The sequence below is a fragment of the Lissotriton vulgaris genome, chromosome 11, assembly GCF_964263255.1.
Source record: "Lissotriton vulgaris chromosome 11, aLisVul1.2, whole genome shotgun sequence".
In the NCBI taxonomy this organism is placed as follows: Eukaryota; Metazoa; Chordata; class Amphibia; order Caudata; family Salamandridae; genus Lissotriton; species Lissotriton vulgaris.
The window spans coordinates 867,187,796-867,259,884 of NC_141699.1; the positions used below are offsets into that span (position 1 = coordinate 867,187,796).

Consider the following 72,089-nt stretch of genomic DNA (forward strand, 5'->3'; position numbering starts at 1 on the left):
CTTCTCATCTTTCCTGGAGAGGGAGGCCTGCAGAGTCGATTATATAAGAAACCCATGGCTCGGAACTCACTGCTATCGTACCGGAGTTTTCACCCGCAGTCACTACGTGACAACTTACCAGTGGGTCAATTTCTGAGAGTTCGGAGAAATTGTTCCTCAAACATCTTGTACGAACAACATGCGAAAGAATTAACGCTGAACCTGAAGGAACATCACTACCCGAATCATTTGATACGTCGGGCGCATAAAAGAGCATTCAACAACAATCGAGAGGCATTGATTGAACACCAACAAAGCAAGACACCGTCTGACAGGATTACGATGGTGCATACGTTCAGTACCCTATCCAATGTGGTCAAAAAGACGGTACTGAAGCACTGGAAGATCCTTAACACAGCATCCGGTGCAATACCCAGGCCTTTGTTCACCTTCAAAAGAGGGCCCAGTATCAGAGACAGCCGGGTTCACACCAGACCTAAGACACAGAGGAGAGATACCACTACCACCCTTGACACCATCTGGAATACTACCCCGGTCCGGGGGCACTACCCGTGTGGTGGCTGCTCTGTGTGCCCACAGACTCAGAAGACCCTTTCCATTGACATCGGTACATCCAGACCATGGAAGTTGATCAACCACACGAACTGCAACTCGGAGAAATTGATCTATATGATCACTTGCCCCTGTGGTCTGGCATATATTGGACACACTACCAGGAAAGTCAAGTTGCGTATCAGTGAACACAAGAGCACGATACGTTGTAACAAACAGTCCACCTGCCTTACGAACCACTTTCTAACCAAGAAGCACAAAGCAGATGAATTGAGGTGGGTGGTCCTAGAACAACCCTTCATCCCAGCACACATCACAGATGTCTCACGTTTTCTGTTCATCAAGGAACAACGCTGGATTTTTAAATTGAAAACGGATGTGTCAGGGTTGAACGATAACATCCCTTGGGTATCCATATGACCAGCTTGTATTCGCCATAGAGCATTGACCATTATGCACTGTCAACTCATAACACTCTATGCCTCTCCTAAAAGGTTTGCTGTACCCAACACCATCCAGGTTCTCCATAGTAACTGTACAATGCACAGTCTACGTTAGACATGGAGCATTGACCATTATGCACTGTCAACTCATAATACTCTATGCCTCTCCTAAAAGGTTTGCTGTACCCAACACCATCCAGGTTCTCCAAAGTAACTGTACAATGCACAGTCTACGTTGGACATTCTCAATATCACCCCTATCTTTAGAATGGACCATGACAGGTATAACGTACATATGATATGGTCCTATCCTCCTTGAGCCCTATGCATTGTCTGCTCTGTTTATATGGATCATGACCCTATACTTCATGGTGGCTAGTATACTTTCTCTGATGTTCACCTACAATATTTGTAACCTTTGTAGTACCCCTCATTGACATGTTCTTTGTACACAACTAAAGATTCGGACTCGTCCGTCTCTAAACCTCAATAATGACATTTCAATATTTTTGACAACATGGCAACTCAGGCGTCTAACGATTCCTGCAGCGCCCGGTATTTATACCCTTTCATATGAACGAGGGTGTGCTCCGTTTCTTTAATATTCCTGTCGCAGCCCACGCTAGATTGCAGTAGTCTGAGCATGCGCAATGAAACGAACACACATCGAAAACCGTAGGCGCGCCCAGAGTCCCTCTGCGCATGCCCCGGTTTTCGACCACATTGCTACAATATGTGGCTCACCGGTGCGCATGCGCTGTGACTTTGACTCGCGCATCACAAGACTGGCATCAGCCGAACAGCTGCTCTTCATTAACCAATCAGAGAGGGTATATAACGCGTGTCTCACCTCTCCTCGTTGCCTCCCCTTCGGCTTTGGTTTTAGCCGAGAGGTACTGACGGAGAGGTGAGTTGTCATGACGCGCTCTGCTTAAACTAGCCTAAACTCTGTTTCTGGGGTATATATTGAGGGATAATTTAGCTGGTTTTCTCGACTTAGCGGTAACTATAAAACTGGCTTGAAGGGTTAACATCAGATTTCTACTTTGCTGGACCAGTGAAGCTTCAGGCGTCAATTGTTGTTTTGCTTCACCAGATAAACCAGAGGCTGTTTTTACTCTCAAGAATAGGCTGCAACAGATGGTCAGCTTTACCACCCCTTCATTTACATCTTCAAGTGCCACAGCACATTTTAAATTGGCAGCTGTGTGCATGCTTTGGGTATTTGCAAGGTTAATCAACATTATAGGTAAATAGTGGTATGAACACATTATTTGCCCTGTTAGTCAGCATTTTCACCAGTTTCAACTAGACTTTATACCTTCCCCCCTTTTTCCTTCTCCATGGGACTGTGATCACAGTGGGCAACTTATAACCAGTTGTTTATATGCGCAAACTTTTGAGACATAGTACTGACTGAAGATACTTATTAGATCTTTATAGTCACTCCGGTTTACATGTTTACACATATTTGTTTGTGCATAGAGCGGGGCCTCATTCTCCGAGCTGTTGCCGGGTGAGGTGAGGCTTGACTCCCACACATTGCTGGGTAAGTCTTTTTCAGTGTTTTCAATTTTATATTCAGAAATTTCTGTGGTTTATTCGATGTGCAACCTGTAATTAATTAAGTGGCCGTTCTAATCTGGATTGGCCTTGCTAAGTCTTGTTTTGGTCCTCACGTTATAATAGTATAACCCTTTCTGGGGTTAACTGCTCCTGAAAGTCTGTTATGTTTAAAGTACATCAAATAGTTTTTGTCCTTCTGTTTTTTGTTTACAGGACTGCATCCTCTATCATCAAACGGTTCAAGAGGATACGGTAGGATGATCCTAGTGACCACACTATTAGTTTGACAGTCTTAAACTTTTGGTCTGTCATCTTCACTTTTTTACACTACTATCAGAGTGTATCTTTGCAGTAGCAACATTCCATACAAGTGGCCCTGAAGAATGCCGGTGTAGTTTCACCTATTGGCAGAAACATGTTGGCCTATTTAATCACACAGCAAAGTAGACAGTGATTTTGTCACACTGTCTTGCATCTCTTTTTAATCTGACGTCCAGGTGAATACTAATAAAAAGTTTTTCTTTTGCCTTGACCGTCATTTTAACATCACTCACACACTTTTTTTCTTTGCACTGCACTGTACCAGCACCGCCCAGTGGCGTGGACACTTCTATCATATGAACCATAATTGTGTATTGTCTAGCCAATTCATCTAGGCTTAGACACACCAACCTGGTTCTAGACGTCCTACATGACGAGGCTCCGCCAAGTGGGTGGGCTGATAGGATATCTATTGTACACCTAGTGTCTAGTGACCACTTTGGTCTGGTTCAGTGCAATCCAAATGTGTAGCTTTCAGTGAGGACCTTGCAGACTTGGCACCTTGCTTCACAGACCCTCCAACTCTTCTTGTTCTTTATAGTTCCTTAGGGGTATTCGAGTTTGGACGGTCTATAAATATATTCCCCTTGACCCTCCTTTAATAGTTGTTTTTCTGTACTGAGCAGCCTCCGCTGCGGGTCTACTTTATTCTTTGACAACACGCCATTGATGTTGTCCCTTTTTTGCTCACCTGGTTGATTGTGTTGCCTCACTCTGATCACTTACCATGGCTGACTTTGGGGGGTTGGCATTTGATGATGAAGATCTTAACACACTCCTGACTGACAACCCTAGTATCTTAGACGGCTTGTCCTCGACATCCACCACCACCACTACAACTGAGGATGATTGGGTGACTTTATTGAATATGAAAAAAAAACACTCCCGCACCTCAATACACGGCGTAATTATGAACGAATATCTTCATGGCAAGGTTGCATCATCAGGCCTAATAGTGACTAATACACCACGTCTCTTTTTAACAGACAAGGGTTTCTTAAAAGATTGGGCACTCATTGCGTGGCGCTGCACGCGCGACTGGCTTATCTTGATTATAAAAACCGCCAAGAAGACAGCCGATGCCCTACTGGTTGAGATCCAAGTTCTAGAGGGCCAAATTAACGCAGCGATTCGATCGGTACCCTATAAAAAGAACTTGGACGAGACCAACAAAACCAATAAAGAATACTACGACAACATCCTTATGACTAAAGTTGAAAAATTTAAGAAAGATCTTGCACGTTTCTCTATGGAAACTACCTACCCCTATATCAGTGACTCCTATGTAGCCCCCGTTTACAACACCAGAGGAAAGAGATATGGGTCCAACTACTCCTCCTCAGGCTCAGAATCAGAGTCTAGTGATCCAGGCAATTCGAATAGAGGGACACCCAACAGAGGGCGGGGTAGAGGTCCCCAGAGAAGACCTAACAGAGGGCGAGGAGCTCAATACTACCCAAATCCAGGGCCTTGGTGGCCTCCAGCACCCTGGGGTTACCATCAACCACCGATGGGACCCCCTATGGGCCATCAAATGCCAAACTATCCACCCAATCCAAACTTCTACTACGACCAGTCTTTTTTATGGCAGGGCCATGGCAGAAGTCGCGGGAAGAGAAGAGGCCAACAGTCAGTGAATTGGGCACCAGACACCACGAACAACAGAGGGGAGCAATCCTAGAAGAAACCAATAATCTCGTGGTGAATCTCAGCACCCGGACACTCACACCTACGGAGACTTCAGTCCTTAACAAAGGACTTGGATTTGTTCCAACCAACGAAGGAGACCCCTTCAATTTAAGGTGTGAATTGGAATCCTTTTACAGGAAGGTCCGCCTACATTTCTTCTTCAAATCGACTAATGACAACAACGATTCGGAGGACCCGTTGGATCGGAATACAGGCCTTAGACCTAAATCCACATATACGCCTCTCAACCATCAAGTTCCAGCGAGGGTTATTGCTTTTGAGCAAGCAGTCACTCATGACATCATGAATATGGACCAGGTAAATAAAAGGACCTTCTCCAATATGACCAGAATAGAAAGGTTGGCACTCGTGGCCTTGTCTAAAGATACCAACATCACAATAAAACCCGCCGACAAAGGCGGAGCCATTGTCATACAAGATACTGATATTTATCACAGGGAGTGCCAACGACAATTGAATGACTCTAAGGCTTACCGTCGACTTACGGACGATCCTACTATGAGAATCTCCAACGACATCAAAAGCCTGATTGAGGAAGCATCCTGCGAAGGATGGATCACATCTCAAGAAGCCAGTTTCCATAGCACGGCACACCCTGTGGTCCCTTACTTTTATGGCCTCCCTAAGATTCATAAGGAGAAGAGACCTCCTCCGGGTCGCCCGATTATTTCGGGGATTGGTTCTCTACTTGAGCCATTATCCACCTTTGTGGATTTCTTTCTGAAACCATTAGTGAAAGATACACCTACGTACTTGCAAGACACTGGTGATGTCCTCCGACTCCTTGCAGAGACCGAGTTCAACGTCGAGACCGACCTATTGGTGAGTTTCGACGTTGAGTCTCTCTACACGTGCATCCCGCAGCAAGAGACTCTGGACTGCATAAGGAATTTGCTTGAGTCTAAACCACCGGATACCATCACTCCAATACCTTTCATCGTGGAGTGCGCCAGATTGGCTATGATGGAGAACTATTTTCAATACCAGGATGACCTCTACCTCCAAGTCTCCGGAACATCAATGGGGAGTGTCTTTGCCCCAAGCCTTGCGAATTTGTATATGCATCAATTTGAGCAAGATCATGTTCTAAACCACAGCAACCCTTTCTTTCGTCAGGTGTTGCTGTGGCGCAGATATATTGATGACATCATTGTCATATGGAGAGGCACAAGTCTTGAGGTCACCGAGTTCCACACGTGGCTGAATTCTAGAAATCAATACCTCCGGTTCACAATTGAGCACAGCAAAGAGCAGCTACCATTCTTAGTTCTTCTCATCTTTCCTGGAGAGGGAGGCCTGCAGAGTCGATTATATAAGAAACCCATGGCTCGGAACTCACTGCTATCGTACCGGAGTTTTCACCCGCAGTCACTACGTGACAACTTACCAGTGGGTCAATTTCTGAGAGTTCGGAGAAATTGTTCCTCAAACATCTTGTACGAACAACATGCGAAAGAATTAACGCTGAACCTGAAGGAACGTCACTACCCGAATCATTTGATACGTCGGGCGCATAAAAGAGCATTCAACAACAATCGAGAGGCATTGATTGAACACCAACAAAGCAAGACACCGTCTGACAGGATTACGATGGTGCATACGTTCAGTACCCTATCCAATGTGGTCAAAAAGACGGTACTGAAGCACTGGAAGATCCTTAACACAGCATCCGGTGCAATACCCAGGCCTTTGTTCACCTTCAAAAGAGGGCCCAGTATCAGAGACAGCCTGGTTCACACCAGACCTAAGACACAGAGGAGAGATACCACTACCACCCTTGACACCATCTGGAATACTACCCCGGTCCGGGGGCACTACCCGTGTGGTGGCTGCTCTGTGTGCCCACAGACTCAGAAGACCCTTTCCATTGACATCGGTACATCCAGACCATGGAAGTTGATCAACCACACGAACTGCAACTCGGAGAAATTGATCTATATGAACACTTGCCCCTGTGGTCTGGCATATATTGGACACACTACCAGGAAAGTCAAGTTGCGTATCAGTGAACACAAGAGCACGATACGTTGTAACAAACAGTCCACCTGCCTTACGAACCACTTTCTAACCAAGAAGCACAAAGCAGATGAATTGAGGTGGGTGGTCCTAGAACAACCCTTCATCCCAGCACACATCACAGATGTCTCACGTTTTCTGTTCATCAAGGAACAACGCTGGATTTTTAAATTGAAAACGGATGTGTCAGGGTTGAACGATAACATCCCTTGGGTATCCATATGACCAGCTTGTATTCGCCATAGAGCATTGACCATTATGCACTGTCAACTCATAACACTCTATGCCTCTCCTAAAAGGTTTGCTGTACCCAACACCATCCAGGTTCTCCATAGTAACTGTACAATGCACAGTCTACGTTAGACATGGAGCATTGACCATTATGCACTGTCAACTCATAATACTCTATGCCTCTCCTAAAAGGTTTGCTGTACCCAACACCATCCAGGTTCTCCATAGTAACTGTACAATGCACAGTCTACGTTAGACATGGAGCATTGACCATTATGCACTGTCAACTCATAATACTCTATGCCTCTCCTAAAAGGTTTGCTGTACCCAACACCATCCAGGTTCTCCAAAGTAACTGTACAATGCACAGTCTACGTTAGACATTCTCAATATCACCCCTATCTTTAGAATGGACCATGACAGGTATAACGTACATATGATATGGTCCTATCCTCCTTGAGCCCTATGCATTGTCTGCTCTGTTTATATGGATCATGACCCTATACTTCATGGTGGCTAGTATACTTTCTCTGATGTTCACCTACAATATTTGTAACCTTTGTAGTACCCCTCATTGACATGTTCTTTGTACACAACTAGAGATTCGGACTCGTCCGTCTCTAAACCTCAATAATGACATTTCAATATTTTTGACAACATGGCAACTCAGGCGTCTAACGAGTCTTGCAGCGCCCGGTATTTATACCCTTTCATATGAACGAGGGTTTGCTCCGTTTCTTTAATATTCCTGTCGCAGCCCACGCTAGATTGCAGTAGTCTGAGCATGCGCAATGAAACGAACACACATCGAAAACCGTAGGCGCGCCCAGAGTCCCTCTGCGCATGCCCCGGTTTTCGACCACATTGCTACAATATGTGGCTCACCGGTGCGCATGCGCTGTGACTTTGACTCGCGCATCACAAGACTGGCATCAGCCGAACAGCTGCTCTTCATTAACCAATCAGAGAGGGTATATAACGGGTGTCTCACCTCTCCTCGTTGCCCCCCCTTCGGCTTTGGTTTTAGCCGAGAGGTACCGACGGAGAGGTGAGTTGTCATGACGCGCTCTGCTTAAACTAGCCTAAACTCTGTTTCTGGGGTATATATTGAGGGATAATTTAGCTGGTTTTCTCGACTTAGCGGTAACTATAAAACTGGCTTGAAGGGTTAACATCAGATTTCTACTTTGCTGGACCAGTGAAGCTTCTGGCGTCAATTTTTGTTTTGCTGCACCAGATAAACTAGAGGCTGTTTTTACTCTCAAGAATAGGCTGCAACAGATGGTCAGCTTTACCACCCCTTCATTTCCATCTTCAAGAGCCACAGCACATTTTAAATTGGCAGCTGTGTGCATGCTTTGGGTATTTGCAAGGTTAATCAACATTATAGGTAAATAGTGGTATGAACACATTATTTGCCCTGTTAGTCAGCATTTTCACCAGTTTCAACTAGACTTTATACCTTCCCCCCTTTTTCCTTCTCCATGGGACTGTGATCACAGTGGGCAACTTATAACCAGTTGTTTATATGCGCAAACTTTTGAGACATAGTACTGACTAAAGATACTTATTAGATCTTTATAGTCGCTCCGGTTTACATGTTTACACATATTTGTTTGTGCATAGAGCGGGGCCTCATTCTCCGAGCCGTTGCGGGTGAGGTGAGGCTTGACTCCCACACATTGCTGGGTAAGTCTTTTTCAGTGTTTTCAATTTTATATTCAGAAATTTCTGTGGTTTATTCGATGTGCAACCTGTAATTAATTAAGTGGCCGTTCTAATCTGGATTGGCCTTGCTAAGTCTTGTTTTGGTCCTCACGTTATAATAGTATAACCCTTTCTGGGGTTAACTGCTCCTGAAAGTCTGTTATGTTTAAAGTACATCAAATAGTTTTTGTCCTTCTGTTTTTTGTTTACAGGACTGCATCCTCTATCATCAAACGGTTCAAGAGGATACGGTAGGATGGTCCTAGTGACCACACTATGAGTTTGACAGTCTTAAACTTTTGGTCTGTCATCTTCACTTTTTTACACTACTATCAGAGTGTATCTTTGCAGTAGCAACATTCCATACAAGTGGCCCTGAAGAATGCCGGTGTAGTTTCACCTATTGGCAGAAACATGTTGGCCTATTTAATCACACAGCAAAGTAGACAGTGATTTTGTCACACTGTCTTGCATCTCTTTTTAATCTGACGTCCAGGTGAATACTAATAAAAAGTTTTTCTTTTGCCTTGACCGTCATTTTAACATCACTCACACACTTTTTTTCTTTGCACTGCACTGTACCAGCACCGCCCAGTGGCGTGGACACTTCTATCATATGAACCATAATTGTGTATTGTCTAGCCAATTCATCTAGGCTTAGACACACCAACCTGGTTCTAGACGTCCTACATGACGAGGCTCCGCCAAGTGGGTGGGCTGATAGGATATCTATTGTACACCTAGTGTCTAGTGACCACTTTGGTCTGGTTCAGTGCAATCCAAATGTGTAGCTTTCAGTGAGGACCTTGCAGACTTGGCACCTTGCTTCACAGACCCTCCAACTCTTCTTGTTCTTTATAGTTCCTTAGGGATATTCGAGTTTGGACGGTCTATAAATATATTCCCCTTGACCCTCCTTTAATAGTTGTTTTTCTATTGAACAAGGCAACCATTTAAATTCCGTTTGCCACGTTGCTAGTCTACTTGTAACCCCGACCTATGTGGCACGTTTTTTCGCAACCACTATCTAGATGCTGTGAGATTGCATGAAACAGATCTAACTCTGTTTAAAAATAAGGCTATAGAGGGCTCGTCATTTTACTTGTGTTTCCTAACCAAACTACATTGTGAGGGAACCTGTATTCATACTTACGATCAAGTTTAACAAAGGAATATTTTTCGGCAATTTTAAATTATTTCATCTAAATGTAATTTCCTGGTTTATCTTTCCTATAGTTACCTTCATTGGGTTTATGTGGCCATCCATGCCCGTAATACCCATTATGTGAATACAGAATCTGCATCCTATTAAGGTAACATTATGTTTTATTGTGCCACCTAGTTAAATAGGAAATTCGATAGTAAATAGGTAAATCTAATCACAACTTTAAAAGTTACTTGTATCATTTATTTGACAGGTTCTTTTCGAGGCGACATTATCATTTCACAGACTAAGTATCTACCACCTGTTATTTGTGTATATTTAGCTATAGTCCAGTTCCAAAACTGTCGAAACTACTGTTCCTGATAGTCTAATACCGGATATTTATCAAGGTAAATCGGGTTCTTAGTAATCGAGTTTTATACCCAAAGCTTGTATGTATTATTATGAAATAGACCATTTTGCTCGTATAATATTATCTCCCCTGCAGGTTTACCAGGTTGTGGAAGGTGCAGTGAAAGTAATTCCAATCCAATTCACTGTGAGCACATTATCAGACCACCGTTTATTTTGGGCTAAAACAGTAGTTCCTTGATAGGTAACCTCATATAGCTAATTTCCGCCACTGCATTACATTGAGTTTGTTCTATTCTCACAGTAATTATATTTCCGTTTTTTAACCCCCATAGGACCCTGTTCCGTTCATGAATTACCTGTAATTTTATTTGCTCCCTGGCATTCAAAGCATTTCCCCACAAATTTTTAGGTAAGGGCATATCAGCCACCTTTTAGACTTTTGTCTATTTATTGAACTAGTAGTCACAGGTCTCATCACAATAAAATCTTGGGATTTTATATCTATTCAATCATCTCTCGGTTTGCTGAGTCTCTGTGACTTTATACGTAGCACTTTTCTATTGTTTTCATATCTTCACTAAACTATCACATTCTCCAGTTTGGTGATTGGATTTCTTTCCTTTTCTTGTGCACTGACCAGTTTCTTTATTTATAGGCAGCCTTACCACACTTGATGTAGCATATGTGTATCTCTGCAGTGTACTGGATAAAATATATACTGTTATGTAATATGTATATTATTCTATTTTAGAATCTTCAAGTGGTTCTCCCGAAGAAGGCGTTGTCACGCCGAAACGCGCGTAGAGACTATTATTTAACCCACTTGGTTGTTTTTTATGACTGTATTTGTGTTTTTCCATATATGATTATCGACGGAGAATATGAATGTATATGTTCAAACTTTTTATGATTAACTGTGATATTTTTGTGATTTTTAAATCTCCTTTTTTATATTATGTACTTTTTTAAATAAATGAATAATACTTATCTCTAAGCTGTTTTTGTTAATTTCTCCTGTACACTGCATTAGTCTTATTGTGTTGTGCCTACATTTTTTTGTGCCATTGTACCTAATATTTTTTAAGGACCCCATAGTTGCCTAGGATTGTTATTTGCATAAGCACTGGACACTGCAGGCACCCCACGACCTTGTGGTGCCCCCCCCCGCCACTTGGACTATCTGATTGGGGGTTGTGGTGTGTTTTTTAACGCTGTCTCAGACCCCTTTCTGGATATTTCCGAGGCCCTTTGGCTGGGCCGAATTGCACTCTCATCCCAACTTACATTGTAGACCTACTCAATTGTCCTATGCGATGCTTGGACATTATGGAACCCCTCACAATGCTTGTACACTTATGTGTCAACAGAGCATAAACTGGGTTCCAGACCCAGAGACCCTCACTGGTGAAGCTGCTGTGTTCTACAAATCCTGATTGATTGAATCGGTCAGATTCGGCTCCCATCCAATGACTTCCTGCCCTGAGCCATCTCGGACCACACACCCTTCATCTCTGTAATGGAAACTCTTCGGGGCTACTTACGAGCTATGTGGCGCTCAACGCCTGGCATCTAGTAGACCACGACTGTATTGATTTTATAGAGGGGGAACTCCATTTCTTATTTAAGCTAAACTGTAATACTGAGCCCTCTGCTGGAACCCCTATGGGTGTCCAGCAAACCCACGCCAAGGGGGTCTGACCAAGAGACATGTAAGTGGAAAGGAGATACGCCAACTGCTACAGGTAAGGGATTTTGAAGCCCAGATCCTCTCTGGAGTGGTGGACTTGTGGCTGGGCCTCTGCAACATTGAGCGACAGTCGCAGGACCACCAGTCCACAGAGAGAATCTGTTCTGGCCACCCTGAAGCAGATCTTCATAGAGGATGCTAGGCAGTGCGGGACAGCGTTGACCCAACTGGTCTCCGAACATAGAGACCAATCTAGCAAGCTCTTATATTGTCTGGCAGCTTATGCGGCCTTGACTAGAACTGTACCGGCCATTCGCAATTCTCATGGAATGCTTTATGAAAGTATGCCTGAGGTTGCTCAGGTCCTCGCGGTGTATCAAGACTTCTAAGTTGCAACCCCTCTACCCCCACAGGAGCTGCATTTCCACTGCTAAAGGACATTCCCCCTACACTTGATTCCCTACTGTCTCTGGCCCCAGAACTTGACCAACCGCTCACAACTGTGGACAAAAACATAGCTATTTCAGATCTCAATTCGGGCGAGACCCCTGGCACAGACTGGTTCTCCATGAAATTCCTTTAAAGCAACCTGCCCGTTTGTTCCCTCACCTACTGGCCCTCTAAACTGAGGTGGCAGAGCATGGATCTTTCACCCCCAAACCTGGGCACTGCCATTATTGTTGTGATTTTCAAGGCCAACCAACCGGCAGAATATTGCACCTCGTATATGCCCATCTCTCTCAAAAAAATAAACATCAAAGTGTTTGCGAAAGTCTGAGTGATTACATTAAGTCAGACACTGAGTTCCCTAGTCCACCCAGAACAAATGTTGGCTCATGCCTGGCAGGATCACCTGCTGTTGTGCACGGAGGGTACAGCTCTCCATGTCCCAGCTGTGCCGTTTGAGCAGCTCCCTGGTCTTAGTCCAAATTGACTTTGAAAAGGCCCTTTACACTGTGGTGTGGACCTTGGAAGCTGTGCTGAAGCATGCATGTTTTGGAACTTACTTCCTCCGACTCATCCGCCTACCATACAATGCCCCTTGTATCCTAAGTTCAGGTAAACTGAGCACTATTCCCCGCCCTTTTCAGTAGCCTGGGGCTCCAACCAGGGCTGTCATCTGTCTCCATTACTTGCCCTAGTTATCGAACTCTTTGCACGTATTATCAGATGCAACACCCACATTTGGGTTGGCTTTAAGAAGAGGATCCTTAAAAGCGCATAGCTCTGTAAGCGGATAACATCCTACTATTTCTGGCTGACCTGCAGTCTTTCAGCACCAGACGCCTCAACCCATATTGTGAAGCTGTGGTATGCAGAAAAACATGAACAAGTCGCTGTTTGAACCAGTTGAAGACACAAGAGGACATTCTTGGCACCCTGCGATCTCGATATGTTGTCTCCTTCAAATATTTAGATCTCTAGATATTCTCCACTGCCAAGCCCTGACCTGGACTCTTAGTTTTCAGCCCCTTATGATCACCCTGACTAGGTCCTGTGGAAATGGGGCCTCCTGTCTCTAATCGCTATAGGGCGGGTAGCCTTATTTAAGAGGATGTGCATCCCACGCTTTTTGTATGTCATTGTGATCTTCCTCCAAGAGACAGAACGGGGCTGCCTGAGGACAGCCCTGTTGTGCCTCTTGGAGGAAGTTAGATGACTGAGACTGGAGAGAAACGTTATTGGGATGGCCACATTGTTGGGCAAATAAGAGATAGTCCGTAACTGGAAGTTGCCGGAATCACGCCTTATTGTAAGGGTGGAGGGGGTGGACTGGTGTGGCAGCCTTGAGAATCCGATCGATGAGGTCCAGTTAGGCCACCGAAAGTATAAGATCTGGAGCTGGTGGCAGATGCATCATGAGCTGAATGTGTAACTATATGGATTATAATGTATCTACTATGTCTCTATCTCTAATGCATTTTTATGTATTCTTTTAGAATTATGTTTGTGAAATGCCAAAATCTTAACTTGTATGTAACAAAATAATGCTTTTAAGTCCCCCATTTTCCTGGATAAGTAACATGTGTCCTAGTGCCCGCAGTGTTAAAATTGAATTAGCAACCACCCATGGGCTGGTCCCCACACCGTTTGATCTTACCCGCTCCACAGGAGACCTAGTGGCAGCCCCAAAAACATTTGGTAGTCTGGCTTACAAATATGCAGCGGCTGGTGCTGGCAAAGAATAGCCGCCTATTTGCAACCAACTATTAACTTGGATCTTCATGCTGTTCTTGAAATTGACAATAAGTTCCTTTGTGTTCTGATGCAGATTTTGGGTGAGCCCGTTTTTACAAAGTTGATTTAGCAGTTGCACTTTGGGAGTCTCGAACCACGCCGGTGTTCAAGGCCTCCTCTTACAAATCAGAGGTGTCTTTCACACACTCGAGACTGTCTCAATTCTGGTCACATCATTGCCCAGGGTGACAAACCGATCTTCTCTAGCAACAGTGTACAAAGGTGATGACCCTTCAATCCCATGAGCCTTTCGTGGTATACAGATGTTGTGTTACTCAACTAAGTAAGCAACCCGCTTGGGGTCACAGCTATAGCCCTATTATGTCCACATTGTTGCCAAAGCGCTATCATCCGTAAGTTCCTGTTGCTTACTCTTGCTGTGCAGTCATTGTCTCACACGTTAAGCAGCCCTATAGTCTCTGAAGCATTGTTATATCGCAAAGGCCCTTAAGTTTCAGTCCCCCCCCTTTTCTAATACAGTGGTCATGTCTTGCATGCGGACAAGTAGTCTGACCGGTGCAGTGGTCCGGATGCACCCTAATCTTACACTCTGCCTCTCAGATTCTTGCACCATGACTTTTAGACCTTTCCACCTCCTAGCTTTGTCCTGAACCACGGGGTTCACTGGTCACGGGTTAGGTAGAAGGTTGTGAACCAGGTGAGCATTCTCAATCCTCTTGGGTGATGTACCCTCAGCAAGAATGGGAGACTCTGAGACCTTCTGGGTCATAATCCTGGTTGCAACAGGCTGAACTCTTGTTGAATTCTTACATGCTGATCCTCTTCATTAGACCAAGTTTTAGTCTCAAGCCTCCTATTTTATAAACATTATCCATATACACTGTTAGATTTTGTCTCTGATTTTGATGTTCGTGTAACGAGGGGCCTATTTGGAAATGCCCACATCTTATGACACTGTCATCATCTATCACTGAAGAACAGTTTTCAAATTTGGGAGCTCCCAACACAGGGGCCACCTTTATGTTCTCCTCAGTGATATGTGGTTTAAAAGGTTACCCGTGACATTGGACCCACTCGTTATTTTTCCCTTATCAGTCCTATAGTCTTCGTCAGATGTGCTCGGGCCTCCTTTGACCATTGTTTCCTTACGAATGAAAGAGCTTCCTCCTTGAAATGCCGGACAGACCCTTGCTCTCCCTTCCCCCCGTGTGTTCCTTTACAGTTTGAGAAAATCCAATGCATATTTCTATTTTTGAAGATTTATTGATTGACATCTGAACTTAACTTAGTGGTATTTATTGTTGAGTATTAATAGACTTTTTTTACTACAGTCTGTCACATGACCTCTTCCGACTTCATGGCAGAAGAGTGCAGGAGTTGTGAGAAGCTGGGTGCCTTGATTCCCTGTTGGACAGGGGAACGGTTTCCCTGTCCTCCTGTCGCTGTATTTGCATGCCCCCCTCCCCCCAGGGCTGAGCCTGTGGACATTATGAAGCCTAGGTAGTTGGATGGGCTGCTTGTGGGTTCTGGAAGGCCCCCTGAAAGCAGAGAGATATCGGAGTGGGGAGAGTGAGGCTGGACCACAGACCAGCGGCATAGCTCAATGCATGTGCAGTGCAAGATTTTTACCGCTTGGACTTGTGGCCTGCAGGGGAACAGGGATAGCTAGGATGATGAGGGGCATGTGGGGGAGGGGCAAATGTCATGGCATTAATACCCGGGCACTGAGGCATCTGCCCAGGGTAGTAAACCAAGACTGAGACAGACAGAGTGGTGTGGCCACAGAAGAAATCTGGCTAAAGCAATTTACAGGCAATCTACCACAAAATAAGGGTACAGTTCCTCATAGGGGTGAGGAGGTGATAAGGCTGTCATAAGGAACTGGCGGGTGTACCCGAGGGATCCGGGGGTGGGGGGGTCTAAGTGATAAGATGTGAATGCTATCACACACCCTGAAATGTCATGCTTCATCATTGGGCTGCTCCTTGTTGGGCTGATGCTGCAGTGCCAGAGAGGCCCCTCAGTGGGGCTCTTTAGCTTAGAACTTTTGATCTTAGCTGTATTGGTGAATTCAAGTGAGGGCGTGTAAGATTAGGGAGGTGTCTCGATGATCTAAAATAGCCTAAGGATTACAGAGGAGGCTTTTATTAAAGTGATCCCCTTTACAAAGTTAAAAAAAATGGAGCTGTCCCAGGCAATGATGTACGAAGATAGCTTTAGAAAGGGTCACGTGGGGTCTGTGACGAAGGCCAGGCACATGATTCACAATATCTAGGTTGGCCTCTTTCAGATGTCTCTCCCAGCCTTTACTAGATATAGTGGTACCCTCGCAGGATGACCAAACACAAGCTCAAGGGACTAAATCTCACTCCTTTCTGTTACACTTCTCTGTGGGTAAAAATCAGACATGGCACAAGGACATCCCATCTCCTTTGGAGTTCTTCAGGGAGTCCCATGTTCACACCTTTCATGTTCTTGTTGATTCACTCAACTAGACCATTGGTTTGTGTGTGACATAGAGTTGTAAACTTATATGTCGACCCACACTCTGCCCACATCGCTTTTTGATAGCCAGATTAGTTACTACCTGTCTGACACCACCTCATTAGGAAAGCCTACTCTAGTAAAGAAACGTATTAGGGATCTGGCACCAGCAGGAGCAGTAACTGTCCAAAGAGGAATTGCTTCAGGATATCTGGTGGTATTATCCACTACCAACATTATAAATCTGTTTGCTGATGTTTTACCTTCTCAAAGGGAACCCCAAGCACTGGAAGTAGAATTAAGGGCGGGGGGCTTAGGGTTGGTACCCGTTTTGCCATTGGCTTGACAGGTAACACAGGTGTTGCAAAACTCCTTCACTTTCTGGTACATGTTTGGACAGTGGAAGTGGATAACTTTCCTACTCCAAGTCTTTGCCTGGCCAAGATGCCCAGATAAGGGGATGTAATGGGCCAATGAGAGTGAGAACTCTGTATTGCTGAGGCGCTATCCCTCCTCCCAATGTTTTGTGGGAGCCTCTGACATATCATTGCTTAGTTAATACTTATCTCTATTGACCCTTGTGATTGGTTTGACCACCACGCCATCACCTTCCGCCTGCCTAGCACCCACGAGACATAAACAGCCCAACCTGTGATTACCAAACGATGCGTTAGAGACACCAAGAACCTTGATCACGGGAAACTGGCAGCACATTGTGAGACTTCCTCCACTATATCTGACATTCTCGATGACCTGGCTCCACTAAAATTAAAAAGAACCCTGATCAAAGACAGGAATCCCTGGTTCAACGGATCCCTCAACAAGGACAGGAGATCCCTTCGTCAGACTGAACAAAACTGGAAACACCCATCAGCAACCCCTCTAAAACTTCTCCGCCAGACCAGGAATGCCGACAATAAAAAAAAATCCTCAACTCTAAAATAAGAATTCTTCAGAACAGAGCTTGCACGCCAAAAATAGACCTCGCAAGCTGTTTAACTTGGTCAAACACCATTCCAACAAACTAGCGAAAACCTCCAAACAAACACCTAAACCCCTAATATCAAGCCAGGAATTTTCATCCTTCTTCTGCAACAAAATCTCTGCCCTAGGAAATGAACTTAAATCCCTAACTAACCATCAAAATCTGCCGGCTCTACCTCTTATCTCTGCGATGTCTTCCCATACCTCACACAAAAAAACCAAGCGCACTGGTCCAACTTTAAAATCTAACCACCTGTGTGCCTGTTGCCTTAGCCCAGCTGCCGCTGCTGCTGGAGGAAGTTGGAGGCCCTCCTCCACCTGCAAGCTACCACCTGGGCCTCATCCCTGGTGGCCAGTGGTAGGCCCTAGGTTGCTCACTGTTACTGTATTGATTTTTGTTGTCATTGTTTATTTTGTCTTCGTTTCATTCCTCCTTTTCCCCCTCTTGTGCTATTCTGTGCCCTATGACCTCGTTTGCTTTCTGTACCCCTCCCTGTTCCTCACTCTAGTTTCCCGCCCGCTCCCTCATTTGTCTGCTCCCAGCTGCTCTTCTCACCCACCTCCCCCCTCTCACCCACCTCCCCCCTCTCACCCACCTCTCCTTCTTATGGCGGGCGCGCCAAAGGCGTGCCTAAGGCAAGCCCGTCTGCGCCTGGACCGCGCCACGCTCCAGAATCCCTGGCCCCCACGAACGCCACAACACCAGACGCTGCTACGATAGCAGTACCCTCCACGCACTCAACATCAGATGATCACACACCTGCTTCCTAGCCGCCCGAAGCGCACCTACAAACCCTTCTCCTGCCAGAACTGCAGCTTCACCAGCATCCGATCCGCTAATCCACCCACCAGGAAAGAACTCCACTACCTCAGATGCAATCTCCTCAACACCCACAAACACTCTGTTGAACTCTGGGGGCCACTTGACTCAACCTCCCCAGATGTCGCCTTCCTGACGGAGACCTGGCTGAACCCCGCCTCAGCACCCAACACCGCCATAGCCATCCCGGACGGCTACAAGATAACCCGCAGGGACCGCACCAACGGAGCAGGAGGAGGAATCGCCATCGTCCACAGGAACACTCTCTTGATCAACACAGACAACACCCTCAGCACTGCCGAACACCTGCACTTCCAGATCCACACCAATCCCAACACCCTCAGAGGAACCCTAGTCTACAGACCCCTCGGACCTCGACCACAGTTCAGCGACTCCATTGCTGACCTAGTCAGTACACACACTCTCGCCTCCAGACTAAATCCTTCTCGGGTACCTGAACTTCCACCTCGAACAACGACTGCAATTCCACCACCCTGATCGACAACCTCTCCAACCTCGGACTCTAACAACTCGTCACAACACCTACCCGCTCCGCTGGCCACACGCTTGACCCCATCTTCTCCGCAAGTGCCCAAGTCTCCTTCAACCACACCACGAACTCTACTGGACCGACCATCGCTGCATCCACTTCACCTTCCGGAAACCCACTGCACCCAACAGATCCCCCGCCGCTGCTGGAGCAAAGTCACCAAAGACTAGCTAACCACCACCCCCGCCCGGAGCCCACCAACCCATCCCCCCGACACCGCCGCTCGCAACCTTAGACAATGGATTGACTGCCTCAACACCCTCGCCCTGATCAAGAAACCCTCCAACAAACACACCAACAAGAAAGCCAGCTGGTTCCCTCAAGGCCTCCAAGCAAACCTTCCGAAACTAAGAGAAGAAATTGCTCCCTAAACAGACCCCGGACAGCAACACAGCCCACAAGAACGCCACCTGCAGACACCATCACCTCATCAGATCCACCAAAAGAGCCTCCTTCAAAGACCGCCTGGACAACAACGCACACAACAGCAAAGAGCTCTTCAACATCGTGAAGGAACTCTCCAACCCCATCTCCAACAATAACGACATCCCACCTTCGCTCGCTCACCAGCCCCCCCATTAGAGACCCCCCCAAGTGGTCCAGGAATCTGTCGCGGATCAGCACTACTGATCTAGAAGAAAAAATCTCCCTCCTTCCAATCTCCTCGGACGGCCTCTCTACCGCTGAACTCACAGCACATTACGACACAACAGTGCCCTCCATCTTAGATCAACGCACCCCCATGAAATAAAAAAAACAAGCATTTGCAATGCAATAGGTCTCGCATTTGCAAAATTTTGAGCTATTGGCATTGTAAACGACAATGCCTTTTATTTATTTGTTTTGAAAACCTTCAAGCAACTACTAGGAGTACAAAGGGCACATAAATAAAAGTAAATGCCATTTAAAATACCAATAGGTTAAAGTTTCAAAAGTGTGAGACCTATTGCATTGCAAATGCTTGTTTGGTTAGGCTATCCACCCCTGTGGATAGTGAGCATACATTTCTTTACCACAGGGCAGTGGGCCTTTATACCACCTTACCTCAAAGACTGTAATCCTTCTATCTATCCATCTGCCAAGAAGACTGATAATTACATTTTGAGCTTTGCTTAAGAAGTGTTACAGGTCCCGACACTGGCGTAACGAAAATTGAGGGGGGCTCCCTGCAAGGTACGTGGAGGGGCTCCCTCTGGGCTCAATCGGAAGCTCTCTGGTCTGACTGCAGTGCCGAGGGGGCCCTCTGGAGTTTGGCCCCCCCCGCACCGCATGGGCTGTGGGGGCTTGTGTTACGCCCCTGGGTCCCGAGTTTAAGGGGGCTCGATTTTAACGAAAAACTACATTATGACATGCATTGCTGTATTGTGATGATCACAAATGTTTTAGGCTTTTGGCACTTAAAATTACATTACCCATCACTTTCACCATACACAGAGGAGGCATCTTCACACCCACAGCATGACAGTAACACCATCTTCTCTTAACGGAGTATGGTGACGAAATCCATCTGCACAGGCAAACAAAACACTGGCTCGGACTTCCGGATCGGCTTCAACTGGAAGTTACAGCCAAAGCACAGCGCCGAGTTGCTGAAGAAGGACATGGAAACGATGGACTGTTCGAAAATGTGGATGGTATCCACGTGAGAGATGATGCAGCCTCCGGGCTGGTAATCCTTGATGATGGCGCTTTTAACGAAGCCCTCTGGGATAACCCGGTGCTGCTCTAGTTGGCGGATGACAAGCTGGTGTACCCAGGCGGGGATCTCATCAACGTCACCCTTGGGGTATAGCCGCTCCTGGCCAGGCCCGGGCTTCTACAGCTGCGCCACAAAAGTGTAGCACTCTCTGAAAAAATAGTTGTTGTGCAATGGAGCACGGTCCACGGTGTGCTCCTTGTACAGCCCCTTCTCGGCAGCGCGCACCACCTCGATGTGGCTCTTGATGCGGGGGCACTCTTCCCGGCTGAAGAGAAGCATCTGCCGGATCCCGTGCTTTACCCGACGTTCCTCCTCGTCCCGGTATTGGAGAGGCAGCTGAGAGGGCAGTGGCGGCTCCTCATGGTCGCTGTACTCGCCATCTGACAGCTTCCTCTTGGAACGCGGCTCCGGGCCTTAATGGGAAGGCATTATGGACGGCAACTTCTCCCATAGGTCCGTGTATCCACTGACGGCCATACTGCGGGGCTCACATCACTCAAAACCGGCTGCAGCAGGGGGAGCTGCCACCGCGCATGGTTCAGCTCCGCCGATCTGCGCAAGGGCAATATCAAGAACGTAATAAAAAAGCATTTGCAATGCAATAGGTCTCGCATTTACGCAAGTTTAAGCTATTGGCATTGTAAATGACAATGCCGTTTATGTATGTTTTAAAAACGAAAATAAAAATAAAAGGCATTGTTATTTGCAATGTCAATAGCTCAAATTTGGGTAAATGCGAGACCTATTGCATTGCAAATGCTTGTTTCTGTTTGTATCTTTTATGCAACGCTTGTAATCCTAAGTCTTTATGTATCGCAACTGGTTCTTATGTAAAGCGCTCTGACACCTTCGGGTAATGTTCGCGCTATAAAGAATCGCATTAAATTAAATAAAATAAATAAAGATACATCTCAGAGGTCAAACACTAGAGAAACTAATGGATAAACTACAGCTTGCAAATGACAACATAATATAATCCTGCTTTGATGGCATTAGTCCCGTTCTGACCAGAAAACAATTTTTGCAGTGGCGATATGGCACCCTTCCTCTTAGGGCATTTACGGATCGTTGGGCTAAGTCCCAGCCCTCCACACAGTGCCCAAGTTGCTTACATCCTCAGGAAAATGATCTGCACATTATATTTTTCTGTAAAGCTTACCAAAGATCTAGGAAGTACTGGCTTGTCCCACGCCTTAAAAACCTTGGTTACAGGTACTACCTCCCAGCCTACAGAATACTAAAGTCAGAACTATCCCCCCCAATTGTGTTTGCAGTGGCAACATTTTTAACAGCTATGTGGCATATTCGTAACCGCTGCATTAAGTTAGATATAGATAAATGAATTGTTAGATGATTCATAAATATAATGCATTACAACTGATTTTAAACATGTTTACTGTATTGTTTTTAAACCCTGCTATACTTGATACTATTTCGAACTTATTTTAAACTGCTGTATTCTTTTATGATCCAAACAGATCGAAATAAAGATTGAAATGAATGAATAATCCTGCTTTATTATAGAAGAGATGATGTCCTTCCTGCGAGCTTCCTTTAAGTTCCTACTTTCCTGTTTTCATAGAACTATTCGAACGGTCGTTTCTGTGTGCCATCTGTTTAAGATCGTAAGTCCCCTACGATACAGTCTTCCCGCAAGTGAGTTAAGAAAAAACAAAACTTTCCCCAAATATTCGAGAACTGGGCTTGAATATTAAAGTACACTGTCCTCAAAAATGTTGGGATGCAGGTATTTCTATGCCTCTCCTGTTGGAATTCATGGAAATGATGATCGAAATGCAGGCACTTCCGGGAGGCATAGACAGACGGGGATCTTGAGACCGAGGCAGTGTTCTGTCCGTGCACAGGCGGAGAGCCAGCAGGAAGTGATCCGGTACCTTTGGAAGGTAGTCTATCTGCGCATGCGGTAGGCCTATCAGGAGCACAGCAAAGATGCAGCTGTACGAGGGACTGGGAAGTGGAGGCGAGAAAACCGCTGTCATTGTAGAATTGGGGAAAGCCTTCACCAAGTGAGTTATGGGCGTCACAGCCTATGGAGTGAATGTGAAGATAGGAGAGTCTATATTCTTTTGGGAACATACATTCTGGACCAAGCGCCAGGAAGATAAACCCTGCTGTTTTAGAGAAGGGGTGGATGTAATGTTCCGTTTTGTGCTTTTTCGCTGATAGGCGAGTGGGTCGGGGGTGGGGGATGGCTGTATGCGTGCGTGTGTGTGAGCGTGTGTGTGTATGCAGTATGTGCGTGCTTGTGTGTGTGCGCGCATGCGTGTGTGTGTGTGTGTGTGTGCGTGTGTGTGTGTGCGAATGAGAGAGGCGAGAGGCTGCTGAATATTGAACAGCAGATGTGCACGGCGCCCGGGGCTGGGCATGCGCGTCCTCGAGACGCAATCGCCAAGGTGAAGCGCGTAACCACCCCCTGTGCCCCATTCCCGGCAAACCCACAACAATAGGTCTTTCGCTGGTGTAGCGCTTCGCGCTGCTAACACCAGCGAGACCTAAAAAAGGAACATCCCTTCAAGAACATGGTTTAACAAGGACATTAACGATGAAAGAAGGAAACTCCGAGCCTAAGAAACGGCTCTGGAGAAAGAACCCCTCCTCCACCCACTGTGAAAAGCTCAAATCCGCAAGAAGAGAGTACAAAAACCACATCACTAAAGAAAAAACAACTTCTTTTTCAATGCGCTCGACAAGGCAAAAAACAGACCAAGAGAACTATTTGACATCATTAAAAAGTAACCTCCCAAACCGTCGAATTCCCTCGTCCATCCCTCTAAAGCCTTATGCGACAACTTCATCAACTTTTTCAACAACAATCGACAAGATCGAACTTTCCCTTGACTTTAACCTACCTCCTCCAGGCAACAGCCTTATAACTTTCGAATCCTCCTCTAGTAGGCTTCCCGCACGTACCTGGTCCGCCTTTGATCCCGTCTCGGAAACTGAGATTCTCAACTTAATCGCCTCATCGAAGGCCTCATCCCACAATATGGACCCTCTACCCTCCCAATTGGTCAAAGATCTGAAATTCGCTCTCGATCCTATCAGGTGCGAAATCATAAACAGTTCCTTGAAAAACGGTACCAAACCCGAATGCCTCAAGATCGGACAAGTTACCCCTCTCCTAAAAAAAAAAAAACAGGCCTTGACTCAAAAGACTAGAACAACTTCAAACCGGTCTCCAATCTCCCCTTATTGGCCAAAATTCTGGAAAAATGCGTGCTCCACCAACTGAATAAACAGATTGACACCATCAACCTGCTAGATCAACATCAATCAGGTTTCAAAAAAGGCTATAGCACCAAAACTGCAATCCTTAACATTGTCGACAACATCAGTCACTCACTTGGCTCAGACCACTGCTGTCTACTCATCCTCCTCGATCTGTCAGCAGCATTCGACACAGTGGATCATAATCTTCTCATCAAGGTCCTCAAGGAGAGCGTTGGGGCTGAAGACCAGGTTCTACAATGGTTCATATCCTTCTTCCAGAATCGTTCCCAGAGAGTCAAAATCAAGTCATACACCTCTGACCTTCTCCCCGTAAACAGAGGCGTCCCCCAAGGCTCTATTCTCTCTGCAACTGTTCAATATCTACATGTTTTGCAGCGTGAATCTTTCTGGATTCACTATGCTGTGCATATTCCGCAATCTGGTGGTTGGGTCCGGAATCGTAGTCTTTTTTTTCTCTTTATTTATTTTTTTCGTAGCCCAGGTGGGCGTCGACATCCCACCATTTGGTGTACCTTTGGTGACGTCGGAATGCTTCTGGCGGAAGCTCCCACCCTTGGGCGCCATCTTCAGATTCTTTTTTCCGCCGTTGGGTCTGGATCGTTGCGTGAAGCTCCAGAAGTTTTGGAGGAGAAAAGGAGAAAAATAAGCTAATTTCTTCAGTAAAAAACTCGAGAAGACCAGGAGATGATCATCAGAGCAGGGACGACGAAGGAGGAGAGGAACCTCGATCTTCGACGTCCGATGGAGAATGCACACACAGGGGGCCCCCTGAGCGCAGTAATGGGCAACACACCATTTAAATTCTGCTGTAATTGCCACCACAAGTACGCGCAGAGAGACCAGCACCTGGTCTGCAACCTCTGTCTGCCTATCGACCACGGGAGCAAGGACTGCAACGCCTGCTCAGTCTTCACGCCGAAGACGCTGAGGATTCGGGAAAAACAGCTCACCACACGATGCAGGGCAAGGGCAAGGCCCCGTCGCTGTACGACCTGGGCCTCTCCACCGACGACTAGGACAACATCGCCAAAGGTCCAGATGTCTCCACGGTCGCAGAGACCGATAAGAAATCGTCAGACAAGGTAGGAGAGTCTACGACCCTGAAACTCTCGACAGGGCCTCGAAAACCTGAGGCTGACTCTCGAAAATCAGAGTCTAGAACCTCGAAGGGATCACCGGCGTCGAAATCTTCGATGACCGAAGCTGCGGTCCTCGAAAAACAGCCCAGTGGATCCTTCGAGATGGACTCCTTGGCGGCAAAGACCAGCGAAAAACAAAGGTCGTCGAAGCAAGCTCCCAAAAAGGGATCTTCGAAGGAGAAGGAGCCGAGAGCCGCTCCGACGTCGACGGGGTCGTCTAAGAGGGCGACCGAAGCAGGCCGCACAGATGGAGAGAAAGAAAAGAAGGCTCGAGGCCGAGATGGAAAACATCATCCAAAGGAAGAAGGACTTCGAAGACAAAATTAAAAGCTTCAGTTCCCCTTGAAGCCCACGACGGTCCTCGAAGAGATAGAAGAACACGAGGAGTTCGACGCCGAAGAGCCGCCGAAAACTCCGGAGCCCTCGGAGCAGGGAGAAGAGAAGGACCTCTATTACACAGAGGGTGATTATGGGGACCCACGTTCGAGGTACGACTCTGGATCCTCGACGGCTCAGGACCAGGATTGGCAGGACATCGAGGCCAAAAACCCAAAGGAGGCTGTGGAGACATACCCCTCGAGGCCTTCGCCGCGAGATGACAATGGGGCCTACTATGAGGTCGTCAAGAAGGCTGTAGCAGCTTATGGAAGCCTAAGGCAGATTTCCTGCTGGAAACCTTGCTCCCCGCACAGACAAAAAGCCACTTCCTGCCCATGCTGAAGAGTATTATGGCACAGGGCGAAGAGGCATTCAGAGAACCAGCTACCTGCAGGTCAGTCACGCCAAGGACGGAGAAAAAGTACAAGTTCTCCTCTCAGGACCCACCTTACATCCAGGGGTCAGTTTCAACAGACTCAATTATAGCCGCAACGGCCAGAAGAAGGGCCAGCGTCCCAACATCTGGGCCACCACCTGACAAGGAAAGCAGGAGGATGGACCTAACAGGCAGAAAAATTGAGAAACGCAGCCATGCACTGGAGGATGGCAAACTCCAACTCCCTTCTCAACAGGCACCAGTACCAGCATTGGGACGAGATGAACCAATTGCTCAAGCACATCCCAGAGGAACACCAGCAGAGAGCCGCTCACCTCGTGGGAGAGAGGAAAAGCATTGAAAACTCGTGCCTGAAGACAGCCTTGGACGGGGCAGAAACATTCAGCAGGCTGATGGCTATAGGAATCACAGAGAGAAGGCAAGCCTGGCTCAGGATCTCAGGCTTCAAGACGGAGGTTCAAAACAATATCCTGAACACCCCTTTCAATGGAGAAACACTGTTTGGGGCCCCAGTAGATGAGAAACTCACACAACTGAAGAAAGACAACGAGACGGCAAGGTCCATGGGGGCCCTGCAACTCAGTGGGATGAGAAGAGGCACTCCTACATGGAGGCCGAACGGAAGGGGTGGAAGGGGTGGAAACCAGCAAGGACAACCACACCAGGCGTTCCACCAGGGTCAACAAAGTGACAACCAAGACCACCAGGGCCAGCAGAAGCAAAACTGGAACTACCAGAACAGGGGCCAGTCCTTTCACAGGAGAGGAAACTGACGGGACCAGAGAAGGAGAGGCGGTGAACAACCCCCCTCTAAGTGACTTCACACAGGAAAAGGTGCTCACCCACTCAAACCCTCAGAGGGAAGAGCATGGAAAAGCAAAGAGGAGAGGGCTACACAGATAAGACACAAAAGAACATGTAAAAACCAGTAGGAGGCAGGCTGAGATTTTTCCTCCGAGAGTGGAGGAAAATAACCACAGACAAGTGGATACTCAACATAATACAGTTCGGATACTGCATAGAGTTGGAAAAGAGACCACCAAACAGAAAGCCAAAGAAAAGAGAGTACTCGGGAAGGGAGCTGCAATTGCTCCAAGAGGAAGCTCAAGAACTCCTTTTAAAGAGGCCATCGAACCGGTCCCATTCAAAGACCGGAACAGAGGAGTGTACTCAAACTACTTCCTGGTGCCAAAAGTGGACGAAAGCCTAAGACCCATCCTGGATCTACGTTTCTAAACAAATATGTAAAGACTCAAAATGACGTCCCTACAAGAGGTCATCCCACAGATAAAGGTCGGGGACTTCTTGTCCACCATAGACCTCAAAGATGCGTACCTGCACATCCCCATGAACAGGCAGCACAAACACATGCTAAGATTCACAGTAAACCAGGATCACTACCAATTCACAACCCTGGCATTCGGTCTAAAGTCCGCACCAAGGGTATTCACCAAATGCCTTGCAGCAGTGGCCGCACATCTGCGAAGAGAGGGGATACACTTGTACCCCTACCTCAACGACTGGCTCGTAAAGGCAAGCTCTTACAGGACATGCAAAGATCATGCAGAACAGGTCACAAGAACGCTAGCAAGCCTGGGATTCTCCATACACTGGGGAAAATGCTCGAAGGAACCGGAGCAAGTGAAGATCTTCCTGGGAGCTCAAATCAACACCGTCTAATGCAGGGTGTCACCCAGCGAGAAGAGGACACTCAGCCTACTGAGGGAGAAACGTCACTACCAGAAGGGGCGAGCTCTGACAGTGAGGACAGTGAGCAAGATCTTGGGAATGATGGCGTCATGGATACACCTGGTCCCCAATGTACGCCTGCAGCTGAGACCACTCCAAGAGTGGCTGCAACAGCAATGGTCACAAACTACAGGAAGTTGGGAGGATCTAGTGGTTGTAATGCACAAAGAGCAGGAAGAAATAAAGTGGTGGACCAAAGAAAGGATAACAATAGGGAAGCCTCTAATGCCACCGGACCCAACAGTGACCATCACCACAGACGCATACCAGAAGGGATGGGGCGCACACATGGACAAGCTCAGAGTGAGGGGTCTATGGAGCCGAGGGGATGCGGTCAAACACATCAATTACCTGGAGCTGAAAACAGTGTTGCTTGCCCTCAAGGCCTTTCAGAAACAACTATACAACCTGAAGGTGCTGATACAGACAGACAACACCACAACAATGTTTTACATCAACAAGCAGGGGGGAACACAATCATTCCCGCTGTCAAGCTTGGCACAGGAGATCTGGAGATGGGCAATACCACTCAAAATAGTTCTGCTAGCCATACACCTGCCAGGGAAGGACAATGTAGAAGCAGATTGGCTCAGCAGGCAAACTTTAGCATCCGACGAGTGGGAACTCAACATACAGGAAACAGAGAGACTATTTAAGAGGTGGGGCACTCCGACAATAGACCTGTTTACAACACGCCAGAATGCAAAATGCCAGTACTTTGCATCCAGACAACCAGAGGCACTATCCCAAGGGAATGCCCTATGGATAAGCTGGTCAAAAACATTTGCCTACGCTTTTCCCCCGATACCACTGATTCCCAGGGTTCTCAACAAATGCATGACGAGCAACATGACGCTCATCCTGGTGGCACCACAATGGGCCAGGCAGACCTGGTACTCGCAGATAATGGAGATGGCACAGGGTCCACCCCACAAGTTCCCAAAAAGAAAAGACCTACTCTCCATGGAAAAGGGAGAAGTTCTACACCCAGAGCCGGAGGGCCTCAGCCTATCAGCTTGGCTCCTGAGGACTTAGAGTTCGCACATCTGAAACTACCAGAGAGCACCCTACGGGTGCTGCGAGAGGCAAGGAGGCCCAGCACACGAAAGTGCTATGGGGAAAAATGGAAAAGATTCACTCAATGGCGCTGCAAGAGAAAACTCCAGAGAAAGCTGACCAAGGAATCAACGGTGCCAAGATACCTCACGCACCTAATAAGAGCCAAGCTAAGCTCATCCTCACTGACGGTACACCTGGCAGTGATTGTGGCATACACAAGAGGAGAAACGGGGAGAAGCTTCTTTACATCTCAAGTAGTAAAAAGATTCCTGGAAGGGGCAAAGAGAATAGCGCCACCAAAAAGGATGCCGCCGCTGGCTTGGAACCTGAATGTGGTACTGACAGAGCTCATGAAACACCTTTCGAACCCATCCGCAAGGCATCACTGCAAATGCTGACAATGAAAGCGGCCTTTCTGGTAGCAATCACCTCGCTAAGTAGGGTGAGCGAACTACAAGCACTAACACTGCAGGAACCCTACATCCATATACACAGTGACAGGGTTGTGATGAGAACAGACACACACTTCATGCCAAAGGTGGTGTCAAGGTTCCACATGAATCAGAGTATTCAGATTCCTAGCTTCTTCCAGAACCCCACGACAAGCACTGAGAGGGCGCTCCACACTCTAGACGCAAGAAGTGCAGTGGTGCACTACATTGAAAGGACGAAGGAACACAGGAAGACAAAACAGTTCTTCGTATCCTTCGCAAACAGTTACATGGGTAGACCAGTGACTAAGAACACCATAGCTCGATGGATCGCACAAACGATACAATTCTGCCACAAGCAAGCGGGGCAGGAGCTAATAGGAGGGGCACAGGCCCACTCGACATATGCCTGGCGGAAACATTGGCTTCAGTGCACACGTTCACTAAGCACTATTGCGTGGATGTAAGATGAACAAGGAAGTACAAGTAGGACAAAGAGTGCTTCAACATATATTCAACAACCAACGCTCATCTTCCACCCAGCCGCCACAAAAGTAACAAAACCGCTACAAAATCTATGCACAGCATAGTGAATCCAGAAAGATTCATGCTGCAAAACAAATAGTTTCTTACCTGTCGGTGTAGTTTTGCTTCTTGAAGATCTTTCTGGATTCACTAGCGAACCCACCCGCCTCCGCCAGAAAGATGAGGATGGAGAAGAAGGTGGAAACACATAGAAAAGAAAGCAAGTTGAAGCTTACAAGATACGTGAAAAGAATTACGTTGAAAAAAGGATTAACAAACATAGCCATGGATTCACTACAAGCACAGAAAAGAAAAAAGAGACAGAAAAAAGAATCCGAAGATAGCACCCAAGGGTGGGAGCTTCCGCCGGAAGCATGCCGACATCACCGAAGGTACACTAAATGGTGGGACGTCGACGCCCACCTGGGCTACGAAAAAAAAAAAAAGAGAAAAAAGACTAAGATTCCGGACTCAACCACCAGATTGTAGAATATGCACAGCATAGTGAATCCAGAAAGATCTTCAAGCTGCAAAACTACACTGACCGGTAAGAAACTATTTGTTACCCCTCGCTTCCATTCTGAATAAAGCCAACATCCCCTTCCACTTATATGCAGATGACATCCAGATTTACCTAGAATCCTCCTCCATCAATGACATCCTAAGGCTCAATAATACTCTCAAAGAAGTCCAAGAATGGCTATCATCAAACCACCTGAAACTCAATCAAGGTAAAACAGAAATCCTACTGATCTCCAACAAGGAAGAAAACCCGCAAGTTTCCGAGTGGCTAAAAGCTTTTGACACTCTCAACGTGATACCCACTCTGAATAATTCTGTAAAATCACTAGGAATCACCCTAGACCTCAAATTATCCATGGCGAACCACATTAAAAACTCTGCCAAGAGCTCCTTCTTCAATCTGAAACTACTCAACGAAGTCAAACCCTACATTCCACCCGCGGATCTCAAACAAGCCACCCAATCTCTTGAGTTATCCAGACTGGACTACAGGAACGCGGCCCTCTCTGGTACCCCCCTCTCCCACCTAGCTCCTCTAAAAACCACCTTCAAAACAGCGGCCAGAATGGTCTCAGGAGTGAAAATTGTTTACCACATTTCTCCCGCACTCAGAGATCTAAAATGGCTCCCAGCGGAAATGCGGGCCAGGTTCAGAACAGCCTGCCTGACTCACAAAGCCTTGCACACAGGGAAACCAGAATACCTTGCCTCGAAACTCAAGAAAGCCGGTCAAGCAAGAACACTCAGAAGCTCAAACTCCCTCCTGCTCATCCCCCTAAGAACTCGGAAACAGAAAACGGCAAACCGCTCCTTTTCTGGGAATGCTCAAAAAATCTGGAGCGCCATCCTGTTCGACATCAGAACTGTTTCCTCCTTTCTAAAGTTTAAACCCCAACTAAAAGACCTCTACCTCAAACGTGCCTTCCCGAATCCAATTACATAACCCTCTAATCCGAACTTTTGTTGCCTCTAGATCGCACGTTCCTGCAACTGACCTCTCCCTCTCCTTTTCCTGGGGTCGGCCTTGCTACGGATATGACTTTGTCCTCACTGCCTCGGGGCCAGTTGAATCTCTTATTGGTATGCGTATTCTATTTGTGGTCTTGCTGTATGCTCACTCTGTGCACTTTCGATTCATTATATGACTTATACGTGTTGGACTTGTTGTTCGCTTAGCCTTCTGTTAATTGTATTCGCTATATTGACCTACACATCTGGTTGTGAAGCGCTCCAATGCCATCGGGTCTGGCCAGCGTTATAGAAAACTCAAAAAAATAAAAATAAATAAACAAACCTGTGCGACTCCCTTGCCACCTTCCATCGCAAGTTCGCAGACATCCACGACATCTTCAAGGTCTGACCGCCACGACAACCACTGAGACCTCCGTCTGCACGTCCACCATCCGCACCGACCCCCTGCGCTCCTGGACCAACATAAACTACAATGACACCATCAAAATCGTGAACACCATCCCCTCCAGATCTCCGTCAGACCCATGCCCACACCACATCTTCCACAAAGCCAGCACCACCATCGCACCCCATCTCCGGAAGGCCATCAACATCTCCTTCGAAACAGCAACCTTCCCGGAGAGCTGGAAGCACGCCCAGATCAAGGCCTTACTCAAAAATCAAAGGCTGACCCCAAGAACTTCCACCCAATCTCCCTGCTCCCAGCGAAGGTCATCAAGTAAGACTGTCAACAGACAACTGACCCGCTACCTCAAGGAGAACAGCATCCTGGACCCGTCCCAGTCCGGGTTCTGCAGCAACCACTGCACCGAAACTGCCTTCATCGCAGCCACCAATGACATCAGAGCCCTGCTGGATTACGGAGAAACAGCGGCCCTCATCCTCCTGGACCTGTCAGCCGCCTTCGACACAGTCTGCCACCGCACCCTATGCACGCCTCCATGTCGCTGGAATCCAAGACAAGGCTCTGGACTGGACTACCTCATTCCTCTCCGGCAGAACCGAGAGCCACCGAGATCTGTGGCGTACCCCAGGGCTCATCCCTCAGCCCAACATTGTTCAACATCTACATGGCGCCGCTTGCCCACGTCACCAGACTGCACTACCTCAACATCATCTCCAATACCGACATCCAGTTGATGCTCCCCCTCACTGCCAAAATCAACCTCTACGAAGGAATGAAAGCCGTCGCCAAGTGGATGAAGAACAGCCGACTGAAGCTAAACTCGGACAAGACGGAAAATCCTCATCCTCTGCTCCACCACCTAGGCCTGGGACGACTCCTGGTGGCCGTCCGCACTGGGAACAGCTCCAACACCCACCGACCATGCACTCAACCTAGGGTTCATACTCTAGTCTCTCCATGACAAAACAGGTCAATGCCGTCTCATCCTCCTGCTTCAACACCCTCTGCATGCTCCACAAGATCTACAGGTGGATCCCCACAGAAACTAGAAGAACGGTCACACAGGCCCTCGTCCGCAGCAGGTTGGACTACGGAAACCGTCCCTACACAGGAGCTTCGGCCAAACTCCTGAAAGGACTCCAACGCATTCAAAACGCCTCCACACACCTGATCCTAGACATCCCTCACCGCAGCCACATACCCCACCTCAGAGACCTGCTCTGGCTCCTCCTCAACAAGAGGATCACCTTCAAGCTCCTCACCCATGCACGCAAAGCACTACACATTGGACCAGCATACCTCAACAGACGACTCAGCTTCTACACCCCCAATTGCCAGCTCCGCCGACCTTGCCCTCGCCACAGTCCCCCGCATCCGAAGAGCAACCTCCAGCAGCAGATCCTTCTCCCACCTCGCCTTCAAGACCATAGAACACCCTCCCCATCCCCCCCTACGGCAGACCCAGGACCTCCTAACCTTCAGAAGACTCCTCAAGACCTGGCTTTTTGAGTAGTAGCAACATCCATCCCCCCCCAGCGCCTTGAGACCCTCATGGGTAAGTAGTGCGCTTTACAAATGTATTGATTATTTGATGACGAACACTCCTCTCGAAATCATGCCTAAACCTGAACAATCACTTCTATGATCCTCCCCCTTCTAACTGCCGAGCTGCCGCCTCTCAGGCTATCGTCCCTTCCTTGACCTAAAAAATCAACGCCTCCCTCCTACAGGGCTCCATTCCTGATTCTCTCAAGGCTGGCCAAGTTATCCCCATGCTAAAAAAAACCTACGTTGGATCCTGCTTCCGCTGACCCCTATAGACCCATATACAACATCCCACTCCTAGCCAAAGTTCTGGAAAAATGCGTGCAACAGCAGCTGAGCCTACACATCAACCACTCCCACCTTCTAGATTACTTCTAATCCGGGTTCAGACCTGGACACAGCATGGAAACCACCCTTCCCACACTGTGGATGACTTCCCCCCTTCCCCCCCCCCAAGCCCTCGATGAAGGCAAAACCGGTTTGCTAATCCTCCTAGACCTATGTTCTGCCTTTGATACGGTTAACCACGAATTTCTACTTGAACGCCTCAAACTCAGGATGGGTTTGGATGGCACAGTCCTTGAATGGTTTAGATCCTTCCTCCAAAATCGCTCAAAGAGTCCTCATCAACGGTAATCTATCCGCTACCTCTCTGGTTAGAGTCCCCCAAGGATCAACCCTCTACCCTACCCTCGTCAACCTTTACCTTGAACCACTCACTGAGGTGCTGCCAATATCTCCTACCTTATGTACGCCGACGATACACAGATCTACATCAAAATCTCTTCCCCGGGGACATTTTCTCCCAGAATGAGGCCCTGAAGCCTGAGGTAATTGAAATTTTTATGGTCAGGTATGTCCCCTAACGTGTACCCCAACGTCTCCATGTACGAGTCTAATGTGCATGTAACTTCCCTCCGCGACCGAATCTGAAGACGCAAATACATTTGCGTTCAACGTTAACATGTCCTCTATCAGATCCACCATGAATGGATCGATAATTCAGTTCCTAAATATGCCTTGCCAACGTCTTTACATGGTGCACTTTCATGTTTTTTCCTGGCTCTGCCGAGCTAGGCCCTGAATTTTGCCTTCGAACCACTTCTGTCTCTGCCTCTGAAAGCTGCAGCATGGAGATGCATCCCTGACCTCTGCCTTACTTCCTGCCAAGCGAAGCGGTGCCTGGCTCGGCCTGGCCTGCCTGCCAAAACAGTATTTTGCCTTCAAGTTATCAGCGTAGCCAGTTCAGCCTCCTCGAAAACACATTCCTGTCTAGTGATATAGGTAAACATATCCCCGATTGCAGAGCAAAGGGCCAAGCCTTCCTGTCTCCTTCATGTAATTCATTGCTCCTGTTACCATGGTAGGCCCATGGCCCCGCGCATTGCACTCAGACACATACGCATTCAGTATAGAATAGCCTCTGCCCGAGAGACCTTACTTCAGACTAGACATTCCCCAAACACAAGATATCAGACATGTTATAGGAACAGGTCGATCTGACATGCCTGACTTATGTCTCCTCTACTAGTGCTAAAAGTCAGACCCCCAGCTTTCTCCAGTTCTACGTCAATCACACGTCATACTAACTGCGCGCGCACCCAGGTCATAGGTTTCAGCTGACTCTGCAGAATCCTCTACGCACCCACCCACTTATGACACTTTTCTGTGACGTTTCCAGCACACACCTCTGTACGCCCTTAGGCACGCCTTTTTGCTACGCACATGTGTTCTTATCATATACTTTTCACTTGTCACGCCTATTGTATCCATTGCCATTGTACAGTTTTACTATATATGTCATGTACTGTTAATAAATCGTTGACATCTTTTGCCATCATTTTACCCCTTCCCGAACCCTTGTATTTGATGGATCTGATTTCCATGGCTCGAGCCATCCCGATTAAAGCCCGTATGACTCAGATACCACGGACTCTGCCTCTCATTTGATTGAGCTATTCTTTTACTTGTCAGTAATTATATGGAAAAAATAGAACGGTAAATTATATTTACCACATAATTTGGCGCCCGAACAGGGACCCCTCCCCCACCCCACGCGCCGGCGATGCGTCGCAGGCCTTGCCCCCTACCACAGCCGTGACGGACTCCTATGCGCATCTGCAGGTTTTCCTGTATCTCCCTCAGGCCTACGGTGGAGACGGAGACTGCGGGACAGCATCCAGACGAGGCGGTGAGGAGTGCGGAGGATCCCGACCAGAGCCCAGCCGAGAGAGCAGTGTCCGAGGTGTCGAGAGGCCCACCTGTCCGAAGCGTCGAGGCGCATGCGTAGTGCGCAGCAGCAGTGACGTCGTAGCAGTCCAGTCGAGTCGAGTGTCCGAGGCCTTCCGTTTCCGTGCTTCCCGGTGAGTACCGTTGCTGGGGACGCATCAAGACGGGTGCATTAATTTGTATCCGGTCAAGACGGGTTTGGGTACACAGATCCGGTCTGTACTGTTTTAGCAGTGCATCTGTACTGTTTAGCAGTACATCTAGTAATTCAGTAATTCAGTGATTCAGTGTTTCAGTATTTTTTGTTTTAGAATATATTAGACAGTATCTGTTCGCAATGTTTCTATGTGTTTAATGTCGTGGTATGAATGATTGTTTGCATTGTATTACTGTGTTCAACGTATTTACGTCCAGCTCGAGGTAATCATGCCTTTGTTCTCAAAATTACGTCAGATAGGAACTAGGAAAGGGATACTCGAAGAAGCAGTTCCCGTCCCACCTAGGGACACTCCAGGACATTTTATGTACCACAAGCATGGCTTAGATGCCATACTGTACTTAGATTTATGGCTGGATTATACGAAAGACTTGGAAGAGAAACAGAGATGGCCCGTTACAGGGACATGGGATGCCGAGTGCATCATGAGAGTAGAAGAAGCGTTGTGGAAAAAGAAAGCCAGACAATCACAGAAAGATGCCATAGAATTGTGGCGTAAAGAATCGCATAGACGGACAGAAAAAGAACTCAGAAAAGCAGAGAAAAGTAGAGAGGATTCCGAAAAAGCTAGAGAAAAAGAACTACTAGATGAAGGAGAGCGAGTCAGAATAGAACAACATGACAGACAGAGAAACGCCCTTATTTCGGGACTGTATCCAGTTCTAGCCGAGGGCCTGCCCAAGGCGACCCCGGAAATGCCAAGTGATCTGCCGCCACCATTGGTTCCGACTAAAATCCGTCACAAACAGACCGCAGCAGACATATTCCTTTCTTCCTATTTAGATGGCATAGCTCCAGCCTATACTGTACCCGTACCCGTACCACCCGTTAACAATGCACAGCAGCCTGCTCCGGTTGCTCAAGCCACGACCCCTCCACGTCAACATCTTCCCGTGCATGTTGTCGCTTCCCCTACTGGCCCCCCTGCTACTGTTCCCCCTACTACTGGTCCTCTTAATCCTTTTGCGACAGACGCAACCCAGGGCTCCACCCCGTTACATATACCCGCCACACAGTCAGGCTATGCTCACGCTTCCGTTTCAGGAGGTGCCGTAGGTGGCCTTCCCCACACCCCGCCACAATTACATCGACTGACGATCAGAGAATTAGCAATGCAGCGTACACCTAAAGCAAGCACAGCTGAAAAGCTTAAACAAGCACTTGGAGATTGTAGATATGATCCCGTACCTGGCAAGCAAGGGGACATGGTGTTAGCATCGTTACGTCTAAGACGTGTTACAGATTATTTGATGACATTACCAGAAATGCCAGACCATCTAGACAAAATATATCACTTTATTCGAACGGGGGAGGGTCCAGAATGTGTTCGTGAGGCCATGGCATATCAGAAAGCCGAAACTCAAGGGTTAATATTGAGATTTCTGATTAATTGTTTGATAAGGGAACAAGATCGGCCAGGTTTTTCTCAAGAAGAGATGGAGGGATTGGCGAAATGGAGTCAGAATATTGCAGATTGTAAACATGATAAACAGAATTGTATAGATGCCATGTCCAGAAAGATCCGTAAAGAAATAGTGGCGATACATGCCCGACGGACGGCTGATAGGACACCCGAGTCAGACGAAAAAGAATCCTCTGAGGAGGAAGAACCAGAGAATCCAGCAGCGACTCAAAACACGATAGCGTACGTAGGTAGAGCGAAACTCCCTAAACAGTATTCTTCTGATAGACCTTTTGATAGACCAATACGCCTAGAAAATAAAAGACGTTTTCTTTCCCCCATACCAGAAAAATGTTCTCTCGAACATTTATTCCAAGCCACTGATAAAATCCTGAAAGAAAGAATAGGTTACAATGAACTTAGTACAATGCATGAACAAGAACTAGCACGGTCCGCAGTACAGTGGGCTGATAATGACACCGGGCCCGATTCACAAAACAAACTTAAGACAAAATCCTAAACTTACTACTTTTGGTATTCACAGAAGTTAGGATTTTGTCTTAAGTTTGTCTTAAGAAAGACTTAAGACAGACTTAAGTTAGGATTTTGTCTTAAGTCTGTCTTAAGTTTGTCTTAAGACAAAATCCTAACTTCTGTGAATACCAAAAGTAGTAAGTTTAGGATTTTGTCTTAAGTTAGTTCTGTGAATCGGCCCCAGGGGATATAAAGACGATTCAGTAGCACAAACATTTTTGAGTCTTACTCCGACTGAACAACGTTTAGTTGGTATGTACATGATCCAGCATATTATTATGCTATATGAAAGTCAGCATTCTGATCCAGGTCCCCTATACAATGTACTAGACAAATTACTCCTGAACAGATGGAGAGGCCTAGGTACCGATTTGATTAATGTGATTCTCGAGCAACGTAGTAGATACAGAACATTTTTGAATCCACATTTCGTTCCTGTTCCACCCCCAGTAAGCTATCCTTTTCACTTCGATAGACAGAACCCTTTACGAGAAGTCCACCCCGTCCAGTCAACCCCAGGGGGTGAGCTTCAACGCGTATTTGTGTACACGCCCATAACTAAAATGGAATTATTGGAGATGAAGAAAATAGTGCAGAGTCATGATAAAGATCCAGCAGGGTTTCATCGTGAAATAAAAGACATGTTACTCATGGGAGATTACACATACCCCGATATTATGAAAATCTTGAAAGTATTATTGCCTGCCGGTATTTACGAGAAACTCAAAGAAAAAGAATGGGAGGTGGGAGATAAAAAGATTAATTGGACTGAATTAGAAAACGAAGAAACCGGACGAACCCCAGGTTTAGGTCTTGGGGAGAAAACTAAAGCATTACCAGGATTGTTAGTACAGGTTTTGCCAAGATTGTTGACAACTAAAAAGGAAGACTGGGACGCAATCTCAGCCTGCAAACAGAAACACGATGAAGACACTAGTGACTTTTATTCTAGATTCGAGAAATGTTTTATTATTAATAGTGGCCTAAAAACAAGTAGAGAGTCTTACCCACATCTATTTGTGACCAAATTAGTCGAGAATTCCTTGCCCCAGGTTAAGAACCGTGTATTGAAAGTCGAGAGCACATGGCAAGCAAATACGCCTTCCCAAATGTTACAAATGTTACAGTACCACCAGAACAGAATCAGGGAGGAACATGATCACGAACAGAGACGTATGAAAGATACCAAAATGAAAGTGCTAGTTGCTCAGTCAGTTCCAGCTGATGGTCAGAAAAGGGGTACGACACAGTCCAATAATTCGACAGCTCCTGTTAAAGGGACATGCAACTATTGTAAACAGCCAGGTCACTATATTAGCGATTGTGCAGTTCTGAAACACAATATAGCTACAGGTAAAACGAAAGAGAGACCGCGTCCACCTAGACAGGACCAGGTCCAACAACATATTCCACAGAACGTACAGCCTATACAGATTCCACAACAGACCGTAGCGGTTCCACAGCCTCAGCCCATTGCCGCAACACAACATGTCACACAGCAGATGTACCAGTATGCACAGTCCGACTACCCCGATTATCAGCAGTACACATGAAACAGCCTAGAGAGGGAGGTTGGCTTGCCTCTTATTGAGGTTCCTGTAGATCAAGAGGGTCCTTATGTACATAGTCAGGTATTAGGAAAGGATAGAAAGTTTTTGATTGACACAGGGGCAAGCAGAACTACCATCAGTCATGACGAGGTTCCAGGGGCACCCCTCTCAGGCTCACAGAATGTTTCCCTTGGATTTTCAGGAAAGCCTATTGTTAATGAAGTATCGAAACCAGTTCCCCTTGCGGTTGGTCCATTATCCCGTACTACAGATTTGTTACTTACGAAATCATGTCCAGAAAACTTGCTTGGTATTAAAACACTGAAAGCTCTAGGAGCTGTAATTTGTTGTTCTCCGGAAGGAGTAAGGCTGTTCCATCGTGATTTTAAGGGTCATTATGTGTTGAGGGATTTTGATCCCAGGTTACAGAATGTTCCTGCACATTTATGGGCACAAGGCCCGACTGATGTAGGTTGTATGCGCATTACACCATACCGTGTCACACTCAAGCCAGGTGTTGTACTGCCACGAATCCGACAATACAAGTTACCACCTGATGCTGTAGTGGCTTTACTGAAAATCATTGACGAGCTCATTGCACAAGGAGTGGTTGTAGAAACCGACTCCAATGTTTGTAATTCCCCTATCATTCTGATTCTTAAACGCACTGATCCAGATGCACCTCCAGTCTATCGATTAGTGATCGATTTGCGAGAATTGAATAAATGTATTGTACCACAGTATCCAGTGGTCCCAGACATTTCGTCATTATTAACAGCTATTGATGCAGAAGCGACGTTCTTTACTGTAATCGATCTCAAGAACGCCTTCTTTAGTGTCCCCATTGATCCGGAAAGCCAATACCTTTTCGGATTCTGTTTAAATGGCCGTAGCTTCAAATTTGCACGCGCCCCTCAAGGATTCACAGAAAGCCCTAGCATCTATAGCCAAGCATTGAAACGACAACTTGACAGTATTCACATGCCTGCTAACACTGCCCTACTCCAATACGTCGATGATCTCTTGATCACCGCCCGAAGTGAACCAGAATGTGAACATGCATCGCTGACAGTCTTGTATTTCCTGGCGGACAAGGGACACAAGGTGTCTCCTTCGAAGCTACAATTCTGTGCCCAGCAAGTGGTGTACCTTGGGCACTTGCTGTCCAAGTGGGGTAGGCAGCTGACACCTGATCGTATCCAGTTAATTGCACATCTTCCGCAACCCAAGACACAGAAGGAAGTACGAGCCTTTATTGGACTCACTTCTTATTGCAGACAATGGATTCCTCAATATGCATTTCTAGCTAAACCACTTATACAGTTGACAACACAAGAGGCAGCGCCTTCGACTGTCCTCCCTTGGACTCAGGAACATACACAAGCTTTTGATGAATTAAAGAAAGCCTTATGTCAAGCACCTGTTTTAGCAACACCTTGTTACAGCAAACCTTTTACACTTTTTGTCACAGAACGCGATGGCACAGCGTTATCGGTTCTCACTCAGGTTCAAGCAGACAAACACAGACCGTGTGCCTATTTTTCGAGTACATTAGATCCAGTAGCACAGGCCTTGCCTGCGTGCTTAAAATCAGTTGCAGCAACAGCTCTAGCAATCAGACAAAGCGACTCAATAGTATTGGGACATCAATTGACAGTACAGGTTCCACATTCTGTGGAAGTTCTACTAAACAGAACACAAACTCAGCACTTGACTATAGCATGACTGACAGGTTATGAATTGACATTATTCCAACCACACATAGAAATCAGACGCTGCAATACACTAAATCCTGCTACACTTTTACCATCAAGTACAACAGATCCTACTCCACATGACTGCGTGAATGTCATTAACACAATCACGAAGCCCAGACAAGACTTGACAGATGTTGCATTACCCGATCCAGACCTGACACTTTATGTGGATGGTTCATGTATGAGAACAAGTACAGGAGAATTAGTGGCCGCATATGCAGTGACCACTGAAACCAAAGTCATAGAAACACATCGCATTGATACCCTGTCAGCTCAAGCAGCAGAACTTATCGCTCTAACCCAAGCCTGTATACGAGCCAAGAACCTTAAAGTAAACATATACACAGATTCACGTTATGCATTTGGAGTCGTACACGACTTCGGTGTCCTCTGGCAAGAGAGAGGTTTCTTGACCTCTCACGGAGCCAAGATCCAGCATGGTCCCCTCATTCAAGCTCTGTTAGAAGCGATACATTTGCCTACAGCAATAGCCATCATGAAGTGCAAAGCACATACAAAAGTCACAGACACTATTTCCCAGGGTAACGACCTGGCAGATCGAACAGCGAAACATACAGCACTGACTCATACTCATACGACTGATATGACAAAGACTGACGTAACCTCCCTGACACATTGCATGACAGTTAGGGATCTCACACAAGATGTCATCGACATACAGACACATGCTACTCCAGACGAAATCAAGAGATGGACTGAACAAGGAGGGGTCCAGACAGAACAGGGATGGATGACGAAGGGAAAGACCACATGGTTTCTCCCCGACTCTATGGTTCAAGTTATCATCAACATAGCACACAGTCCAGCACATTTAGGAGAGAAAGCCATGTTAGACAGTCTACAGAACCTCTGGTTCAACAAACATTTACGAGCAGCAGCAAAACAGAAAGTGCGTACCTGCATGATCTGTTGTCAGTTCAATCCAGGCAAAGGTATTCCCGTGGAACGAGGTGGATTTCATCCTCCCGACCATCCTTTTGAAGTCCTCCAGATGGATTATATCCAGATGGACAGATGCCGAGGATTCAAGTATGTCCTCGTAGTTGTATGTGCCCTGTCGAGATGGACAGAAGCCTATCCCGTCCCAGATTACACTGCCCCGACCACTGCCAAGCAGTTGGTCCGTGAATTCTTCCCACGGTACGGTTTGCCCCGTGTCGTGTATTCAGATAACGGTCAGCCATTCTCATCCGAACTCATGAAGCAGGTTTCACTTCTGTTAGGTTATCAATGGAAGTTCCACTGTGTTCGACATCCCGAGGCAGCAGGTCTCGTAGAGAGACACAATCAGACTCTGAAAACCCGTCTTGCCAAAGTGTGTAAAGAGAAAGGTGTAGATTGGATGGTAGCTTTACCGGTTGCCCTCTTTTATATGCGAATGGTAGCTCATTCTAGGACAGGGCTATCCCCGTATGAGGTGGTCTTCGGTAGGCCTCCTAATATGTGGGGGACGCTTATGCCACGTAAAATAACCGATGTTGACAGTACTATGCTGACAGATTACCTTGCCTCCTTGATGTCTGCACTACTATCATGTCGTTCACAGGTCGCGGCAGCCTTCCCAGACAACACCGAGGTGAAACCGCATGAACTGGTCCCAGGAGATGTCGTCGTAGTCCGCAACTTTGATCGGTCAAGCCCTCTGGAGCCCCGCTGGAAAGAGCCGAAGATCGTTTTGTTGACTACAAGGACTGCAGTCAAGGTAGAAGGAAGAAAAGGCTGGCTCCACTCGAGCCATGTGAAAATATTTTATGGACTTCCGCCAAAAACCAATTCCCAGGACTGCCGCATTCCAGACACTGATACTAAACTCCCCCTGTTAGAGAAAACTCCTCAGCAGGAATACAGATTGAAATTGAGGTCTAGTAAGTCAGACAGTTTAATTGTTTAAGTCCCCTCCTGGGTGAAGCGGTTAGACAGGTTCCTGACATGTAGAAGATAGACCCCAATAGAGAGAGAGATAGACAGGAGATCAAGAAACGAAAATATTGTAAGAATCTCCGAAGCCGTTGTACCTGCATGTTACTTATTATGTTTTTTCTGAGTCTTACGTTAATATTCATTAGTTGGATGTTATATATGTTCTTCCCTATTGCACATTCTTTTTCTAATGACACTGCAGAGCACACGTTTAGTGCCCTACCTCCACATGAATTGTCTTATCGACTTGCGCTGCGCAACAATACATTCATCCGTATGTTACACCATTCTCACCAGATCAACAATGCTACTAATTGTTGGATATGTGGCCGACTCCCTCCCTATCAGAATTACAAGGGAGCTCTGCCCCTCTTTCCTTACCCGTTTACACATAATGGTTCCTGTGGTGCATGGTTTAGTTTAATATCCTCTTTAGACACCGAATCCAGAGTTTCCCAGGGCAATTGGATATGGGGAAATCTGAACACAGTCATGAACAAAGCATGTTTCCCAAACGAAGAAGGTCTTCCACAAATGACAGGTACCGATTTAGAAAATGAAGTGTATGGATTAGGCAATTTTACACTTAACCTCATGATCCTAAATGTTCAGTCCGAGACTAGTCCAGACTTGCCATCTATATCAGTTTTACCAGCAAAAGGTGTATTATGCGTCAGAAAGAATGGTTCAGTACATCTAGGTCATAGTGACTGCACTACTGTGGTCGAATTCAGTGATAAAGGCAAGTCTACATTCAAAGCTTCCCGACATTCCTATTTCATTTGTGGCCAGACAGCTTATGTACGTTTACCTCTGGACTGGGATGGTACTTGTTTTATTGCATTCTTATTGCCACCAGTTTTTCTAGCCCCATCTGACTATCACAGGAATTCCCGCCTCGATCTCGTTAGACACAAGAGAGATCTCCCAATAGTTGATCAGACTAAAACTACATGGGAACAATATACATATTTTAATAAAGGGTTCTTTCCTTATCTAGGCACTGTCTCAAATAGTAAACTGATATGCAAATTAACCAGAATCCTCGAAGCGGTAGTGAATGAGACTACTTCTGCTTTGGGCAACTTAACAGAGGAACAGTCTGCTATGAGACTTGTTGTTCTTCAGAACCGCCTTGTCCTTGACGTCATCCTGGCCGATAGGGGCGGAGCTTGTAGAGTCATCGGATCCAGTTGTTGCGTGTTTATTCCTAATAACGCGCCATCAGTATATAAGGCTGTCACCAGGCTTCACGAAATAGCTCATCAGATACACCAGAATCCAGGCTCCTGGACTTGGTCCGGTTGGCTCTGGAGTGTAATATCAGCCTGGGGATGGAAGCTACTGTCATTCCTAGGTATTATATTGGCCATAATATTCAGTTGTTGTCTATGTTTACAATGTGGGCCAGCGATTTGCGGCTTGTGCGCCACAGCTTGTATTCCCCGCTCAAGTTCACGTTCCCATTCCCGAATAAAGAAAGAAGAACAGATGATGTTATACGAACAGATAGATGGTCTCATGAAAATAGATATATCTTGATGGGTCCGTAGGGGACAAGGAGGGAATGAGGTAATTGAAATTTTTATGGTCAGGTATGTCCCCTAACGTGTACCCCAACGTCTCCATGTACGAGTCTAATGTGCATGTAACTTCCCTCCGCGACCGAATCTGAAGACGCAAATACATTTGCGTTCAACGTTAACATGTCCTCTATCAGATCCACCATGAATGGATCGATAATTCAGTTCCTAAATATGCCTTGCCAACGTCTTTACATGGTGCACTTTCACGTTTTTTCCTGGCTCTGCCGAGCTAGGCCCTGAATTTTGCCTTCGAACCACTTCTGTCTCTGCCTCTGAAAGCTGCAGCATGGAGATGCATCCCTGACCTCTGCCTTACTTCCTGCCAAGCGAAGCAGTGCCTGGCTCGGCCTGGCCTGTCTGCCAAAACAGTAATTTGCCTTCAAGTTATCAGCGTAGCCAGTTCAGCCTCCTCGAAAACACATTCCTGTCTAGTGATATAGGTAAACATATCCCCGATTGCAGAGCAAAGGGCCAAGCCTTCCTGTCTCCTTCATGTAATTCATTGCTCCTGTTACTTTCTGGAAAAATAGGGGCCCCTGCCTAATTGGATAAACCCTAGCAAGGTAAAGTATTATTTGGAAAAGTCTGCACACCGGGTTATGTGTACTGATAGTTCATGAGTAACTTAGACAAGATAATTATAATAACAAATCATTCTCAACTCATAGAAATCTGATCAAGCTTGTTTATTTTTTGTGTGTATTTGATATTTTAGCCGTTATTACTTATAATCATTTTTTTTCCTCCTTTCTTTTTTTTGTTCTTTTTTTTCCTTTTTCTTTATATCTACTCTTACTTATCTCATTACAAAAAACATGCTATACATACAAAGCATATCAGATAATTTCACATTAAAACATTTTTTTAAAACATCATCATCACTATTTAATATCACAGCAGAGTTAATTCCTTCAACGCGTTTCGGCCCGTTGCCTTCCTCAGGAAATCTGCCTTGTTTGCTGTTATGATACCCGTAGCTGTTTTAGTCTGTATTGGAGCGCCGTAACTATAATGGGTGTATCTCTGTACTTTTGTCCGGATTATCGAGGAACTGGATGTTAGTACCTTAGATGAAGGGTATCTTTGACAGTGATTAAAAGCCTGTCTGTCTTTATCCCCAGATGTAACGTCTGATACTTTTAGATCCAGGCCACTGTAGCCGATAAAGATGCTTTTTCCTGCAGATTATCAATATGCTCCGTTGCGCTTGCCGGTAAACCACGATGTTTTAATTTAGGTAGTGTGTACCCTTGATGGCTGTCGCTTGTGACCTGAAACAAGTGTTCAGAGTATTTTACTGTTTACTCTTAATGTCGACTCCTAGGTGCGACTCTTTTCTAATCTCCTGGTGATTCTTCTGAGCGTATGTGTCTGATGTATACTCTTCGGTGCCCTTGCGATGTGCCTCTCGTTCTGGTCTTGAACCTTTACCTTGAACCACTCACTGAGGTGCTGCCAATATCTCCTACCTTATGTACGCCGACGATACACAGATCTACATCAAAATCTCTTCCCCGGGGACATTTTCTCCCAGAATGAGGCCCTGAAGCCTGAGGTAATTGAAATTTTTATGGTCAGGTATGTCCCCTAACGTGTACCCCAACGTCTCCATGTACGAGTCTAATGTGCATGTAACTTCCCTCCGCGACCGAATCTGAAGACGCAAATACATTTGCGTTCAACGTTAACATGTCCTCTATCAGATCCACCATGAATGGATCGATAATTCAGTTCCTAAATATGCCTTGCCAACGTCTTTACATGGTGCACTTTCATGTTTTTTCCTGGCTCTGCCGAGCTAGGCCCTGAATTTTGCCTTCGAACCACTTCTGTCTCTGCCTCTGAAAGCTGCAGCATGGAGATGCATCCCTGACCTCTGCCTTACTTCCTGCCAAGCGAAGCGGTGCCTGGCTCGGCCTGGCCTGCCTGCCAAAACAGTATTTTGCCTTCAAGTTATCAGCGTAGCCAGTTCAGCCTCCTCGAAAACACATTCCTGTCTAGTGATATAGGTAAACATATCCCCGATTGCAGAGCAAAGGGCCAAGCCTTCCTGTCTCCTTCATGTAATTCATTGCTCCTGTTACCATGGTAGGCCCATGGCCCCGCGCATTGCACTCAGACACATACGTATTCAGTATAGAATAGCCTCTGCCCGAGAGACCTTACTTCAGACTAGACATTCCCCAAACACAAGATATCAGACATGTTATAGGAACAGGTCGATCTGACATGCCCGACTTATGTCTCCTCTACTAGTGCTAAAAGTCAGACCCCCAGCTTTCTCCAGTTCTACGTCAATCACACGTCATACTAACTGCGCGCGCACCCAGGTCATAGGTTTCAGCTGACTCTGCAGAATCCTCTACGCACCCACCCACTTATGACACTTTTCTGTGACGTTTCCAGCACACACCTCTGTACGCCCTTAGGCACGCCTTTTTGCTACGCACATGTGTTCTTATCATATACTTTTCACTTGTCACGCCTATTGTATCCATTGCCATTGTACAGTTTTACTATATATGTCATGTACTGTTAATAAATCGTTGACATCTTTTGCCATCATTTTACCCCTTCCCGAACCCTTGTATTTGAAGGATCTGATTTCCATGGCTCGAGCCATCCCGATTAAAGCCCGTATTACTCAGATACCACGGACTCTGCCTCTCATTTGATTGAGCTATTCTTTTACTTGTCAGTAATTATATGGAAAAAATAGAACGGTAAATTATATTTACCACAAACCGACAGTCCATTGGCTCACCGCCAACCAGCTTAAACACGAATAAAACTGAATTTCTTCTAATCTCCCCACCCAAAACCAATTCAGATATGCAGGAATTAATCCAGACCAACACAGCACTAAACTGCCCTTCTACCATTATTGACTCTGAAATCCATTGGAATAACCCTGGACGGCACCCTGAACATGCGTGGCCATATGAACTCTAGGGCCAAAACTACCAGATTCCACCTGAGTTACCTCAGAAACCTAAAACCCTTCCTCGATGTTTCTACTTTCAAAAGGCAATCCAGGCACTAGTTATTTCCAGACTTGAATATGGAGGCTCTACTCTCACAGGGCTACCCAAGAACTCTCTGTCCCCATTGAAAGACTGCCTCAACACCGCCGCTAGACTCCTAACTGGCTCAAAGAAATTCAACCACATCTCTCTACACCTCAAAGTTCTGAACTGGCTTCCCCTAGAGGCCAGAATCCAACTTAAACTGGCCTGCATTACTCACAAATCTCTTTACTCCAATTCCCCTGCATTTCGAACCCAAAAACTTGTGATATCCGGAGAAGCCAGAAACTCCCAATCTGCCAAAGACCTGTTGCAACCAGCACGCTTCCGGAAGAAAAAACCTACAATCGGGCCTTCTCTGAGCCCGCTCAAAGAATTTGGAACTCTCTCCCACCTGCCATCAGAAGACTTCCGTCCTTGGCGCACTTTAAAAAGGAGACCAAATCCTTCTTAATGGGCAAATACATCATCTAACGATTACATTTCAATTACCTCAGCGACATGTTCCACCCTCCAGCTCTGCATTATCCACTGCTCCTATGGATGATACCAATTCCTGCACTCCTGGGCATCCCACCCAAGAGTTGAGATTGAGTTCCTTCTTTTATAATGTATTTACTTGTTTAAATTTTTATCCCATAAGTACCCGTGGCGTTAGACTGCGGGTTTCTTTTTTCTCTTTTTTTCCTTTTTCTTGTATAATGTATCCACCTATTTTACCCAAGCGGTCCTTCCCTACTGTACGCTTTGTGTACCACCCGTAATCCTGTAAAGCTCTGGAATACCCTCACGGGTCTGGTTTGCGCTCTATAAAACTATAAAATAAAATAATATCCATTTTCATGTGAGGCAGCTTGCAGTCTCGGGTTCTTTGTCTGTTGCACAGCTCTTCCACAGAGGAGTGCCAAGATACCCAGGGCTCAGTTTCCTCTAGGTCTGACCAGTGTTCTCCCAGAGGAGAGGAGACCTAAACTTGTGGCTGCTCTGAAGTTTGTTTCCCAGACTTCTTAACTTTTCTCTTGCAGTGTTGGGGCATTATTCCAGGCCCCAACACCTCTTTTCTTTTCTGCCCTTGGCTTTGCTTTGTGTTTCTTGTTTTTACACAAGCCCAATCAGGTATCCCCAGCATGGTTGCGTGGAATTATTATCTCTACCTTGGCACGTTCTGAGGGCTCCAGATCATTCCCTAGATGACACTGTAATGGGATGGCAAAGGACCCAAACACCTTTTTATTTTGTCCAGTAACCCCGCCACACTTTAAGGGCACCGTAGCCATGAGATGAACTTTAGTATAGTTCTCACCATTGGTGACTAGTTAAGTTTGTCCAGCGCAATACTGCTCTAGGGATACCAGTTTTTTTAGTCGCCATGGTTACACTTGCACCTATATCTCTCAGTGCTTCTACTCTAACCCCATTGATGTGTGACTGTCCAGGTTACGGAGCCAGACAGCCAGAGCAGTTGCTTCAACCCCACACTTTTTAGATTACGGTAGAATCCCATCTGTAAACTCACCACTTCAGTGGTAACTGGGGGTGCACTAGTAGAAGCCTTTTTGGGACCAGGAAAGCCCCCAATTAGGTGTCCATTTGACTTACAATTGAAACATAAAGTCTTTTTGAAATCCCATTTCTCGTCAAAGAGTTTACCAACCCCACTGCCAACTCCAACGACATCACCCCCTCTCAAACCCTTTGCGACTCCCTAGCTTCGTTCTTCCACAAAAAAATCGCTGACATCCACAACAGCTTCAACAACCTACCCGAAGACCAACTCACCCAACCCTCTACTGTACCTTCACCTCCCCTGAACATCCTCAATGACTGGAACCCAATCTCCACTGAGGACACCATCCGCCTGATGAACTCCATCCATTCAGGATCCCCCACAGACCCCTGCCCTCACCATATCTTCAACAAAGCAGACTCCATCATAGCACCTCACCTCCGAGACGTCATCAACTGCTCCCTCAACTCAGGCACCTTCCCAGAAAGCTGGAAACACGCCGAACTCAGCGCCCTTCTGAAAAACCCACAGCTGACCCCACCGAACTCAAAAACTACCGCCCCATCTCGCTCCTTCCATTCCCGGCCAAAGTCATCGAGAAAGCTGTCAACAACCAGCTCGCCGCCTTCCTCGAAGCCAACAAATCCCTCGACTCCTCACAGTCCGGTTTCCGAGCCAAACACAGTACTGAGACCGCACTCATCGCAGCAACAGACGACATCCGAACTCTACTGGACAACGGAGACACAGTCGCCCTCATCCTCCTCGACCTCTCCGCAGCCTTCGACACAGTTTGTCATAACACCCTGTTACAAAGACTCAGAAACATCGGAATCCAAGGAAAAGCACTAGAATGGATCACCTCATTCCTTGCCGGAAGAACCCAGAGAGTACGCCTCCCAACATTCAAGTCAGAGGCCACTGAAGTCATTTGCGGCGTACCACAAGGATCTTCACTCAGCCCCACCCTCTTCAACGTATACATGAGCCCCCTCGCAACCATCTCACGCCAACACAACCTCAACATCATCTCCTACGCTGATGAGACTCAACTGATCCTCTCACTCACCAAAGACCCTAACATCGCCAAAACCAATCTACATGAAGGAATGAAAGAGGTTGCGGAATGGATGAAGCAAAGCCGTCTGAAACTGAATTCAGACAAAACAGAAGTCCTTATCTTAGGTACCTCCCCCTCCGCCTGGGACGACTATTGGTGGCCAGAGGCCCTTGGAAAAGCACCCATTCCGACGGATCACGCACGGAACCTAGGCGTCATCCTGGATTCCTCACTCTCGATGACCAAACAAGTCAACGCTGTCTCTTCATCTTGCTTCAACATTCTTCGCATGCTCAAAAAAACATTCCGATGGATCCCCACCGAAACTAGAAAAACCGTCACCCACGCACTGGTTACAAGCCGCCTGGACTACGGAAACACCCTATACGCCGGTACCACCGCAAAACTTCAGAAAAAACTCCAACGCATCCAGAACGCATCAGCCAGACTCATATTAGACATCCCACGTAAAGAACACATTTCTGGTCACCTAAAAACCTCCACTGGCTCCCCGTAAATAAGAGGATAACGTTCCGCCTCCTCACCCACGCACACAAAGCCCTTTACGAACTTGGACCCGAATGCCTCAATACACGTCTTTCCTTCTACACCCCCCCCCCCGCCAGCTTCGCTCTTCCAACCAAGCCCTCGCTGCTGTTCCCCGCATCAACAAAACCACCATGGGAGGAAGATCATTCTCCTACCTCGCGGCCAAAACTTGGAACTCACTTCCCTTGCACCTTCGCCTCACTCAAAACCACCCAGCATTCAGAAAGCAACTTAAAACTTGGATATTCGAGAAGTAACTCCCCACCCATCCCCAAGCGCCTTGAGACCCTCTGGGTATGTAGCGCGCTATACAAATTTATTGAATTGAATTGAACTTCTCAGGAGAGGCTAAACCTATGTCTACCAAGTATTGATGAAATATTTTAGACTTGTAGTCACCTACACACCACCTTACACTCACACCCCCTCACTTGCTTTCATCAATATGGCTAAAATCAAAAGATCCAAGCTAAAGATCCCCCACTGAGGGACCTGTCCAGCATTGCAACATCGGCCTGACGAGGAGCAGACCATTGATGAAGCATGACATCCTTCTGGGTGTGTGAAAGCATTCAGATCCGATCACTCTTCAAACCCCCTCATCTCCCCCAGGATCCCTTTGGTCTACCAGCCAGTTACTTCTGACATCCTTATCATCCCTCCCACCCCATGATGAACTGCAACGTCCTTTTGTGCTAGGTTGTCATTTACGAGGTCTGCTGCAGGACCTAATATATCTCTTCCTTGTCCCTCCTTTCATTTATAGTGATTCAGAAGCAAGCCAGAGGAGTGGAACGGGTGATCTCTGTTTTAGGCACCGGGTGTAGTGATGTTATATGAGATATGTGAGGTAATGTTTTCCAAAGAGGATTGGGATATCTGAAAAGGGAAAGTAGGAGGTGAAGAGCAGTGGTTTGAGGTTACATCTGAATATGCAAGAATGGCTGGAAAGGGTGCTGCAAAGTCTGCATGTACAATGGCCAGTGGAGGTGACTTGGGGGCGGGAAGGCCATAGATGGTGTATAATGTGCAATATCTGCTGGTGGTACCACCACTACTCTCTCAGTGGGCAGGGGCAGATGAATTGGTGGGTTGTATGGACTTTGACTATGAGGAGGATAGCATGGAGAAGGACTAGGTCGGGCAGTGATGTGATTGATAAGGCGTAGCAGGGGAGGTGGCAAAAAGGGGCCGGAAGGTCCATGGGTGGTGGTGGCTGGGTTTGTTAATCAGTGTCCACTTAGTGTTTTGCAGGCTTAAGACACAAATCCACTGACACCAGGTCGACGGGCAGGTGATTTCTACTGTTACGGCAGCAGGAGTAAGGCAGCAGACTACGGAGCGCGCACTGACTAGTAAGGATGTAAGGGAGACTTTGTCTGCCCCGGTTATGTTGTCAATTGGGGTGGAGGCTGGGAATGGAAAGGAGTAAACTACATGTCTGCAGATGTACTGTTAAGTTAAGGACACTGTTGGGCACGGAGGAAAACAGGTCCGCTACAAAAAGGTACACAAAAAGTGTCTGCACAAAGGGACGGAGCATCTTGTACACAAACCGATAAGTAAGCACGAGAACAACAAGGGGACATGGCTTAGAACATGAGAACTGATGCTGTGGAACAGATTGTGATGAGAGGTAGAAATGTACGGTCAAAATAGGGGATTTCAAAGAAAGAAAGGACTTGAAAAAAGGTGTCATACATGTGACAAAGCCACTGGGTGCACACCACAGAAAAGAAATGGCAGGAATTATATGTCGGAAGGTTTTCACTATTGCATAGTGACTGTAAGCTAAAGAGAGGTCTAAGGAGGAAGAATACGACCTGTTCAAACGACCTAGGGTTTCCATAACAATATATAACTGAACAGCAGCATTTTCACTTTTCGATAGTGTATATTTCGAAAGGATCCAGAGCAGAGTGTGGCCCTGTTTAAATAGTTGGATGTTGTAGGAAGCTGGCTCTGTATATGGTATACCACTTGGAGTTTATACGGTGCACAGAGTCCAGAGATTCCACCAGAAGTGTTCAGGGCTCAATGCAAACCCAAAGTGCTCTATTTACTCCACTATTGGAGCTTTCATAATGTCACATGCCTGAATAAATCTCCGTCGTCGAGACGGGAGTCTCCGTTTACATAAAAAAACAATGCCTAGTAGTATAGCAAACTGAAAAGAGGCCTAGGCCCATTTCCCTTTTGCAACCCATAACCTTTGTTATGTAAAATAGACCAAACTTGTCCCTGAACCAATAAGAAACTCCTCACCCTCTAGAACACATTTTTGAGAGAACCTTTTGCCCCTCAGATTTTCTAACGCACGTTGTGCTAGGGCGTCTCCTTTGAGCTCTGTTCAAACTCTTCAATTTCTACTCAATCTAGATTGGATTTGAGAGTTTTCTTCTTCAGATTTATTTACTACCTACTATTTCTCCAACTGTTACAATGGCTGACAAGGAGAAAAGAGGTTTATTTAGAGCCTGTGCCACCTGTTCAAAGAAAAGGCACTATGCAGACGACCCTCAAAGGATTGCATTTACTGCCTTTATCCAGATCATCAAGCAAAGGATTCTAAGGTATGTCGTACCTTTTCAAATAAAACTTTGAGGGCTCCTGAAGGAAGGCTATTACTTTGTCTTCAAAAGCTTAAAGCCAGGAAGGAAGTCATGTGTAGGGTCTTCTGGCTACAGTCCCTCTAAACCTCCCCCAAGCAAAGAAAGGGAGAGCATGTGTCATGCTTCAGGGGTAATATGTGTAAACAAATAGGAGGACCCCACTCTAGCTTTGTAGAGGACGGTGGGGAAACATTGGGGTAAAGGAAATAAACGTCCAGGTTCGTTGGACAGTTTGGGTAATGTCTTGTTTTAGTGTAGGACTAACAGGTGTCTCTCTTTCCCGCTCCCTCAAATTGTTTGTGGTTTCTTAGAGGGGTATATTTTCCATGAAGAAGGCAAAAACACTAACCTTATATTCATACAATAAAGAACAGAAGTTGTATCTTTGATGTTATTAAGATAGAGTTATCAGGTGGGAAGGCGTGGAGACAAGGGGAGTTTGGTTTGGTTGTCTGTACCTAAATTCTTGTTTCCATACAACAATCAACAAATGGACAGTGTCTTTGACACAATAATTAAGTAAATAAACGTTTCTTGATTTAAAAATGTATCACTACTTAAGTCTGGTAACAAAATACAAGTTTTATTTCACAATACAATGTTCTAAAAAACAATTCATTAAAACCATTATACAATATGCATATACATCACAGTGTTGATAAAATAAAATAAAATAAAAAGGTCACAGAATCAAAAAGGTCGACGCGGCGTTTCGGCTTTTTTTCTAGTATGCCTTCATCAGGACTGATTCTTGTAATTCCAGTTGAGTTTATTATCTCCCTGGATTGAACTACTTGGTTCTAAAAGAGATCCTGTTTTGAGATTAGGACTCTTGAAGCTTTATCCATTCAATGTGTGCAAAGTTGCTCTGTCTCCAGCTAATAGGTTTAGTGGATTTCCTTTATTTTCAATTCAGATTTGTCCAGTTTTATAAGGTACGAGGTTTGATTCTCTCCTTGATTGCCTTAATAGGGCTCTATATTCACTGTGTCTTTTGCTGCCTTCTAGCTCTATACTCCCATGGGAGTCAGGGTTATGGTGCCAAATACCCCTTTCAATTGGGTAACGATCTCCCTCGCAGTGTATGTCCTGTGGGGTATCCTCTTCTGTGTGGTTGGTATCGAAATTCATGCAGTCGGCCTCCCTGCTCCTCACTTCCTGGCAGCACGTCCTTGTTGTCTTGCCACAGCGTTTTTCTGAAAAAATGAATATTGTATAATGGTTTTAATGAATTGTTTTTTAGAACATTGTATTGTGAAATAAAACTTGTATTTTGTTACCAGACTTAAGTAGTGATACATTTTTAAATCAAGAAACGTTTATTTACTTAATTATTGTGTCAAAGACACTGTCCATTTGTTGATTGTTGTATGGAAACAAGAATTTAGGTACAGACAACCAAACCAAACTCCCCTTGTCTTCACGCCTTCCCACCTGATAACTCTATCTTAATAACATCAAAGATACAACTTCTGTTCTTTATTGTATGAATATAAGGTTAGTGTTTTTGCCTTCTTCATGGAAAATATACCCCTCTAAGAAACCACAAACAATTTGAGGGAGCGGGAAAGAGAGACACCTGTTAGTCCTACACTAAAACAAGACATTACCCAAACTGTCCAACGAACCTGGACGTTTATTTCCTTTACCCCAATGCTTCAGGGGTAAAACATACCAAGGACTGAGGACTTCAGGGCTAGGCTCTGCCCCCCTGACTTTCCATGCCATACTGTGAGCAAGGGCCTGGCCAAAAACCTTGTGGTTTGGTTCGATGAAGACTTGAACTTTTCTTCTCAGATAAAAAAGCTGACAGGGACTTGTTTGTGGACCCTTAAAATCTTGATGATATTCCTCCCTTTGCTGCCAGTGAGCGCTAAGGAGACGGTGGTCAGAGCAATGATTCTGTCTCGCCTAGATTACGCTAATGCCGTGCTGGCTGGCAGTCCGGCTTACTTGACCAGGAAACTTCAAGTAGTCCAAAATGCGGCCGCCAGACTGCTACTGGGATTGCCTCATAGACAGAGAGTCCGCATTCATTTACGTACTCTGCATTGGCTCCTGGTGGAGTCTCGCATTTAATTTAAAATGCTTTCCATGGCTCACCGTGCTCTGCATGGTCTTGGCCCTAGCTATTTGCAGAAGTGATTTTATAAACCCTCCCGGCACCTGCGATCATCGGATCAGCTGCTAATGAAAAATCCTCGCTTCATCCGCCAGAGAGCTTGGCGGCAACTCATTTGTTCGCAAAGCCGCCCTGGCTTGGAACCTACTACTGATGGCTCTAAGGAGTATCCATGACCCATTGCTTTTAAAAAAAAAAACTAAAAACGCTGCTGTTTTAGACTGACATCGGAGTATGGATAATTTTTAATTCTTTCTGGAGTTAGCGCCGGGACACTTTCAGTAGCTGTGCGCTGTATAAATTTAATATAACATAGCATAACAAGAGGAAAAGCTCAGAGCCCCCAATCACCCCCTAAAGTCAAACATTCGGTCAAGAAGACGGCCTCCACACCTCCTGAGGGTACATTGGAGAAATCTACACTGTCGATTGGAGCGTCGACGAAGAAGATGGCGACGTTGATGTAATCGGAGGTAAAACGTACATCTAAGACTTTATCACCGTCGGCGGCAGTGTTGACGCCGAGATCTGTGGCGACGACTGCATCGACTACAATGACTACAGGTAACAATTGCGCCGTCGACTGCAACAACGACAGTAACGGCATAGTCGATGGTAGCGTTGACAACGATAATAACGTCGGCGGTTGCGATGCCGAGTTTGTCGACGAGAGGAAAAAAAAACAGAAAATTGGTTCTTGCAGGAGGAACCCATCACCAAGTAAGGTGACACCTTTGGTACCATCTCCCCTGTTGGAGTCAGAAGAAGTGGAGGATAATGGCGGTCCTTTTGGCAATGCTAGTAGCCCGTCGCAGTTGCACGTAAAGTACCAAGAGGGTGACTCAGAGGACGAATATGAAGGGTTTCAATGTCGTCCCCAGCAATAATACCACCAGGAGGAGATGGTGAGTGTTCCATCTTCATTGCTAAAGGATTTGCAGTTCATGCTTGAGGATTATAAGAGACATCCTGTTCCTCATACCTCTAGAGAATTACAGGTCACTATGCCTCAACCACACTCAATACCAGGTACGCCAGTGCGAAGGCGAGAAATTTTACCAGAGCCCGTGCCTAGATCTCCACCAGCAAGAACTCAACTAGAGCCAGTGACCACGGATGATGATGAGGAGGAGGGAGAGATAATGGACCCTAGCAGGGAGTGGGATGATTATCTCATTTAGCTGCTTCCTTCCCCTTCACCGAAACCTGTCGATTCACCACCTGAGTACATCAGTGGTTTTCATAATCTCATGGAGAGAGTCACAAACAGATTTACACTCACCATGTCCGCAGACAAAGCAGAATGTTTCTTTTACGACTTCAAGGAATCTTATCGTAGGACATTTAGGTCCCCACCGATTGTCGATCATCTATGGAAAGAGGGCCTGAAAGTCATGGAGACACCGGCAATGGTGACTCAAGTACTTGCCAGACTGGACAAAAAATATAAGGAACCTTCGGGTGCTCCAGCTTGTCTTCTAGGCCACCCCAAGCTGGACTCCGTCATAACCCAGGCGGCTTAGCAGAAGACCAGGAATCCGTCCGCTCCTATTACAACACCTCCGGACAGAGAGGGTAGGAGATTGGATAATGCAGAGAAGAGGTTTTCCTCTGTCTGCCCTGTTAGTTAAAGCTTTGAATGCCCTGGCCATTCTAGGCAGGTACGATAGGCAGATGTGGTGTGACCTCTCGCCTTCTGGATTCCAGAGGCTGACAGACCAAGATTCTGCAAGAGGGAGAAAGGACTTCGGGTGAAGTCATAGATTGTGCTATGGACATCACAACCACAGCCTTCAGATCGTTGAGAGGAGCGGCGGTTCTACGCGGACAAGGATGGCTGAGAGCAACAGCGTTCAGGCCGGAAGTCCAAAATAAGATCTTGGACCTTCCTTTCAATGTAGAGGATTTATTCGGAAATCACATAGACAAGGTACTGCAAGGTATCAAAAAATATACTGATACAGCGAAATCATTAGGAACACTACAATATAGGAAAGTTCCTTTTCAAGGCTCCAAAGGTAGAGGCCAATCATCTTTCAGAGGAGGATACCAGCAGGGAAGATATTCATCTTACTCTACATCATTGCAGCCTTACCGTAAGCAGTATATGCACCGTCAGTCAGGAGGCTACACAAAATCTACTCCTAGAGGGTAGGGGAGGTCGTCAATGGAAAGACAACAACCAACGACAATGACAGCCTTCAGGATCCGGCTACACCTATCCCTCTTACGTCACATGTTCCCTTGGGTGGAAAGATTGCTTATTATCTCCAAAATTGGCAGCAAATAACTACGGACCAGTGGGTCTTCAACATAATTCAATTTGGACACACTCTAGAACTTCCACAAACGCCCCCTTGTACACCACCGATACAGCAAGAGGTCAGGCACTTACTTCAGATGCGTCGGGAGATTTGGACAATGCTCCAAAAGGGAGCAATAGAACTTGTGCCAAACTCCCAGAGGGGAAGGGGTTTACTCCCGATTTTTCCTAGTCAAGAAAAACACTCTCCAATGGCGTCCTATTCGAGACCTATCCGATCCCTAAATACCTATCTCAAAAAGCAATCTTTCACAATGGTTTCTCTTCAGGACATCTTTCTGCTTTTAGACCCATGAGATCATATAACCACAGACCTACAGGATGCGTACTTTCACATCCCCATCCATCCTTCCCACAGGCAGTACCTTTGGTTCATAGTTGCCGGAGAACATTACCAATTCAAGGTACTGCAGTTCGGCCTGAAATAACCCCCTAGAATATTCATGAAATGCCTGGCGCCAATGGCGGTTGTTCTGAGGAAACAAACACTAAGTAATTCCTTACCTCGTTGACTTGTTGGTTAAGGCACCATCAGCAGCATCCGCCCGATCGCCAACAGCGGCTTGTGTGGATTTGTTTGCCAGGTTATGTCTGAAATCATCCCTTCAACCGACAAACATCACCTTCTTGGGAGTGATACTGGACACAGAGGTGAACAAGTCATTTCCCCTCCAAAGAAAGTCAACTGAGAATTACATCTCTTTTCAAAGACTTCACAAAAAAAGTGCCTTTTAGTATGCAAGTACAAGTCATTGCTGGGAACGATGTCATCTTGCATTCCCCTCTTACCTTGCTGCAGGTTAAGGATGCGTCCATTGCGAGAGCAGCTAGATCTACAATGGCTTCAAGCATAGGGATCCTTCGAAGACATAGTCAAGGTAACGCCTCACAGAACCAGCCCCACTGATAATTACTACACATGTGTCCCTAGAAGGATGGGGAGCCTTCCTTCAGGACCTTAAAGTCAGCAGCCGCTGGAAGTTGCACGAGCAGAAGGTGCATATCAACTTATTGGAACTCAGACCCGTCCGCTTGGCATTGCTGGCGTTCCTACCAAAAATAAGATCAACTGTGTTAGTAAGAACGGACGACACAACAGCTATGCATTACTTTAACAAACAAGGAGGAACAAGATCACTCTCCCTGTCTCAAAAGGCCCATAGAATATGGGAATGGGCACTGCAACACGAGATATCCAGAACAGCGGAACATCTCCCAGTGGACCAGAACGTCCAAGCAGATACACTCAGCAGGCTCAAATCTACCTGCCACGAATTGGAGATCGACCAAGGGGTTCTAGACAACATCCAAAGATGGGGGGGAACCAACAGTAGACCTCTTCGCAACAGCAGAGAACAGGAAATGCTGGTTCTTCGCAAGCTGGCTTCCCCAACGGGGATCCTGGGGTAATGCTTTTTTGATGGCATGGTCAGGCGTCTTTGCTTACGCCTTTCCTACAATTTCCCTCCTGCCACGAGTTCTTATGAAGATCAAGAAGGAGCCATGCAGGGTGATCCTGATAGCCCCATGGTGGCCCAGGTAGCACTGGTTCACAGAGCTTCCTATACTGTCGGAGGTCCAGCTGATTCGCCTCTGGCCAATACAGGCGCTTCTGACTTTGTCCCAGGGACAAGTGCTACATCCAGATCCGAAAATATTGCACTTAGCGGCCTGGCTCCTGAGCACTGTAAGTTTCACCATCTAAAGATCTCAGAGGAATGCAAAGACATCCTATCAAAAGCCAGAGCGGAGAGTACGAACAAGACCCACAGAATGAAATGGAAAAGATTCTGTCTGTGGTGCTAAAGATGTAACATTCATCCTCTGAATTCAGCAGCGCATGAGATTATTCCATACATTTTACTTTTTGGCTCATGCATCGATAAAGGTACATTTAGCTGCAATATCACTCTACAGGAGGACTTCCTCAGGACCAACTATGTGGTCTGCAAGAGTCATCAAACAATTCATGAAAGGATTATTCCGGGTTTTTCCTCCAGTAAAGCCTCCACCACCTCTCTGGCAGTTGAACATTATTCTTTCTCAAGTAATGAAAAAGCCCTTCAAGCCAATACACAGGGCAGATCTTAAATTTCTATCATGGAAAGTTGAGGTTCTCAAAGCGCTCACTTTAGCCAGGAGAGTGGGGGAATTACAGGCTCTAATGATTCAAGACCCTTTCTTACAATTTCAAGAGGATAGAATGATACTCGGGACTAATCCAAAATGTATTCCAAAAGTTCCAATTGACTTTCATTTAAATGAGCCACTAATGCTCAAACGGTTCTTTCCTCAACCAACAACAGCAGCGGAAAGAGCTCTCCACTTGCTGGATGTCCAACGCTGTCTCAAATTCTATTTACAAAAGACAAAACCCTTCCGCAAATCTTCACAACTGTTTGTTGCCTTCAGCACACCCAGGAAGGGCTTCCCTTATCAAAAAGAGGAATTGTCAGATGGATTTCCAGTGCAATATAGTATTGTCATCAGACAGCTGGAAAGCCTTTAAATGCACAAGTTCGTGCCCTTTCGACAAGAGCAGTGTCCACCTCCACTGCTTTGTTTGCGGGAGTACCGATCCAGGATATCTGCAGGTCAGCGACCTTGAAGAGTACACAAACCTTCACCAGGCATTACTGCTTGGATGCAGCCACAGGAAGAGATGTGGCAGTGGGAGAAGCGGTGCTGAGAAACCTTATCCAGTAACGGAGAGCCCTCTTTTCATCCCTCCGTCCTGGTTTCTTGGATACAAATGCACAGTTTTTATTATGTTTAGTGAGTGGTTACATTTCTAATATGCAGAATTCCATGATCAATTTGTATAGATAAATGATGTCTTGCATAGCTATACCAGGTCTGCAGGGAGTCTAAAAATTAAAAAAAAGTCCCTTATTCTACTGCTCGCTATTCTGATTCAGGCATGTGAATCTATGAAAGCTCCAATACAGGAGTAAGAACACAAGTTACTTACCTGCAGCAGTATTGGAAGCTTTCATAGATTCACATGCAACCCTCCCTCCTCCCCTTGAGAGGCTCACCTCGGATTAAGCACAAAAGGTGTTTATGGCACAAGTGCACGAAAATCTGAGGGGCAAAAGGTTCTCAGGAGTGTTTGGTTTAGAGACAAGTTTGGTCTCTTTTACATAACAAAGGTTATGGGTTGCAAAAGGGAAATGGGCCTAGGTCTCTTTTCAGTTTGCTATACTACTAAGCATTGCTTTTTTATGTACCGGAGACTCCCGTGTCGACGACTGGGAATGATTCAGGCATATGAATCTATGAAAGCTTCCAATACTGGAGAACTAAAGTTACAGGTAAGTAACTTGTTTTCTTGCGGTAGTGTGGGCGAGCAGCCATAGGCCTAACGTAGAGTATAAGATATTTGTTGCGCACACAATGACCAATAAATTAAAACACAACTCAAAGGGAATCCAAAGCCAATTTTGTATAAGCTTCTTTCAAGATTTATTGTAAAACAAAGATCTTTGCGAAAAGTTAAGTATGTTTTTAAATAGGAATTATGTACAGTTTCAAATGGACACTCCGTGCAATTTTCAGTCTTTGCTATGTTAACTTATGGAAGAAAATAAAAAATTGGGTTTCGCAGGTAAGTAACTGTTAGACCTGGCACCAATGGCATGTGTCTCCCTTCCATTTTTGTTACTGTGCCTCATGCGTTTTGCTGCTGTTAGTTGCTCGGAGCACTATGCCACTGCCAATCAGTGCCACAGTGCAAGTGCTCCCTATGTTATGTTATGTTATGTTAATTTTATTTATACAGCGCGCAGCTGCCCCAGCAAAGGGGCGTCCTGGTGCTTTGAACAAGTACCAAAACATAACACACATACAGGGAGAAAACAGACAACTAAGCAAGTATATAACTATACTTATATATACTTATATATAAGTATATAACTATACTTATATATAAGTATATAACTATAACTATAGAAAGTATCTATGTTGATTGGTTTCCATGATTGGCTTATTTGATTTACTGTCAGACCCCAGTAAAGTGCACCAGGAGTGCCAGGGCTTGTGAATCCAAATGCTGCTAGTGGGCTTGCATTCCTGGTTGTGCCACCCACAGAAGCAGCCTTGTAAAATGCGTCTAGGGTCTGCCATTGCAGAACCTGTGTGCAGTCTGGTACTGTCATGCTGACTGGGCAAGTGCACCCACTTGCCAGTCCCTAAACCTTCCCTTAACTTCATATTAGTCACCTCTATGGTAGGCCCAAGGGCACGGTGCATTGTAAGCATAAGGTAGAACAAGCCCTGATGTGTGTGGCATGTCCTAATGGTGAATTACAGCCATTTTCGTTTTTTCACTATTGTAAGGCTACCTGTTCTCATAGGCCAGAATAGGCTGTTGGAATTATTACATCCTACATTCCTAACCGACTCGGGGAACATGGTAGAAAGTCAAGTTAAGTATGCCTGAACTCAGAATAATAAAATACATCTTTTAGTAAAGTTTATTTTAATATCCTGTGTTTGCAAATATCACTTTTAGAAATCTGGTATTTGCTTGCCTAACCATTTCAGCCGCCTCTGCTCTGATATGTATCTGCTGTCTGGTTTCTGCGTGTGACAGGGCTTGGGGATTCCAAGAGACCGGCTGGGGCTGCCAGGTGGTGAATAGAGAGATTATACCAGGATAGGTGGGAGGAGTGCCCCTGGGCTCTGAATAGGGCTGTGCTCTGCCACCACAATGCTGGCTCCCCCTCCTGGGGAGTGTCTGATGTCCCTGTCCTGCACACTGAAAGAAGAAGCCAGAGTCTGCAAAACAAAGTGCTCAAGGAATGGACTGGATTAGGCAAAGGCCCCCTGGCCTGAAAGAACAAAGGATTTTGGGTATAAAGATAGGAGCCCTGCTCCTAAGAAATCAGATCCTGCTTGAACCAAGACGAAACCTCTGCCTAAGGAGAAGGAACCGGGAAAGTTGAAGGAGGACTACTGTCCCTATCCTGGGGGATTGGCCTACAGTGGTTGCCTTGCTGCTGAAGGAAAGGAAGAACCTGCAAAGACTATTTACTTTTAAAGACTTGTGTTTCAAAGATCTCCAAGGGCTTGTATGTGAGCTTGCCCCCTGAACAGAGTCCCGGGACCAGTGGACTCTAACGACCTGGAGAAGAACTGCTGAGGGCGCTGCCTTCTCCCGCAGCGCTAAAAGAGAACTGTGTGCCCCTCATGCCAAACTACTGCACACTCTGAGAACCCTGTGCCCACCTGTCCGGCCCGGGCAAAGCGACTTCTGCACCCTTTTCGAGCCATAGCTCGCAACGAACGGACCTGCCCGGCCCGAGCAACGAGACCTCTGTATCACTTCGAGCCGTAGCTCGCAACGTCTGGACCGGTCTGGCCCGAGCAACGAGACTGCCGCACTTTCAGCCGTAGCTCAAAACGTATGGCCCGGACTCCGCTTTTTGGGCTTTGTTCTCTCCCCTTTGCATCGGTCTGATCAATGCGCCTCCTGCTGCTGCTTTCCATAGTAGTATTGGGCGAATTTTGCGAATCTCGCGTTCGCGAATTTTGCGGATTTGCGAACTCGCAATTCGCAAAATCCGCGAATTCTCGCGAATTTGCGGATTTTTTTTTGTGTGTTCGCGCGGGTTTCTGCCAGTTCGCGAGGGTTTTGTACAATTTCGCAAACGCGAACTTACCTGTCGGGTCGCAAGTTTCGCGAACTTAATGTTTCTACGTGTCCAGCCTGTTTGGGACACTCTTCTTCATCACTGCCACTCTCTGTCACCACTGCCACTCTCTGACTACTCATGCCACCCTCTGGCCCACCCATGCCACCCTCTGTTTCATCACAGCACCCTCTGGTTGTCCAGTCAGTGTACATTATTGTGGCAACGCAAGCACACCTTCCCTGCCTCAAGTGACCTGAATTAATTTGGGGCTGATTAATGTGTCACAGAATATTTTTTTAGCTGGCACCTGCTTCCTTAGTGCTTCCTGATTAGTGATCTTTTGCACTTGCTAAGTGCTTTCATTGTTGCAAAATTAGTTACAACACCTGCCCTGCCCCAACTGACAATAATGAATTAGGGGCTGATTAATGGATTTGAACTTCCAGCCTGGCTCCTGCTTGTCTCCCTTAGCTGTAATTCAGGACCTTTGTGGCATATGTGTAACTATTCTGAGGTTCAGAGCAGGGTCACATAATAGTTGCAACTGGCAACTGAACTCTGGAGGGGCCCCTCAGGAAGCACTACAGGAAATGGCTACTACTGATTAGCCTGAACTTTTGAACCTGGTAAGTAGTTTCAGTTTTGCTAAGATCGTATTTCTGCAATTTTGCGCTTATTCGCGGGGCGCGAAGTTGTACTGGGAAGCCGCGAACTCACGCGAACAGTGCGAGCAAGCCATAAAATCCGCTGCTCGCGGATTTGCGGATTTTGCGGGAGATTCGCGAATCTCGCGGATTGCGAATTTACCGAAAATCCGCAAAATCCGCGAGCGAAACGGATTTTCCGCCCATGCTTATTCCATAGGCTACTGCACGTAGAGCGGCTGGGTACGTCCCCTACCTACGAAGCGTACTGTCGCTCCGCACCGAGCCTCCAGCCCCCCCTCTCCAGGTACGGCGCGGACGCCTCAACGAAGTTCCCCGAATCCACAAAGCATCGCCCCCTTCCAGTAACGCGACCTAGAGCTTACGAGCCGTGACTTGCAACACGACAAGGAGGGCACCGCTGCGTGAGCCGCTTGGCGCAGCAACGCATCGTCCGTGACTAACTCCCCCCAAGCAAAAGGTACTGTGCCCGCATCGTACGCTGTATTCAATGCGCACAGGACAGAAACGTCCTTCGTGCGCCCCAGACTCTGTTGGCTTCACAGCCGGGCCAAGTTTAGAAGTACGCTGCGCACAGACTCTGAAATCACGCCTTACTAAAAACTCTTTTTGCCTAAATAATCTTGTGGGCTGATTTAGAAACGTTATCTGGGTCTTGTACTAAGTCTTGCTGATATAACACCTATTTTTGATACAAACCCTGGTGTGGTGTTGTCACTGAGTTACTGTGTGTGATTACAAATGCTTAACCAATAACACTCCGAGATTAGCCTTGTCTGCTCGCGCCACGCAACCTAGAGGGTGAGCAGGGGTTATTTGAAAGAGTAAGTCCCATGCCCTGACTAGAGGAGAGGGTCCCTGCGTGTCACAAGTTCTTACCTGTGCCAACCAGAGACCCCCAAATCTAACAGTAACCAACTCCCAAATCCAGTCTTTGGGATGCTGGGTGAGCAGAGGGCAAGGTTCATCTAAGGACAAACACTGCACCACCAGCTGCACAGGGGCAGCCGGGTGCAGGGGTCAAATTTGAAGATCAGGCCCAATGTTAACCAATGGAGACTGGGGATGTTTTAAGACACACTGCTTGCAGGTAAGTAAAGTGTCTGCAGGGCTCAAGCTTTGGAGTTTTTACGCAAGCATGGGGGACACAAGGCAGCACCAATATTACACCACCAGCGGCCCGGATGTAGCTAGGTGAAGGGTGAAAACACCCAGTCGTGTGCACAATGCAATTTAATGGAAAAACACTGGAAAACAGGCTGCAGTTGACGACTGGAGTCTGCACAGATAAAACCAGTTACAGGATAGGTAAGTTGGGATGTTGTAGGTCATAGATAAACCGTTGGTTGAGCTCCTCAAGGCCAAGGGGCTTTGGGTATAGGTTTTTCCATTGACTTTGGGGTTCTCTTACCAGAGTTGGTCGCCGTCGAGGTGAGCATTTGGATTCACACTGCAGGCCTCGTTGTAGAGCCCAGGAGGGGTCAGCCATCACTGGACTTGAAATCAGGATTGCTGGGTAACCTTTTCTGGATCGGTTGGCCACCTGGACACAGGCATCAGGTCCAAAGTGGTCATTAATTGGGGATCCGGACTGCACCAGAGTCCTTTGCAGTTCTTTCTTATGTACTGAGTGACTGTCCTCTGGAGTTCTGGCCTCCTTCAAAGGCAGGCAGTCTTTCCCTGGCTGGTGGAGGTCTCTGACGGCAGGACAGTCGTCCTTTCTTCAAGGGCTGGAGACAGGCCAGTAGGGCTGGAGGCAAGTTGGCGGGCGTTGAGTCTTATCTGCACAGCATCTTCTTTGTCCTTCGTGTCATTAGATTACATAAACTAGTTTCAGGGTCTGGGTGAGCCACCTAAATATTAGAATCTGAAAGAAACATAAAGTGATAGATTCCTTACCTTAAAATTAACCCCAGGCATCTGACTGGATCTGGAAAGTTTTCAACAGCAGTACCCCTGCGTGTCGGTAGGCGCCGTTGGCCTCTTTGTCACTGAGATGACTGCGCAGGAGCTGCTTAGACGCACCCACATTCGCTGACTTAAGTTCTTTCTTTTACTGCGCCAGCAAGCGCAGATCCCGGAAGACCAAGTACCCCCAGTATGTATAGGTTTTATAAAGTGCAGAAATCAACCCTGGAGGGGTATCTCTGTGCTATCTTAACAGGAAAGGCAGGCGAACATGTGCAGATAGAAATTATACTCCTAGTTTAAGATTTCAAGAGTTTCCTAAAGAGCATATTGGAGCAATTACGCAAGTCCACCTGTAGGGTGTTCCATAATTTTGAGGCCAGATCGACAACTGTTTTGCCGCCTGTTCTAAGTTTCTTAAACCGGCGAATTACTAACAGCCTTTACCCTTCCGATCTAATATGACAATTTGGACAGTAGACTCTGAATTTATCCACCAGGTAGCTGGGACTCATGCCATAGACTGCTTTATGTGTGAGACACCAAAGCTTAAAATTAATTCTCTGGCGGAAAGGGAGCCAGTGAAGCTGTTTTAATAAATGTCCTACCGAAGTGCGAGGAGGTTTTTTTAGTGCCAGGCGAGCGGCCACATTTTGAACAATCTGCAGTCTGCTGAGAAGGAACTCGTTGGCAGATGCCACCAGAGCATTGCAGTAGTACAAGCGGCCAATAATCAATGCCTGGATCAAGGTTCTTCGCACAGAGTGGCAACCAGCTAAATACTCTTCGCAGGAGGCTTACGGTATGGTAACAGGTCTCCGTCGTACTCATAACTTGGTCATTCATTGATAGCAGAACATCTATGCAGACTTCCAATTTTTTTTCCACAGCAGTTGGAGATGGGGGCTGGACCTAACGTAGCAGGCCACCACCAAGGGGACCAGACAGTCTTATCTATGCCAATCAACAGAATTTCCGTTTTGTACGCATTTAACTCAAGACAATGGTCTGTCATCCATTCAGATACAGCTAACATACCCTTAGCAAAATCAATATCCTCAGAGTTCTTATCAAAGGTCAGAAGCAGCTGGGTATTGTCAGTGTAAGAGAAAGGGGTAAAACCGTGCTCCCTGATAACCTTTGCAAGGGGCGCCGCATATATATTAACCCCTTCGGTGCTCACGACGAGCTCAGCTCGTCATGAGGTACACTGCTTGTGTGCTCATGACGAGCTGAGCTTGTCATGCAGCAGCATCCACTACAAAGCCTTCCTAGTCCGAACTTTAAGGCCCATCAAACGCCAGTGGGCGGCAGAATTCGCCTTCAACTCCCCCACTGGCACAACATCACATCGGGCAAGTAAGTGCTGCAAATTGCGCTAAGGGGCTACTTCCTCCCCTTCGAGACTACCCCACCAGCCATGCCACCTCAGTACCATTGCATGTCAGGGGACCATCTTGCGCTTCTTCAGCAGTATGTCACGGCCCTCTTGGGCAAGGGGACCATCGAGCTCGTTCCTGTCCCAGAAGTAGGTTGTGGTTACCACTACTTTCTGGTCCCCAACAAGGACAATGGCCTGCGTCCTATCTTGGACCTCATAAACGTCAACCGCTTCCTCCGGAAGGAGAGGTTCAAGATGTTGATGCTATCTCTGGTCTTGTCTGCCCTCGACCTTGGCGACTAGATGGTAGCGTTGTACTTGCAGCACGCATATTTCCACATCCCCGTCTGCTGGCCTACCGGCGTTACCTGCGATTCACGGTAGGCCATGAGTACTTTCAGTTTACCGTGCTCCCTATCGGCCTTACCAGCGCCCCTAAGGTGTTCATGAAGGTGATGGCAGTGGTCGCAGCTCATCTGCGCAGATCAGAGGTTCCAGTCTTCCCCTAGCTCGACAACTTGTTGTTGAAGGCGGGCTCGCCCCAGGCAGTCGTCTCCCACCTCCAGACTACGGCCAACCTCCTACATTTGCTGAGGTTCTCCATAGGCGTGCCAAAGTCGCACCTGATTCCCTCTCAGGCGCTAATCTTCATCGGATCTGTTCTTGACTCAGCGTAGTTTCGGGTTTATCTTACCGAGCAGCGAGTCTGGGATATTCAGGCTATGATTCTGATCTTTCAGCCTCTATCCCGGGTTTCGGTGAGAATGACCCTCCGTCTACTGGGTCTGATGGCCTCCTGTATCCTGTTAGTGGATCAGGACAGATGGCATATGCGGACTCTGCAGTGGGATCTGAAGTTCCAGTGGGCACAACATCAGGGCAACCTGTCCGACCACGTCCAGATCTCGGAGGGCACTGCGCAACAATTGCAGTGGTGGCACACGCATTGCGATTGGGTCAGTGGCAGATCCCTCTCCCTTCCCCAACCGGAACACTCAGTTTTGAGGGACGCGTCTCTTCTGGGATGGGCCGGCCACTTGGGAGAGGCGGAGATCAGAGGACTCTGGTCTCCGGTGGGGTCCCGGATCCATATCATTCTTCGGAAGCTTCTGGCGATCTGACTTGCACAGAAGTCATTCCTTCCCTCTAACATGAGGAGAGTAGTGCAGGTGACCACACCACTCCCGTGTTGTACTGCAACAAACAAGGCGGGGTGGGGTCATGGACCCTATGTCAGGAGGCTCTGCGCCTCTGGCTGGAACATCGGGGCATTTCCCTGGTGGTTCAACACCTGGCAGGTTCTTTGAAAGCAAGGGCGTACAAACTCGGCCCCAGGTACGTGATGGATCACAAATGGCGTCTGAACCAGGACGTGGCGCAAGGTCTCTTTCAGCAGTGGGGAAAGCCTTGGTTAGATCTACTCGCCACCGTAGAGAACGTGCAATGTCTTCAGTTCTGCGCATTAGAATTTCCAAGGTGGCACTCACTAGGTGACTCTTTTCATTGTGACTGGAGTTGCGTCTACTATACACCTTTCTGTCTATATCACTTCTACCCAGAGTGCTGAAGAAGTTAAGCGCGACCAGGCCCTAGTCATTCTTGTGGCTCCAGACAGGGCTTGAAGAGTACGGTGTCCTGAGCTACTCAGCATGGCTATCGATCCCCAAATCCGACTGACTCTTCGGAGGATCTTCTGTCGCAGCAGCAAGGGACGGTCTTCCACCAGAACCTGTCCACCTCCTTGTGTGGAGATTGAGCAGCGGCAGTTGACGTCTTTTGACCTGCCTCCAGAAGCATGTGATGTAATGCTGGCGGCCAGGCGGCCCTCCACTAAAACTGTATACGCCTGCAGGTGGAATACATTTGTGGCATGGTGCACAGCAAAGGTTGTGGATCCCCTCTCTGCCCCGCTTTCAGAGGTCCTTCTCTTTCTCCTGTCTTTTGCCCAGCAGGGCTCTGCTCTATGCACTATCAAGGGCTAGCTCTCAGCTATTTCAGGCTTTTTACAGCTTTCAGATCAGCCTTCCCTTTTCAAGTCCCCTGTTGTAAATAGATTCTTAAAAGGCATTACTCATCTTTTCCCTCATGCTCCTTTCATAATGCCTCAGTGGGACTTGAATCTGGTTCTCGCATATCTGATGTGTGCTCCCTTTGAGCCACTTCACAACTGTCCTATTCGTCTTCCTACTTTAAAGACCGCTTTCCCTATGGCGAATCACCTCTAACAGAAGAGTGAGTGAGCTCCAGGCCCTTTCTTCTAAACCTCCTTTTCTCTCTGTCCATCCGGACAAAGTTGTACTAAGGACTTGTCCTTCTTTTCTGCCAAAGGTTGTCACTGCCTTTCACATAGGGCAGACCATCACTTTGTCTTCTTTCCGCCTCCCTCATAAGAGGAAGAATGGCTCCACCATCTGGCCACAAAAGTGCACTCTCCTTCTACCTGAAACATGAAACGCACACAACAGTTATGGGTGGATGGCCAACTCTTTGTTGGCTACTTGGGCGCCAATAAAAGTCGGGCCGTGCACAAGCGAACCATCTCTCGGTGGGTCGTTCTGTGCATAAAGGCTTGTTATTCTTTGGATAAAAAGGTGCCTCCAGTGGGGCTACTTGCCCATTTGAGAAGGGCGACGGCAGCCTCTACTACTTTAGGACGGGGAGTTCCCTTGAATGACATCTGCCAGGCAGCTATGTGGACCTCACTGCACACATTTACCAAGTATTTCTACCTGGACAGCCAAGTCTGGAGAGATGGCTTCTTTGCCTTTCTGTTCTACCGGACTTTTGGTTTGCAGACCCACCACCGGGGTTGGTATTGCTGGGGTATCTATTCTAAGGTAAGGAATCTGTCCCTACGTGTTTTTTTCAGACGCACTGTTACTTACCTTCGGTAACTATATATCTGTAAGAAACAGTAGTAGTGATAGATTCCTTACATCCCCACCCATACTCCCCGTTCTGCTAACTGACTTCTATGGTTAAGGTTATTCCTTTACAGGGCCCTAGTTTCAAGACACCAGTGGTCAATTTCTTGCATGGCTCTGCTTTATTGGCGTGGAAAGTAGAGTACAGAAATGTCTGTGTGCGTGGGTTCGTCTAAGTAGCTTCAGCAACGTCAACTCGGCGACAACGATGCCAATGACGCACGCGTAGCCGCACAACAACGGCTGGGGTAATTCTAATGTACGGAATCTATCAGTACTATTGTTTCTTACAGATATATTGTTACCAAAGGTAAGTAACTTGTGTTTTAGGGTCATCTTAAGGGATTAACAGGGGGGAGCAATGGGCACTTTACCTGGACTATGTACACCCTCCATTATGCCACCTACTGTGGGAGGAGGCATAGTCGTAGCCTGGAGGAACCCCCCCCCCCCATCTTCCATATGGCAGAGATTCTGAAAGATATGCTTCACCTCGCTTCCTTCACCTTAGGGGTAGAGTTGGCAGAGGTGGGGCACACCTATTCTCCCTATTTTTTGCTGCAGGTTTTCCGGCCCAAAGTAGAGGTGTAAACGGGTTGCCATCAGAGGTTAGGGGTGTCATTACAATGGGGGAAGGCCTTTGAAGCTTCCATCTCTCGCACTGTGCCCATCCTGGGGGAGTAGGTGTGAACCCTCTGCACAGGATGTGCTTTGTTTCTGGTCCCAGAGAGGGGGGCTCTCAATCCAGGGGTCCAGAAAGATTTCTGGTGGTGGCAGGATGAATAAAGCCAATCTGCGACCACACCAGCTTTAGTGGAATTTCAGTGGGCACCCCTGAGGTGCCCTCTGAGTAGATGTTTTAAAAAATGACACATTGGCCTCAGTGTGTGTTTATTAAGGAATAATTTGGTACCAAACACTCCTGCATTCAGAGAACCCATTATGTACTGGGGAACTGGAGTTGCATAGTTTCCAGCCCGTGTACTCTCTTTGGCGTCCCTGGCACTTACACTATCTAAGAATAGACTTGTATATTATAGGGGATTATCTGCTCATGCAAATATGTCCAAACCAATGAAATAATGCACCCTGCTTTAGGGGTTCAAGGCTTGCGATAGAGGTGACTTACCTATACCTTGGACAGTGCTGGTTGGCATGGCACAGAGGCAGTGTGCCATGTCGACTGTCATTTTTGTCTACACCAGGCCATGAATGCTACAGTGGCAATCTGCATGGCCCAGGTGAGGGGTCACTAGGGGACCTTCTTCAGTCCTAAAGCCCTTGGTCCCCTTGTACCAGTTACTAGGGACTTGATGTGCGCTGGAAGGGCCAATTGTGGAAAAGTTTTAGGGAAGAAGCACTGGCATAGGGAACCTGGTAGACCAGGACCCTGTGCATTATATTTGAAAACCCACCATTTTCCTTGCAAAACGTGGGAGGCAAACCATGTCAAAAGATCCACTTTCTCACAGATGTCTTATGAAAGCACACCTCATATATGGGGATTACGCCTGGACACAGTATAACGAAGAATTCAGGGTGTTTATGGTCTTGGAACCCAAAATGGGGGGGAGATCTACTCGGATCTCTGGACACACACGATGGAGCTGGTAAACTATTTGAAAATCATGTTCTCAGCAAGTGGTTTGCCCATAGTCCTTTGTCCTGAATCTATCATTACACACACAATGATCCAGTGGATGACCTACCTACCTCTGCAGGCCTGAAAGCAATCTCCTGTAGCAATCAAAGCATAACTTTACACAAAAAAGTGTGCATTTTTAAATCAGAGAACAAGGGCACTTATAGAAGCTTCCGTAGTTGATGGTCGGCTGTGCAAAGGTATGGGGATCTTGCTAAACAGGCACAAAAGGCAGAGTGATAACAACATTATGCTCTTGCCATAGTGAATATTGTAATGATATTTAGGAGCTGTTATCATAAAGAGAAATATTTGATGTTCACAGTTCTGTTTTCATTATCATTTTTTTATTCATATTTGCGTAACATTGCAGCACACTTGGAGCCTTATTACGATGAGGCCTGGAAAGCCTCTGTCTACAAGTCGGAGATTTTCTGACCCTCATCGCGATTTCAATTCCAGCCTCCGAATTACAATCAAGCCTGTCTGAATTGAACCTGGCCGGCCATTCCAGCTTGATTCAGACGGGCTTAAGGAGGCCGGCCATTTGTCGACCTGCCCGTAATCCCTATGGACGGCGTTTCTCCCATAGGGATAACTATGCTTGGTTTCCGACCGAATTTCCACTCTGGGCTTTCTGACATGGAAGCCTGTC

At 46.7% G+C, this 72,089-nt stretch overlaps 2 pseudogenes; one reads left to right on the forward strand and one right to left on the reverse strand.

Moving 5' to 3' along the window:
* Positions 1 to 20,269: 20,269 nt before the first annotated feature.
* Positions 20,270 to 20,965, reverse strand: LOC147683618 (RNA demethylase ALKBH5 pseudogene; annotated as a pseudogene).
* A 4,161-nt stretch (positions 20,966 to 25,126) lies between these two features.
* LOC147683619 (uncharacterized) lies at positions 25,127 to 26,427 on the forward strand (annotated as a pseudogene).
* The last annotated feature ends 45,662 nt before the right edge of the window (positions 26,428 to 72,089 follow it).